Source organism: Nothobranchius furzeri, chromosome 11 (genome assembly GCF_043380555.1).
Source record: "Nothobranchius furzeri strain GRZ-AD chromosome 11, NfurGRZ-RIMD1, whole genome shotgun sequence".
Taxonomy (NCBI): domain Eukaryota; kingdom Metazoa; phylum Chordata; class Actinopteri; order Cyprinodontiformes; family Nothobranchiidae; genus Nothobranchius; species Nothobranchius furzeri.
The window spans coordinates 57,466,945-57,528,947 of NC_091751.1; the positions used below are offsets into that span (position 1 = coordinate 57,466,945).

The 62,003-nt window shown below is 42.8% G+C and overlaps 2 protein-coding genes across 4 annotated transcripts; one reads left to right on the forward strand and one right to left on the reverse strand.

Moving 5' to 3' along the window:
• Positions 1–4,065: 4,065 nt before the first annotated feature.
• Positions 4,066–47,019, reverse strand: ccl20l (C-C motif chemokine 20-like). Of its 2 annotated transcripts, XM_054739129.2 has the most exons (5): positions 46,447–47,019; positions 5,511–5,609; positions 5,318–5,435; positions 4,640–4,717; positions 4,066–4,540 (listed from the first exon to the last, which is right to left on the reverse strand). In XM_054739129.2, exons 2-5 carry the CDS (start codon positions 5,587–5,589, stop codon positions 4,402–4,404), a joined length of 414 nt encoding a protein of 137 aa, XP_054595104.2. In that variant the 5' UTR covers positions 5,590–5,609; positions 46,447–47,019; the 3' UTR covers positions 4,066–4,401. The 2 variants fall into 2 exon arrangements, with proteins under 2 accessions (XP_054595104.2, XP_015812679.3); XM_015957193.3 differs by lacking the exon at positions 46,447–47,019 and having other exon boundaries at positions 5,511–12,644.
• Positions 12,787–43,821, forward strand: LOC107384118 (ephrin type-A receptor 4-A). Of its 2 annotated transcripts, XM_015957192.3 has the most exons (19): positions 12,787–13,357; positions 13,932–13,999; positions 20,752–20,949; positions 21,236–21,346; positions 21,769–22,123; positions 32,860–33,015; positions 33,612–34,115; positions 35,329–35,453; positions 35,597–35,756; positions 37,941–38,052; positions 38,594–38,652; positions 38,823–38,936; positions 39,013–39,198; positions 39,274–39,335; positions 39,410–39,619; positions 39,965–40,141; positions 42,105–42,292; positions 42,395–42,580; positions 42,908–43,821. In XM_015957192.3, exons 1-19 carry the CDS (start codon positions 13,204–13,206, stop codon positions 43,023–43,025), a joined length of 3,243 nt encoding a protein of 1,080 aa, XP_015812678.3. In that variant the 5' UTR covers positions 12,787–13,203; the 3' UTR covers positions 43,026–43,821. The 2 variants fall into 2 exon arrangements, with proteins under 2 accessions (XP_015812678.3, XP_070397827.1); XM_070541726.1 differs by having other exon boundaries at positions 39,013–39,335.
• Positions 47,020–62,003: the final 14,984 nt, after the last annotated feature.

The window sequence follows — 62,003 nt, forward strand, 5'->3', positions numbered from 1 at the left end:
GGAGCTCCTGCCTGTGTGGCAATTTTGGTGAGGCCTTTTGGAGACTGATTTTAAAATAAAAATACTCTTCATCTCACACCGTGTGTCCAGACCTCCTCCTTATGTTGAAGTCCCACGAGCAGGGTCGGCTTTGCCAACAGGCAACACAGGCGGCTGCCTGGGGCGCCATCTGATGGATAGGGCGCAAAATTAAAAAAAAAAAAAAAAAAGTTTATTAAATTTATGTATGTAATATGAAATGCACTCTCTACATACTCAAAATTCCCCTTTGAAATGACATGAAATTAAAACATCAATTCTAATGATCTGGCTGCATTTCGAGCTCCCGCTTGGGCCACCGCTCCGATGCATTTGACCGTTAAGGGTGCCGTAGATCATGTGTGTGGGTAGCACTGTAGAAGGACATCCTGTTGTCGTCGCGTTTAAACTTTTGATATTTCACGATGAAAAGAACACCTAAGCCATTGGGATCAGCATTCCGAAAGCGAAGGAAGGAGGAAGAAAAAAAACGGGCCCAAAGCAGAGGTACGTAGACTTTATAATTTTGGCAAAGGAACTTTTTGCGTTACAATTTTAGCTAACTGCCGCTCCTGCCACACACGGTCCACGGACGGACCCTCGCTAGCTGTTTACATACACAATACAGTATCTCATAACTTTAACCAATTAATTTTACTTTTGAATCGTCGTGTCCAGATGCAGTGAGACAATGTTGAGTCTCACTGTGATGATGAAGAATGTAATATTTTTTTTTACTGGTTTTTGGAGTATGCTTGCAGCCTTTTTATGAACTTAGTTTCAAGTTTTAAGTACGCATGCAATATGAATTTAATATTTGTATATCAGAAGAACGTTAGGTGTGGGTGTAGCAAATTTTCTACTTTGTCCGACACATCGGGCGGGCGGCAGCACCGCCCCGCTGCCGCCGGGCCCGGCGGGGAGTGAGAACTGCCTAAACACAGCATGACATCTTATGCTGTCTCTTTCTTGTTTACGCTGCAGCGTCTTCTATCCAGGCATCACGCAGCAGAACATTTACTGAGCTACAATCTCAGCATCTAGAACCAGGTGAGTAAGTTACTTGTTAGGCTATTTGTAATCAGCAGTAGAAACGGACTTTTTCAAATTTAATGGCTTATCACATGTATCGATATGCTAAATTTATTTATTTAAATCCACACCAGACACTTGTTTTTGGCACAATCAGTGCAGCATTGATTTAGCATTGAGAATATTAAATAATGAGAACATACACATCTGAAATTGTCTCCTTAAGATGTTATTGTCAATTAGGCTGTAAATTTGTAAAAAAAATAACAACAAAAAGATGGACGTTAGTTTTTGTGACATTAGTGAGTCATCTTCAGGGCATAAAGGTTTATGCCCTGAAGAAGGTGGTACCGAAACGCGTCGGCGTTTCCTTGTTTAATAAATGAAATCCTCTGAGTGCCTCAGATCACCGGTTCTTCTTCCTCATATTCTACAATTTATTTGATGCTGAAGAGCACCTGAGGGTGAGACATACATTTTTTCAAATATTCCCTATGGATGCACTCACTTCCACCTGTTTTTGATCATTTTATTCATGTTTTCCCAGAACAGATTAAAAAAAATCAATAAAATAAAAAGGCCAGTAACATTAAAAATAATGAAAAGCATCACTGCACATGACTGAGGAATATTGAATTTGAAAGTGGCACTGTTCTTAATTCACGCATCAGAGGGTTAAGTTGCTTTGTGTGTGTGTGTGTGTGTGTGTGTGTGTGCGTGCGTGCGTGCGTGTGTGCGTGCGTGCGTGTGTGTGTGTGTGTGTGTGCGTGTGTTTATTTTCTCACAGAAGAAGAACCCAACACCACACCAGCAGACTCGGTGCTCCAATCCAACAGCCTGAAGAGACATCATCATCAGCTTTGACAGATGTCTGTGAACATGTGTGAGCTGCTGGCTCCATGGATCCTGCTGACTGGCCACAGCAGTTGAACAAAATGGAAAGTAGAACTTTCTTTATGATGACACTGATATTTGAGTTTTGCTTTTGATTGCACAGTTTAATGTTGCTTCTGATTTTGCAGGAGGCTGTACCTGGCGTTTTAACTACCCTGTTTTACAGCCTGTTCTGTGGCTGACTTCTTAGCAGCTTTGGTGTGTGGCTTGAGATGAGCACCACATTGTTCTTCTCCAGTGATATTTGGGCTCTGGAGGCTGTAGCTGCTGGTCAGTACAAGCTTTTTGGGTAACCAAAAGTTTTGACTTTGTGTTGTCATGTAGGCATCTCCGTTGTTCGTTCACTTTGTTTTGTTTGTGGTTATGATTTTTTTCTCTCACTGTCTTCTGAACATTGGTGTCCCTACATGGCCTAGCCATGTCAATGAAATGTGGCTCACTTTTGACGTAATTGTGTAGTTGTTTTTTGTTTGTTTGCTTTGTTTTTTTTTATGAAAAAGAATGAAGGAGTGTGCAATGCACTACTGAAGGCTAAATGCTTCCGGAGTTAGTGCAAGGACCAATTTGATGTGCCACTCTCAGATTTTCACTGGCCCTATTGGACCCACCATAAAAAATGTTCTTGGGGCGCCCCTGCTTCCAAACGTTCAAATGATACTAAGACACTAACATGTCCTTTTAGAAATTTAATTCATATCTTTTAGATAACAAACTGTATTTTTAAAGGTCTAAACAGCCTAACTGCTCTAGGTTTTCAAATAAAACCGATGAAAGATGATCTAGATGGAAACTTCATTAATCCATGGTAACACAACAGCTGTCAGTCCAAGTCAGGGGCCTCATCATGCCTCATTTATCGGATAGGGACCAATCGTGTAAAAGCCAGCGATTTCTTGATATTTGCAGTCAAAATGTCAAAGTAAAACTTATGTTAGACCAGAACTAACATAAGACTGTTAGACTCTTCATGAGCAGAGCTGCCAGTGAGAACACACACCTGTTGCTGCAGGCTTAGCAGAAAAACTGGTCTGATTGCTTATTTCGTGCTTGATGGGTGCATTCTGCATGTATGGATTGGGTGATTTAACCATTAGATGTTTAATTTCTCCAGTGGCAAGAAATATCTGCATTCAAGGAGTGAAAACATTCTCTAGTGATTATGTTTTCTCTCTGGTACTTATGAATTAAACGCCATCACATACATGAAACTGAGCTTCAGCTATCTTACTTTGAGAACATTTCAAGCCTTTGCATGAACGGTAGCTGCACGACTCTTGTTCCATCGTGTTTTTGATTTGAGATGCAGTGTTCTTGTTGTCTGCTTTCCAGGCAGGGTTCCACCTCGGTCTCATCAAACAAACAATGAAAGAGTTACTTAACGTGTTTGTCTGTCTTCTTTTAATCTCATCAAAAGTGTTGCCTCTGCAGCAATAAAAACAAGCCTGATGATGGATGATTCAGAAGCATGTTTTTGTAAAGATCCAGTCTGCCCTCTAGTGGACGATGACTCCAGTGCAGCCTCAGCGTGTCACCTTGTCAGATGGGGACACCAAAGCCCTCTGGGTGTTGAGCTGAAATAGAAACTGCCTCCCTCTCAGTCACGTTGTGCATTTGCAAAATCTCAGAGGTCAGAACCGTTCCCGGAAAGTTTACAGACACCTTCAGCAGACAAGCTGGCCTCTCTTTTTTATTCTTATTTAAAGCCAACGCTTATAAGGTCGTTGGAATTTGAAATTGTCTGGAGCAACAGTTCAGGGATTTCAAATGAAGCAGCAGTTTTCTGTTTTATGTTAGCAGACAGATGATTTAAAAGAGGACAAAAAATACTTCATCTATGAAAACAGAAAATATCATTGAACCAATGTTCATTTGATGAATGTGTTTTCTGCCCTCGCTGCTCAGGACTGCTTCTCATATGGATGCAATGCAAGAATGTTGATATTATAATGTGGAACGCGTCTGAAAGGAGCTTTAATAACCATCTTGAAATGTGTCTTAACCCGTGTCTATTTGGGTCCGCAGATTTATTTCTTTTAAAAATCATATGAAATAATTCAGAAAACGTTTTTCCACACCAAACTCTGTTATATTCTTATAACTTTATGAAATAAAAAGCATGGCAGCAGTTTCATAAAGATTTATTTCTTTATGCATTGAGTTTATTATGCTTAAGCACTTTAACTTGACAAAGCAGCAGATTTTATTAATGAAAATTTAATTTAAAAAAGTTTTCAAAACAAAAATCTGGACTTATTGTGCAAATATGTAGACAAATGATCTGCATTTCCATTAAAGAAATCACTGTTGAGTTTGTTTAATAAATCAACATGAAGGAGTCTGCAGATGCTGCAAAAATGCAAAGAATTTAGCTTTGTAAGAGGTTGTTTACTCAACATGGAGCGATTTTATAGGATTAACATTTTCTTAAACTTCTTGCCATACAGGAAAAAACATTTGTTAATCAAAATTCCCATTGCTGTGTTGGAAACCGGTGATGGTGTTGAAGAACATGTCGTTTTCATTGGAAATGCCTTCAGCGTTGGTTATGCTTTCTCTTTCATCTGGATTGGCTTTGGACATCTTCTTCAGTTTTGTGCTAAAATATTTAAAAATGCAGATTTTAAAATAACATCTTCACCAGCTGGAGGTCCAAGTGAACCTGGATATTTTGGTAAACGAAACCGGCGACTCATACCTGAGAAACAGCAAAGCTTTCTTTACCCACTCGTCTTGCTTAGTGGCACAAACCTCATAGTGATTGATGGTGTAGAAACTGTAATAATAAAAATGAGATCAGGCATATTAGGAGCATCATGCGATTAAGGAATAAAAACACGTCAGATGACTTTTTTCAATCCTTTTCACTAATTTTGCTAAACTTTTTATTTTTTATTTATCTTCTGAAGTACATCTGTGGCTATTCTAAGACAATATTTCAAATATAAAACATTTTGTTCATATCGATTATTTAGATAAATTACAACAGTAACAATGATTGGACTGATATAAAGAATATTTTAAATTGCTTTTTAAATTTTTTGATTAAGTTGTTAATGAATGTTTTAACAATAACTTCTACTTGATAATTAGTTTTTAACTAAAAGGAATATTTTGAAAGAAAACCGTGTGTTTTTCAATTATTTTCATTTTTATAAACACGTTCTATATTGTTATTTCATCACATTTTTCACAGCAGAACTGTTCAAACTTGATCAAATCACTTGTATTTTTTGGTCAAAAGTAAATTTGACATCTACTTGTAGTTCTACAACTTCAATTTTGTATTAGCATATTTTGGAAAATTATAAATATAATCATCTTGACTGATTCATCTTTACCCACCAGGGTTGAGATGGAAAACATGGATGCTTACATGATTGCCTCGATGCGACAGTTTTCCTGGGCGGTTTGTTCTCTGTAGCCCTTTATACGCGTGAAGGGAACTGGCTTCCTGTTGTATCTTGTACAACAAGCTTTTCCCAGGCGAGAACCTGTGATGAACAAATGCAGTCACACAAATAAATAAACTGTGGGGGTCATCACATTCTGTGATGGAACAAACTTACAGGCAGCCGGAGTCGGGCCGAGCATCCCAACAGCAAAGAAGAGGAGAACGGTTGCCATAGTGATGCCTCTGGGAGTCATCTTGTCGATCCCACACAGAACTACAATAAGTACATATGACTCCTGCTTGTTTATATACTTGGTACAAAAAGGGGTGTGTTTTGTAACCTGTGGCTTCCAAATCGAGGGCAGGAAGTCTGTTAGAAGCTGAAGATAAAGATTTTACATTAGGTTATAATTAACCTTGACCATAAAGCAGATGTCTTGATATGTGTGTGAGTGTGTATATGTTCTTAACTGGTGCAGAGCATTCCTGCTTTCCTTTGTAACCCCCGGAGCTGGCTCGCTGCATATATATGAATTTTGTCAGTGTTGAACACCATTATATTATATTAAGTATTTCCCCAACAGCTTCACAAATCCTTCTCTCCATCTGAATCCACTATAACACCTGATCCTCAATCACACATCAACTTAGATCTAAATGTTCTTCACCCTGCAAGACGACACTCATTTCTGGTTTTTAAAAGCGTAACAAACTTTGACGGGCACAGAGAACATTCGACACCGTCGCTTCAAGCAGTCATTGACCCAGTGGTTTACAGAATCAGCAGTCTTCAGGTTGTTTTGTGGTGAGATGCGATGAAGCACAAGATGCCATGTCGAAACTCCCCTCTCGTTAGCCTGACCTATTTAGTCTGCAGAGTGATGACAGCCTCGTATCGCACTCAGCTGACCTAGAAAGGCCTGGCAGCTTCAATCTGAATTGCTTGTTAGCTTTACACACATATGATGATGATGATGATGATGATGATGATGATGATGGTGACTTTACAAACTCCAGCTTCAGGCAGAAATTTGCTGTGATTATGCTTAAAGCATTTGCAGCATTCATAAAACACACATAAGGTTTTAAAATTGTCAATCAACACCAACTCTAATTCTCTTTGCAGATTATTGTCAGTTTGTGTCTGTTGTTCTGAGATGTTTGGGTTAGGGAAACATGTGGAGACAGGACTGTCTAGCTAATAAGTCTGACGCTTTAAAGTCCTAACAGGTTGTTTTTGTTTAATGAAAAAGAAAGAATTTGCCCTTTTTCTTCTCTTTTGCTTCTCATTAGATTCATTACACACAACTGAAGTAGTTCAAGCCTTTTGTTCGTTCTAATATTGATGATTTTGGCATACAGCTCATGAAAACCCAAAATTCCTATCTCCAAAAATTTGCATATTTCATCCGACCAATAATAGAAAAGTGTTTTAAATACAAAAAAGTCTACCTTCAAATAATTATGTTCAGTTATGCACTCAATACTTGGTCGGGAATCCTTTTGCAGAAATGACTGCTTCAATGCGGCGTGGCATGGAGGCAATCAGCCTGTGGCACTGCTGAGGTGTTATGGAGGGCCAGGATGCTTCGATAGCGGCCTTAAGCTTCCCCAGAGTGTTGGGTCTTGCTTCTCTCAACTTTCTCTTCACAATATCCCACAGATTCTCTACGGGGTTCAGGTCAGGAGAGTTGGCAGGCCAATTGAGCACAGTAATACCATGGTCAGTAAACCATTTACCAGTGGTTTTGGCACTGTGAGCAGGTGCCAGGTCATGCTGAAAAATGAAATCTTCATCTCCATAAAGCTTTTCAGCAGATGGAAGCATGAAGTGCTCCAAAATCTCCTGATAGCTAGCTGCATTGACCCTGCCCTTGATAAAACACAGTGGACCTACACCAGCAGCTGACATGGCACCCAGACCATCACTGACTGTGGGTACTTGACACTGGATTTCAGGCATTTTGGCATTTCCCTCTGCCCAGTCTCCCTCCAGACTCTGGCACCTTGATTTACGAGTGACATGCAAAATTTGCTTTTATCCTAAAAAAGTACTTTGGACCACTGAGCAACAGTCCAATGCTGCTTCTCTGTAGCCCAGGTCAGGCGCTTCTGCTGCTGTTTCTGGTTCAAAAGTGGCTTGACCTGGGGAATGCGGCACCTGTAGCCCATTTCCTGCAAATGCATGTACACGGTGGCTCTGGATGTTTCTACTCCAGACTGAGTCCACTGCTTCTGCAGGTCCCCCAAGGTCTGGAATGGATCCTTCTCCACAATCTTCCTCAGGGTCCGGTCACCTCTTCTCCTTGTGCAACGTTTTCTGCCACGCTTTTTCCTTCCCACTGAGGTGCCTTGATACAGCACTCTGGGAACAGCCTATTTGTTCAGAAATTTCTTTCTGTGTCTTACCCTCTTGCTTGAGGGTGTCAATGATGGCCTTCTGGACAGCAGTCGGGTCGGCAGTCTTACCCATGATTGCGGTTTTGAGTAATGAACCAGGCTGGGAGTTTTTAAAAGCCTCTGGAATCTTTTGCAGGTGTTTAGAGTTAATTAGTTGATTCAGATGATTAAGTTAATAGCTCGTTTAGAGAACCTTTTCATGATATGCTCATTTTTTGAGATAGGAATTATGGGTTTTAGTGAGCTGCATGCCAAAATCATCAATATTAGAAACAATAAAAGGTTTTAACTAATTTAGTTGTGTGTAATAAATCTAAGATATATGAATGTCTAATATTTATCAGTACATTACAGAAAATAATGAACTTTATCACAATATGCTAATTTTTGAGACGGACCTGTATGTACTGGTCTTGGAAATCTTCCAGTAGACAACCACAAATTTTAATGATAGAATCCATGTAGAATAGCTGATGAGTCTAGTATCAGCTCCTTGCTGTTTTCTCCCATAGGAGGGCAGTGCTGTCATTGGCCCAGCAAGATTTATTAGGTGGTTATGACGAATCTGGTCCTTTTCCAGTGTTTTTGGATTGTTTGTTGCACCAACAATATGAAGCTGAGAAGTAAACATGCACGATCATTGAGAAAATAATCCTGATAAATGCATTTTCTTTACAATATTTTCTACTTTTCTCGCCTGTTTTGTTTGTTTATTGTTGCTTTTTTTTATTATTATTTTTTGAAAATTTGAAGATTCTGGAAGTATTTTGCTTTTTGAGTCTGGACCATTTGAGTTTTTGCTTGAGAACAGTGCTGGTTTCAGCTTCTCAGATGTGATGACTCAGACTTTCAGGATCAGCAGTAGAAACGTGACACACGCGTTTGATGGTTTTCTTATTTACTGATCAACTGATGAAATACCCAAATTATTTACTACTCATCAAACGACTATTTATATTGACTAAAGTGTTTTAAATATATAAATATATGTTTGTGAAAATATCTAAAGTGTCTAAAGTTATCAAGTATTTATCTTTTTACCAGCTTCTTACATCTTTACTCGCTAAATTCTCCAACAAATGTTAAGACTAAGCAGCAACTGTGCTGCTGTGGAGGTTCAGCTTTGTGAAACATTCACACACACACACACACACACACACACACACACACACACACACACACACACACACACACACACACATACAAGTCTGCTCTCTTTTACTGGAAACAAAGTTGCTGAGAGCGTAGAGAGTGAGCTAAAATAGTAGTGCTACAGGCGGTAAAAGCACCATGATGCCAAAAAGACACTCAAACGTTTGGCACCGTTGAGGGGAACTGCTTCTTTGTGGGTTTATCGCCATGAGTAACAGTTTTCATTACACATTTTTTAATTATTTCTTGACGTCAAATAACCGAAGGAGCACACCTTTCGCATCTGCGGACGTAATTTGGCTAAAAAACTGTTTGTGGCGCTCAATTTCTCATCTTCATAAAATAAGATTTTTTTTTAATTATTTGAATTTAAACCCTTTTTTCATTTGTTTTTTCTCACACAACAGGGCGAGGTGGACTTTTCCTTCTCTCGGGCCCCTTTTTTCTTCCTTTTAAGCTCACTGCTGGATGCAGAACCAGAAGGAAGATGAGGGGAGGGGGACGGAGGGATGCTGAGAGTAAAAAAAGAAAGATGGGGAGTGTGGAAGGGGAGGAGGGGTCACCATTGAGTTGTCCACCCACATGAGGCCCCCTTCTGGTCACCTGCGTGGGTGTGGGCTAAAAGAAAGGGCGAGGATGCTCGCAGACGAGCTGCACAAAGGCAAAAAAATGAGAGAAAGAGAGAGGGATGCCTGCTTTCTAACCCCAAATGTCAAATGTAGCAGAGCAGCGTGGAATAAAAGCCTTTTTAATTAGCAGGAAACGTCCTCAAGCCTGCATAAAGGGGTGTTGTGAGTTTCCCTTTAAAAGCACTTCACAACAGAGGAGAGTTCAGACAGCAACGTGATAAAAACACATTCTCTTAAAGCAGTTGGCTGAGGTGTGATCTTATAGGGAGGGGGGGGGGGGGGCTTTTGTTTATCATAATAGGCATTGTTCCACGCTGCCAAGCCAGTGTGGCACTAAAGGTAATGGGCTCGTCTGCGCTTTATTGAGGAATTACGGCACACTACTTGGTACATTTCATTATGTGAGCCCAGCAGATTCCGCCTTCACCGTTTCCTCCTACGTGCCATCTGCCCCGGGTGTCCAGACTGTGGGTGACTGTTGTGGGGGTGAATGAGGAATCACTGGAAAAGTTGTGATGTAAGTCTTTCTAACACTTTGCTGTTCAAACCAACACTATAACATCCGCACTCGACAAAGTGAGTCAAAGATGACTAAGTTAGGAGAAGAGACCAAGTTAAACGACCTGCGTGACATCAGAACGAACCCGGAGGGGTTTTAGTCTGGCAGCGCCAACTCATGGCCTGGGGGGGGGGGGGGGGGGTTCTTCTTTTAGGTTAAAGAGGTGAAGAGAAGAGAGGGGAAGGAGAAAGAATGGGTGCTATGAAGTAGTGTATTTTTAGGGTGCTCTGTTATCGGCAGAGAGGAGGCCGTGTGGTATCACAGCTGGGTCACATCGCTGGGGGTGAACAGAACCGACTCTCCACTGAGACGAGAGATAAGAAGGAACAGAACAATGATTTTCCTCACATGTCCACAAACACACACACCATAACTGCAGCTCACATGTCCTCACACACACTCACACACACACACACGAAAAAAGAGACTGTGTTGAAAGATCACATCAGATGCGAGTCCTCTCCACGGCCGACCTGAGTGTGTTTTCCCACCGATGACTGACGTCATCACAGAGCGTTTCACTACCCATTTTATCTCCCTGTCTCTCTCTCCTCCATTGTTGTGCTCCTCAGATGTAAATGCCAGCAGAACAGATGGATGGAGGGAACATCTCATCACTCTGACACCATGTTTATGCAATCGCATGCAAACACACCACACAAACTCCCCCCAAACACACACACACACACACACACACACACACACACACACACACACTTCTACTGTATCCTCCCAAACAAGTTGCTGATGGAGATTTCTTCACACTCACACACCAAAACACTCAGATTTAACCCTTTGTTTGCCACTTCATTTTGATTTTTTCAGATTAGCAGCTGTCAGGGAGAAAAGCGGGTACCAGCGGAACACCTCCGACATGCTAATGATGCTCCGTCGGCCCAAACGGTTCAGTCGCCCTACATTGTGCAGATTTAGAAACTCCCGACTGTTATCTGTCACATTTCCCAGAGAATATTGGTCTAGTTGTGTGAATATTAAATGGTTTTTAGCTCGCAGAGCAATCTTAGCACACTGTGTAGGACTGCGAGCCAAATGAAAGCCAGGCTCGCTCCAGGAATATCTTAGGGAGCCTTTGAGGGAAGATCCTCTTTCAACACCCCACACCACGCCGCCGCCGCCCACCCACCCAATCAGGTTCTCACTGGCAACGTGCTACTCCTCATCTCCTTTCCTTGCTTCTATTGTTCATCTCTCTCAGCCGCCCACACACCTACCGTCCCTCGGGCTTTTCTCCTCACACACACACACACACACACACACACACAGAAATTTACATTTGGCCACTTTGTCTGTACTTCAGTTAAATTCTTCCTCCTCACCTTCCTCCCTTTACCACTATTAGCTACGAAGAGATTGTGTATGGATATAGGTGTGAACCCTGAATCACATGTGCGAGTATAGCAACAAACACAGAAGGCTGCTATACTTAGTGCTGTTCAATGCAGATGTGTGGGCAGCAACCATCTGGGGCCCCGAAAGGAACAAAAAGTCTGTTTAGGATGTGCGGCGCAGGGACGAAGGCCAAACTTTCAGGGTCCGAGGATGGAGGGATCATTGTGGAAACCCCCCCACCCTCTCTGAAGTGAGCTGGGAATCTCAGGGGAGTGTGGGAAAAACATCTCGACCATCATTAATCAAAACTTTGCTGACACAAATGACCAGCAACAACAAAGTGCTCTCCATCCAAATCACAGTGTCACCTCCACCCCAGCGGGCATGTCCCACCCACCTGTGCCGCCGCCTCATAGGCCCTCACCCCACGCCGAACGATGCGATTGGTTTGCCGCTCTCTCCTCCGAGCGAAATCGAGTTTCCCCTCATGGCTAATTGGGTCTTTGTGATTGCGCAGTCGATCGTGGCGCTGTGGGAGAATGAAACGTGAAAACGGCATTATGGCGGGATGACGGAAGAGTGGCAGGTCGAAGCGGGGGGAACGCGCTTTTTTTTCGGCCATCTCAAAGCGCCAGATGCTCTTCCTGGGTTTATTATGATGCCTTACAGGGAGCTAACATGGTTTCAGGGTAGCAACTGAAACGACACAAAAGCAAGATGGAGACTTTGGAAGATGGAGAAACACAAACACGCAAATGCTGCAAACAACGCCACATGAAACCTCGCAAATTTAGAGCTGCACGTTTCAACAGACTTCATAAAAACTTACATGGGGAAACCATGTTGGAGCTAAAGGTGTCCAACAGAAAAACCACTGAGCAAGAGTAGGAGGCCGGGTCATGAGCACCAGGCCTTTCACACAAGGCCATTTCTCTGCAACTGTTTGTTTGTAGATGCTTCTTTATTAATAAATGACTCAGCTCTCCTTTTTTTAATTACGCCCAAATGGGATTTAAAACATTAGCAACCACAGCTGACAGATGGCTGGAGACAGACTGGAGCTCCTTATCCTCATGTCATTAGCACTGGAACATCTAACAACCTATGATGGTGCTTTGGAGCGTGTGTGTGTGTGTGTGTGTGTGTGTGTGTGTGTGTGTGTGTGCGTGTGTGTGTGTGTGTGTGTGTGTGTGTGTGTGTGTGTGTGTGTGTGTCGGGGTTCTCTTCCATCAACAGGTGGCGCTGCAGGCACGCTCTCTGGTGATGCGCTCCTCTCCTGAAGGACAAAGAGCATCAGATCCATGCAGTCCAGCCCCTTTGTGGGGAAACTTGGTGGATTTTCACGTTGAAATTATGCGCGTGACTTTTCTTTTTGTGGAGGTTGTTATGACCCCGCGTGCTGCGGGGTTATCGCAGCTGAATGTCACTCCTGACGTGAGACAATTGTTCACATATCTCCACAGATCGGGGATTAAAGAGGCTAAGAGAGGATGTACCAGAAACCTCTCTGACTTTAGCTTGAGGTTTTAATACATTTTAAAGTTATTTTTAATAACTTTTCTAATTCCTCGTTAAATCAGCAGATCTTCTTTAACTTTGCTCGGATTTCTGAACCTGACGCTAATAGGAGCCACAGAGACAGTGTGTCATTAGGCTCATGTCATTTCCCATTAAGAGAGGCTTGTGAGTGGAGACCGCCCCAGACTCCGCCGCTGCTGCTGCCGCATCCCAACTCAAATCCTGGTTTTCATTCACACACACTTTTCCCACCGGGCGGGATGGAGGCGCTTCAGCCAGCGCGCAGAGCCAACAGAGGACGCGTCCGCACCACGGCACACATGGCCGCGAACTGGTGGCGAACAGTTTCCACTTCCATCTGGATAATATCTCTAGTTTCAAGCGCGAGGACGAGGAATTATTCTCCCAATGAAGGTAAGTTACTGGAGAGAAAGAGAGAGGAAACGGCTTCGGGGTTTCAGCGCAGCGCGCGCTCCGGGCGCATGAAGACAGCTGATTTAAAGTGGAATTTTAAAAATATCCGTTAGTGTCTGGTATTTATATTGTTTCTGACAGAGGTCTGCCTTAAGTTTAATTTTAAAAATTATCCTCTGGTATGTTATATCATATATGAATGAATTCCTTTGCGTTTTTTACATATATCTCCATTAGATTCTGCACATTTTAACGCGTTTTTCATCCAAGCTTCGTTTTTAAACCATTAAACGTTCAGTTTATTCATGCAATAATCATAATACTAATAAAAATAGTATTTGGTGCAGAAATTATCTAAAGAAACAAATTTGTGTAAAATTGTGCAGAAATAAAACAAATGTTTCAGTAGCTATAGGAAGAAAAAGCTGCTTCCACGTTTGTTCTGAGCTTCTTAGTCTTCTAATTGAACTTGATAGTTTTCTCTAGTTTTTACTGTTTGGCTCTTTTGTTCTTGGAGCACTCCACTTTATTTGTCCTAAACCCCACTCGTATTTGTGAATATGTGCAATTTTAGTGACCCTGCTGGATACCAGGACAGTGCCAGGAGAGCTGAAATGGGCAGCCAGTCCTTCAGAGGGAGGGGTGAGTGGGAGCAGTTTCTCTTCTTTACTGTTTACAACCTTCTCTCTCTCTCTCTCTCTGTCTCTCTCTCTCTCTCTCTCTCTCTCTCTCTGTCTCTCTCTCTCTCTCTCTCTCTCTCTGTCTCTCTCTCTCTCTCTCGCTCTCTCTCTCTCTCTCTCTCTCTCTCAAACACACACACACACACACATACACACACACACACTTGTGCACACTTGATCTGGAAGCTGTAAATAATCATCCCACAGATTTTGCAATGTGCTGTTGTTCTCCAAGCTTAAGTGCTAATATGAGATTGCTGGCGTTGCGTTTGGCACAAGCGGAGGCACAAACCAGCTTGATGGTGGGTGTCATTTTTTAGGGATTTGTACTACCAAGTACTTGCCAGGATAAATCCTGGAAATGTTTGATTAATATTAAATTTATTTTCCAGCTTTATGTACTTTTTTTGTCTTTGGGATGCATCATCGCCACATCCTCATCCTTCTTGTTCACTCAGCGTGTCTCTGGACACTTTTCTGGATGAAGAGTTTCTGGTGAACTTGACTTTCACTAAAGACTCATCTGATCACATGCCACTTGACTGACAAGGTCCTGGTCTTCACGTACTGAGCTTTAGCCCCCTACACACACACACACACACACACACACACACACACACACACACACACACACACACACACACACACACACACACACACACACACACACACACACACACACACACACACACACACACAACACACACACACACACGCACACACACACACACACACACACGCACACACACACACACTCTTCATGGTTGGGGCAAATGGAACGCTTTCTTCCCCCTGACAGCTGTGATTTTTGTCTGCTGACAAAAACTCCAAAAGAGAGTAAACAAAGAGGCGTCATACTCCCATGTTTGCTTTCATACCACTGTCCTCCTCATGGAAACACACACACACACACACACACACACACACACACACACACACACACACACACACACACACACACATATATGTGTATGTATATATATATATATATATACATACACATATATATATGTGTGTGTGTATATATATATATATATATATATATATATATATATATATATATATATATATATATATATATATGCACACAATCCACAAGTGCATGAAGCAGTGCACAACATACCAACTGGGCTTAAATTTGGCTGGTGTTTCAGGATGACCAAATTAGGGGTAGGCCAATATATATCGGGCCGATATTTGGTGTTAGCAAAAGCGATTTAAATGCAGGCACATCCTCGGGCAGCTCAGTGCTGTTGCAGAACTTGGCCCAATCCCTATTCTCACACTACATCCTGCGGTCTTTAGCAAAGTGCACTTGGAGAAAGTGTGCAGTAGCTTCAAGTGAGTGGGACACAAGTGTGCAAATAATGGCTGAATTGAGACAGAGGGCATTGCGTCATCGACTGCAACGCATGCCGGGATGCTGGTCGCTGTGATACTTTGTTTTAAAAACCTTTAAAAACAACTTTTAAACAAACTAATCAAAGATTTTTAGAAAAAAAAATGTACATTTATTGCTGCTTTGTTTTCAATGTTTCAGAGCATCAAGTAATAGTCCCAAAGTGAACGACTTTCATTAGAAAATACATATTTTCAGAAAAGGCACTTGAGCCTTTTCTCCCGCAGCAGTGGATTGTGGGTAGTACCCTTCACCCAAGTGTGCATCGATGCAGACTTGGGTGAAGCGCGGATCAAGGGTGCAAAAGGGGTGTGATCAACTTCTGCACTTGAAAATTAGGACACACACCTGCACCCCTGGTTGGAGGGCACAAGCGTAGAAGTGCGAGTGTTGGGATTGGGCCTTTGTCATGATCAGCTCCCTGCTCCACAGCTCCTGGGGATTGTTGCAAAACAATTTCCTGCCAACAGAGGGCACTTTTCTGGGATATCCTGCCCATTACAGTCACATATCGGTCCACGGCAGTGTATTTATTGTTGTATTTACATTGTTTTATTTCAGAGACTTCCTAACACGGACACATTTGTCCCTCATTCCCCTTCACCTCTTAATGTGATCGGCACCTCCAAACTCACGTTTCGTGTCTTTTCCGTCCACGAATAAAAAGCTTGCTGCATTTCTTTGGTCAACAACAAAGTGAATCAACGTTCCAATTTTAGACTTTCTCCACAATGCGTTGTTCTGTTTCGTGTCTGTTGCTAAAGATCTCTTGACTTTTGAAGCAGTTAAGATGAATAACGAATTAACGGCTGTTGACAAATTAACAGGAAGCAGCATCCTGACCAATCACAAGCTTGCGTTCTCCATCTCTTCTGAAGGATAGTAAAAAATTAGGGCATGTCTTCAAAGAAGTAAATATTAGGCTTTAGTGTTAATTGATCCCACCTGCCTCTCGTTTCCTGATTACCTGTACCCTGTTGTATTTAGTCAGTCAAATCATCTGCATATCTTTGTCCCTGGGCCTGGTTTGTTGTTATTCCTGGTTCCTGACATTACCACCAACTTTCTACAGCTGCTCCTGTATATAATAACATCTGCACAATAAATACACTAAATTAACTTTATTTAGGTATCGGACTTAGTGCATTTAACAGTTAGTTCAATTCAGAGTTCAATAACTGATTCATATAATGTTATTTTGGATAGTTTAGCATAAATATAATGTGGAAAATGTCTAAATATCGGCCCTTAAATTTTGGCAGTACATACCAGCCATTGGCTGACCATGTCTCCTACATACAGTGGCGTGAAAAACTATTTGCCCCCTTCCTGATTTCTTATTCTTTTGCATGTTTGTCACACAAAATGTTTCTGATCATCAAACACATTTAACCATTAGTCAAAGGTAACACAAGTAAACACAAAATGCAGTTTTGAAATGATGGTTTTTATTATTTAGGGAGGAAACAAAATCCAAACCTACATTGCCCTGTGTGGAAAAAGTACTTGCCCCCTTGTTAAAAAATAACCCAACTGTGGTGTTTCACACCTGAGTTCAATTTCTGTAGCCACCGTCAAGCCTGATTACTGCCACACCTGTTTCAATCAAGAAATCGCTTAAATATGAGCTGCCTGACACAGAGAAGTAGACCAAAAGCACCTCAAAAGATAGACATCATGCCAAGATCCAAAGAAATTCAAGAACAAATGAGAACAAAAGTAATTGAGATCACCAATCTGGTAAAGGTTATAAAGCCATTTCTAAAGCTTTGGGACTCCAGCGAACCACAGTGAGAGCCATTATCCACAAATGGCAACAACATGGAACAGTGGTGAACCTTCCCAGGAGTGGGCAGCCGACCAAAATTACCCCAAGAGCGCAGAGACAACTCATCCGAGAGGTCACAAAAGACCCCAGGACAACTTCTAAAGAACTGCAGGCCTCACTTGCCTCAAATAAGATCAGTGTTCACGACTCCACCATAAGAAAGAGACTGGTCAAAAATGGCCTGCATGGCAGATTTCTTAGACGCAAACCACTGTTAAGCAAAAAGAACATTAGGGCTCGTCCCAATTTTGCTAAGAAACATCTCAATGATTGCCAAGACTTTTGGGAAAATACCTTGTGGACTGATGAGACAAAAGTTGAACTTTTTGGAAGGCAAATGTCCCGTTACATCTGGTGTAGAAGTAACACAGCATTTCAGACAAAGAACATCATACCAACAGTAAAATATGGTGGTGGTAGTGTGATGGTCTGGGGTTGTTCTGCTGCTTCAGGAACTGGAAGGCTTGCTGTGATAAATGGAACCATGAATTCTACTGTCTACCAAAACATCCTGAAGGAGAATGTCCGGCCATCTGTTCGTCAACTAAAGCTGAAGCCATCTTGGGTGCTGCAGCAGGACAATGACCCAAAATACACCAGCAAATCCACCTCTGAATGGCTGAAGAACAACTAAATGAAGACTTTGGAGTGGCCTAGTCAAAGTCCTGACCTGAATCCTATTGAGATGCTATGGCATGACCTTAAAAAGGCGGTTCTTGCTAGAAAACCCTCAAATAAAGCTGAATTACAACAATTCTGCAAAGATGAGTGGGTGAAAATTCCTCCAAAGTGCTGTAAAAGACTCGTAGCAAGTTATCGCAAATGCTTGATTGCAGTTATTGCTGCTAAGGGAGGCCCAACCAGTTATTAGGTTCAGGGGGCAATTACTTTTTCACACAGGGCAATGTAGGTTTGGATTTTGTTCTCTCTCTAAATAATAAAAACCATCATTTCAAAACTGCATTTTGTGTTTACTTGTGTTATATTTGACTAATGGTTAAATGTGTTTGATGATCAGAAACATTTTGTGTGACAAACATGCAAAAGAAAAAGAAATCAGGAAGGGGGCAAAGAGTTTTTCACACCACTGTATCTGCGTTGGTATCAGCAACAGGTAAACCAATATCGGTTGACCTCTAGACAAAATTAACTTGCAGCTAGCTAAAACTGTGTCTTTATACGTTTACTCTCAGATTCGACACCGCTTTAGTTTAAATTCTTAACCTTTAACTCCCCAAGAGCAAATGACCAAATGCATAATCTACTCTTCCTAATTCATAAAAAGGTCAAAATCTCTTAAATTTTTTCTGCACTGCAGTTCTTTATTTTTATTTTTTTTTTGCAGGTCTAATAAACAAAAACAAAAAAATCCCATCACTGCTAATTTATCAGCAGTGAGCCTGCATGGGCCACTGACTAAATATCGACCATGCAGGCTGGAGATGCACACCAGCACCTTCTCAGCCCCAAACGCACACTCACTCTCTGCCACTCTCCGGCTCTCCCACTCTTTTTCTCCTTCCGGACACGGTGGATTTAGTGTGTATACAGCTCTCACTAGTAAGGAAAGAGCAGATTATTATTCAGTGGCAATAAAAAGCCTATTTGGATCAGGGAGGCTCAGCGGTCATTTGAAGGGTCACAGTACAAGGCAAATAATCGGCCCTATTGAGATGGATGGTGCAGTAAAGGCTGGGCCTGCTTCACTTGTATGGAAATGCGCCTGCAGAAGCCTTGGAGTCGCAACAAATCGGAGCCGCTGCCCACTGCGGAATATTGATGCACGGACGCTGGCCTGTGAAGCTTTAAAATGACAGCAGTGATTTAGAGGATGCACACCTGCATCTGAAGTGTCTCCACGACTGGTTTACAGTCTTTATGAGGACAACGAGTTTCTCGAGTGTTCACTTAAGCACATTGTGAAAAACAAGAAAACGTGGTTTGATGCAGTCAAATCAGGGTCTGTAGATGTTTAACTGCTGCAGAAACGAGAGGTGGTCCGTGATGTTTTTGCCTGTCACAGATTTTAGTGTTCAGATACTGCTAGCTGGACAACATTAGCAAACATTACAACATGTTAACTCATTTAGCAGAGATTAAGTTAAAATATTATGTGGTAATTTCTGAGTCATCCAGTCCACACACTAACAAATCACACAAAGTTTCATGATAATGCACGAGATCATCAAGCATGCTATTTTTAAAGATTTGACCCAAATGGTTTTAACGTCTGACTATAGTTGCAATGGGGTGATTTGCATTCTTCAAAATTCAAGAAAAGTTATAGATTTAATTATTTATAAGAACATCACTAAAAATATCAACCTGTGGATGTTTGATGGACTGGCAGCCTGCCCAGGACGTCCCCCGCCTCTCGCCTGGTGACAGATAGACAGCTAGGCTCCCTTCACACTACTCAGCAATAAGATGGTTCAGAAGACGAATGACTTAATGGATGAATAAATCTATTCAGCTGTTGGCGTTTAACTGAATCTTCAATACATCATTATGTTACTTAATATCCAAGGATTAAAATGTAGTTTCTTGAAAAGCAAAGTTGCTTTAAAGGTGAGGTTCTGTGATATTCATACTATAGTACTTGTTATTTTAGAAACAATCAGTCACTCATAGTTTCACTTGCAAGCTTAATGTGAAAATAAGTCTTCTACGCCTATTTCCTGCATTAGCCACAAAAGCTAACAAACTGGGAAATGGCCAGGTCAGAAAAAGTCACACAGCTCTATGTCACACTGTAAATTAGTGTTCATGGACTCACCCATCTTGGCTTGCAACAAGGAAGGCTGTTGCTGATTTAGCATCCAGGAGAGAGTAGAGAATGTCTCGAGTAGTAGAAGCTAACAATAGCATTAGCAACTTCTCAATACAACAGAACTCCTTCAGGCTGGTGTTGTTTGTGGAGATAAAACATCAACATTGCAGAGTGAACGGAGGCAGTGGAGTATCACTGCTGTTAGCCAATCAGAGGCAAGATGTTTGAATATAATGAATAGTAATGGGTAAGACTCCAATTCCTGCCGTTTTCTCCTCTCCCGTCCTCTCACTGACTTCTACTTTTTGAAACAGGAGTACCAAAACATTTTTGCACAGAAAACGACTCAAAAGGTATTTATTTATACTCGAGACCACTGCTAGTTGATTGAAATAATGAGTGTATACATGTTTTTAAAATCCACCCATATTAATTGAATGTTTACTAATTAATGATCAAGTTGATTAACCATCATCTTGTGTAAAGTTTGACCCGTCGGGGTTACTGTCACGTTGTTTGCATGAAGTAAAATTTGTGGGAATTCCTTTAAAAAGTTCCAGCTATTTTTCCAACGTATTAACTTGTGTGTGTGTGTGTGTGTGTGTGTGTGTGTGTGTGTGTGTGCGTGTGTGTGTGTGCGTGTGTGTGTGTGTGTGCGTGCGTGCGTGCGTGCGCGTGTGTGTGTGTGTGTGTGCGCGTGTGTGTGTGTGTTTGAAGTGGGAGGAGGTGAGCATCATGGATGAGAAGAACATTCCTATCAGGACATACCAGGTGTGTAACGTCCTAGAACCCAATCAGAACAACTGGCTGCGGACGGATTGGATACCTCGGTCCGGTGCTCAGCGGGTTTACGTTGAAGTCAAGTTCACTTTGAGAGACTGCAACAGCCTCCCGGGAGTCACCGGCACCTGTAAGGTACATAAAAACAATCCCCCTCCCGCTTGAACTTAAGGCTCGTTTCCAGAATGCAGAAGAAAGTTTGAACCAAACTACAGAAAAACGATTTGTCACAAACTTCCTTCATCCCTTGGCTTTCATCGTGATTAGTTAAAGTGCTAATAGACCTTTTATATGTATGACTCCTACTTATTCCTCAGGCCCAAACGCGACTTTGGCTCCGTGTCTTATTAAAGGGAACAGATGATGAATGGATGCCTCCGTCACTCCTTTTTTTTCCCCTAACACCAATTTTGTCTTGCAGGAGACATTCAATCTGTACTACCACGAGTCAAACGAAGACAGAGAGAGCTACATCAAAGAGAGCAGCTTCATTAAGGTGGACACCGTGGCAGCAGACGAGAGCTTCACCCAGGTAACACCAAACAACTGAGTCAGACTTTCATTTCTTTATCCTCCCACGTTCTCTCACTTTAATTTGCTGCTGTGTGGAAAATAAAACCTTCAGGCATTTAGCTGTAATTTTCTGACTTAGTTTACAAGCACTTTTATCTTGGATGTCTGTTTTGCTGTCCTAGGACTATTGCCAGTGTGCTTTTGCTTAGCCATTCCTAAAGCGTCTGCTGATTTAAGTGATGCGAGGGGTTGAGGCTTATTTTACCTTTGAAATCAATAGAAGTTAATCTGAATGAAAGCAAAGTGCTGAAAATGGGAACATCAGTCATGGTTCAACTGAAACTCCCAGTTCAGGTTTAACACGTGAGTTGGATTAATAAGGACTGACATATTTTTACTGCAGCTTTCTAATTAAAGTAACCCAGTTCTCTTCTCACTCAGGTGGACGTCGGAGACCGCATCATGAAGCTGAACACGGAGGTGCGAGATGTAAAAGTCACAACGCGGAAGGGCTTCTACCTGGCCTTTCAGGACGTGGGCGCCTGCATCGCTTTGGTTTCGGTCCGAGTTTTCTATAAAACCTGCCCGCTCACTGTCAGAAATCTGGCCACGTTTCCCGACACGGTCACAGGTGCTGACACGTCCTCCTTGGTGGAGGTCAGAGGGTCATGTGTGAACCAATCAGAAGAAAGGGAGGAGCCTAAAATGTACTGTGGTGCTGATGGGGAGTGGTTGGTTCCTATTGGGGGATGTCTGTGCAAACCAGGATATGAAGAGAAGAGTGGAACGTGTAAAGGTGAGTTCCAGTAACCTGTTGTGTGACTTATTGATTGTGTTACTTTGTGTTGCTGGTTTGTCAAATCACCATAAAAACAGCAAAACAGCTGCTGGCACTTTGCTACCAACAAGAAGTTACAAATTATGGGACTCGGTTTGTGCACTGTTCTAAAACTACTTCTTTCATCCTAATTATTAGCCATCCTAAATATATAATCTAACCACGACCCACTGAAATAATCCAGTCGTGGAGCGGAATCTATGGTAGTCTTTCAAAATCGACCATTCAGAGCATGGATGTCTGTCGACGAGTTAGTCCGCCTATACCGCCAAACTAGCAGCAAATAAGATTAAATAAAGGACCTCAGTACCTCTGTTTGCGCACATTTTAAAGAAAAATCCAAGTTTAAATCGTCAAAGCATTTTCAAATTAGCGCAGATCCTGAGCTGCCACCATATTGTAGTTTGAGGTGCAACGCCCGCCCTACAAATATAGATTGCTGTGATTGGCAAGATGCAAAACGGATCAGGCCTGCTGAGCCTGCAATGGAGCGTGGCTAGACCGACCTGCAGAGCAAAATCTTTTGCTATTGTTGATCTAGATTTCTAGGCTACAACTTTGATGCATTTGACATAATCTTTGTTTAAGGTGATTCGCTGGCAATGGACAAGTGGATCTATGTCAAAACAAGTTGTAATTCTTTAAGATTTTATCGACATAACTGTAATAAAAAAACTAGCAAACCAAATCGAACCAAATGCAATGTTAAAACTTAACATTAGGCAAATATCCCACGGCAATAAATAGCGACGTTCCTAAAATGTCAAAAAAATGACACATACAAAAATCTTACTTTTACTCGCTTGTTGCAAAAGTTTTGAACAAGTTCAGAAAGTTTGTAGGATTTGTTTTTTATTAAAATACCCTGTCTGGAACCCTTCTGGATTTAGTTAGGGGGGTATTTGTGACGTGTGAAGCTAAGCTTTTACATTTTTAAATGAAATTGGGATAAATCAGGATGAATATAACATGAATTAAAGAGATTATTAAGACAGTTAACTTGCACATTTGCAGTTTTCACCATAGTTATGTGAAATAAACCGACTTCTTTGAAAACATGTGATGTTGATATGTGCGCCACTTCCCCAAACACAAACTAACAATGTTTCTGAATAACTAATCACAGCTAGCACGTAACACCAATGATGATGTGCACCTGTAAAAAAAATATCTCAGGTCATTTTCCATTTTTGAATCAGGAAAAAGTCCTTTTTTACACTGAGGGGGCAGGACATAAAACTTTCAATAACAATGTTTAAATGGTTTTAGGTTAATTGTATAAATGATAAAATATTGTAAAAAAAAACCATGCCAATTATTTTTTTGACTAATAGGAAACCTTCAGCTAACCATTTCTGTTACTTTTCCTAGTTGAGTATTTAAACTGGTACCATCTTCACACAGACTATAAAACAAGGTGCAACGTTCAAAACCAGTTGAAGACTGTTTAGCTGTAGAAAACTGATTATTAATATCTGAGTTTCCGTTGGTTACTTGGCAACTTTGTGTGGTGGAGACAACATTTGTCAGGAAAAACTCATGAAAAGAGTGTCGCTCACACTTCATGTGCAGAACAAATGTGTGGATCTATTTGGAGCTTGTTAGTGAGTGAGTTTTGGAGCTGGAGATTGTTTCTGTTTGGAACCAGATTTGTTTTTTATCATCTGGATCTGCTGAGCCACGTCCAGGCTCAGGCTGTGATGAGTTATCATGCCCTTCGGTTTAAAAATGTTCTCAGGTGTTTACGCTGACAGTCATCCGCTCGGCTTGCACTTCTCACTAACGAGGAAGTTGGACACAATGCTTGTGGCGTTTAATTTTTTTTTATTGTGTGTTATTTAATGTGGGGTGCAACAGACTTTTATAACGTGACTTTATACTCCTGCTATTCAGTCATGCACACACAATCTGTTCTCTCTCTTTCTCTCTCTCACACACACACACACACAAATGGACAGGGACCAATTGAGAGACGAGGGTGAACGAGTCGCTGATCTACACCCTCGGTTTTATTTATGAAGCCTATCCCAGCAGGCTAATTGTATAACAAACAGACCCATAACTCAGCGAGAACAGAGGAGACGCAAAGAGAGGGAAAGACGAGGAGATGGATATAAAAAGAGGGATGCAGATTGGTGCCAGTTGGCAGGAAAGAGAAGAGGGACATCTTTGCTTTTTTCTCAGTGAGATGAAATAACAAAGCTGAACTTTTCCGTGTGATAAATGTCCTCTGGAATCTCGTCCCGGCCTGCCCTTTTCGTTTCACTGAAAGAGGGAGGAGGTCGTCCCTGAGCTCTGAAAGATGTTGCTAGATTTAAGAGATCCTCTTGACTCGGTTGAACGTCCAACAGATGTGAAATGCCGTCTATTTATCTGCTGCTGTTCTCTCATTCTGCTGCTCTCACTGCTCTGTCAGGCTGTTGGCTCGGGGCAGCTGCGTTGCTGCAAATCCATCAGTGTCTGCATGAATACACGGAGCTGATCAGGGAAACTTCTGATGCTGCAGAATGACACAGACATCTCAGTCTTCTCTTGTTTTTGGCTGGAAAGGGTTTGCTGAAAGAGGAAGGAAAAAGAAGGGGCAGAGCATGGTGGAGAGAAAATAATCAACTGAATAAAGTTTTTTTTTCTCTTGTCAGTGAGGTCAAAAGGTTTCCTAATCTCACCTCACATGCGTTCTTTCAGACAGCAGAACTAATTCTGGTAGCAAGGGAAGCTCGTTCACTTTCCGCACCAATAACAGACAAGAATATTTTAGGTATTTAAGGATTGTTGAAAATGGACTCCATTATAAATAACTACATATTCCTGTAACTTATTTATTTATTTTATTAATTCAGGCTTTCTGCAACTTTTTTAAATATCTGTTTTCAGTCCGGTTTTCAGAGGACTTTGGTGCACGTGATGACATATTTTACTGAGAATCATGTTAAAGGTGTGGAACTCATTTAATCAATACGCTTGCAGTGGTTTCTAGTCCTTGTAAGTCGTACTCGGTGTAAAAAAAGGTGCAGAAGCTTCTGCTTCAGCACAGAGAAGTCAGCTGGAGGACAAAGTAGCTTCCCCTATTTCCTGATATTCGGACAACTCTCCTCTGATTGGGTAACAGCAACACAACTCTATTACTGACTCCATCTGCTTTGCAACATTGATGTTTTATCTCTACAAATAGCAAAAGCCTGGAGGAGTTCTGCTGTGTGGTAGAGTTGCTAACGCTAACAGTTAGCTTCTACTAGCTCAGGCGTTCTCTGCTGTTTCCTGGACGCTAAACCAACAACAGCCTGTCCCGTCACGAGTCATGATGGGTGAATGCATTAATGTTAAGTGACAGTGTGATGTAGATCTGTCAAGATTTTCAATTCTTAGAGTTTCACCGTCTATTTTGTATCAGAAGCTAATGCAGGAGATAGGTCTAGGAGACTATTTTTATGTTCAGCCTGCATGAAAATCACAGCTTTACCAAGTATTATCACAAATAATGAATAAAAAGGGTTTTTCTGTTCTCCACACCTTTAAACAGGCTCGTCAGAGACCGGCAGGTCAAAGAATTATCAAATGATAAATAAATGACCTGCACTTGTAGGAAACTTTTCAAACAGTAGATGATGGATGATTCATCAGTGACCACGTCCCTTAAGATCCAATTTGAATTAGCTGTTTTGTCTGTTAAGTGCCGACACCACACTCATCAGTCTTTTGGGCTTAAGTGCATTTTAATGGTTTAGTGCTTCATTTAGTGGGTGTTAAGTGAAACAAACAACCAAATCTGAAACTGGTGCAACTAGATAAAAAAAAACTGAAAACAATTAGAAAGTCTGGAAAATTGGGGAAAAAAAATTGGGGGAAAATTGCAATCAAATTTAGAGAATACAAGGAAATCTGTCTCTTTGGAAGCAAAACATGTAAAAATGTATAGGACTTATGAAATGCACTGTAAAGTGTTTAAAACATTTACGAATTATATCTAAAAAAATAATGACTAGTTTCTGCATCTTCTTTTTAAATAAATGAAGGTTAAAGGGGAGGTAATCATGTGAAAATACAAGTTTTTACCATTGAATTCAACATTGTTTGGTGACAAAGGCACATAAAAGTGCCGCTCAAATGGTTAATGTAGCAGAAAAGTGTTATTACCAATGCTGACATAAAATGAAGGAATGCAGTTCTTATCAGAGAGCAAAGTCTCACCTCTCCTGTTGTGTGTGTGTTGTAATCTGACCTTCTCAGGTCTACGTTCTGATCCAGCTGTGTGCATCTGTCAGCCCATGTGAGCTCCTTTGGAAAGACTGGAGAAGCCCTTACAGGTTTTCCTAAAATCTGCAAATATTCGTTTGACTTTTCTGCAGCAGAATCAACTGAAATGCACTCAGCACTCAATGATTATGAGGCCACACATACAGTGAAGTCAGACTTTAGTGGGAAAGTTATGAAACAGTAAAGACACAGAGACCTCATCTCTAGATTGAAACCTGAGATTTTTTCATGCCAGCCTTCATGAAACTGTAAATTAGAAAGTAAATAAACAATGAGAAGGTGGCACTGCTGCTGTTCTAAATGTGCCATGAGCTCTGCTGCAGGTCTGCAGGATTTATTACCACAAATAGTCTGAACAACAAATGAGATCCATCTGAGTCACGTAATAAGCAGCCTCTTAAGTGGACGTACCATGCTTGTGTTTTTATAACAAGCACATTCAAACCCCTGCTGGAGGCATCCGAGGGTGGAGAGGTTTAACAAGCTGCTGGGCTGATAATAGCAGGAGAAGAGGAGGGTGTTTCCTCTTATATTAAGCTAGCATTGTATGCGTTTACGTGATTTCAGAACAAGGCCAAACCGCTTCAGAAGTGAAGTTAAACTATTCTCATTTGTGGAGCTAGTCAAGTTGTTAATTATTTAGAAAGTTTGCAACACGTTGTTAATGGATTTTGGGATCTTTCAAACCTCCAGCTGAAATGAGCTGAAACGCCAGCAGACGCGGTCGGAGCGCTGATGTGAAAAGTTCATTTGTCGTGTTGACCCAGGATAATGAGAATGGAGAGGATGGAGAGGAGAAGCTCTGGAGAGGAAGAAGGGATTAGATGTTGAATGGGGCAAGAGGGGGTTGAAAGAAGGCCACTGACAGCAGAAGGCATCAATACAGGGGCGCTCCTCCCCCGTTGGGGGGGTCGTCACCGGGTGCAAAGGGGACGAGCAGAGAAAACACAAGAGAGAGGGAACTCCCTCTATTTATGAAAAGCCCTGGTTAAGACCGAGGTCATGACTGAGCCTGATGAAGTCGTCAAAAACTCTGACTGACAGCCACTCTCTCACACACACACACACACATGCACCCACACACACACTCGCAGGGTGCAGGGTCATGACCGAGGTAGATGAAGACGTCAAAAGTTTGACAGCTGCGATCCGTCTGGAATGATCGGAAATGAGGGAGGAGAGACAACAGAGAGAATTTGAAATGGAGAGGCGGACTGAAAGAGGAGCCTTCTGCTTTTTGTTTCACCATCTCTCCATCGACCTCTTTGCTTCTCCTTTTCTATTTTTTTTTTCTTTTGCATGATCGTCCTATTCTCCTCAGCTCACAGCCTGGGAGGATTGGAATGTGTCTGCTCCTGTGCTCCCTCCATCCAGAGAGATTTCATGCTCGCGCTTCTTTCCAGTGCACCTGCAGTGTCTCGTCAACATAAGGAGTTAAAGCAGAGAGGCAGTTGGGGTGGTGGTGGCTGGTGGTGGGGGGGAGCAGCAGTAACGCTAGGAAAAAAGAGTAAGCAAATGATGGAATGAGAGCGTGATCGCTGCAGTTGGTCCCACTAATTATTGCATCGCATTTCTGGACTGGGGACATGTTGGACTGCTGATGTAGACAAAGAGAGATAGTGTGCATGTGTGTGTGTGTGTGTGCGTGTGTGTGCGTGTGTGTGTGTGTGTGTGTGTGTGTGTGTGTGTGTGTGTGTGTGTGTGTGTGTGTGCGTGTGTGTGTGTGTGTGTAAGCAAAGATGCTGGAAAGGCACAAGTGATTGTCTGAAGTGAGTCAAACTCAGGTGGGGGGAATGGTTTGAATTCCACCACTGCAATCAAAGCATGAATGTGTGTGTGTGTGTGTGTGTGTGTGTGTGTGTGTGTGTGTGTGTGTGTGTGTGTGTGTGTGTGTGTGTGTGTGTGTGTGTGTGTGTTATTGTATCTCCCAGGTTGGTTTTAATACAGAGGGACTTTGCCAGATTCACCAGGCTGTCTGAAGCTCCCTGGCATCAGGACTAGCTCTCATTATCCCTCCCTTCTCTTCTTCTCTGAGATCCTCAGTACGTTGTGTGTGTGTGTGTGTGTGTGTGTGTGTGTGTGTGTGTGTGTGTGTGTGTGTGTGTGTGTGTGTGTGTGTGTGTGTGTGTGTGTGTGTGTGTGTGTGTGTGTGTGTGTGTGTGTGTGTGTGTGTGTGTGTGTCAGCCACTGGTGGCGGGGTTGATTTGTTCCTGATAGGGAGGAGGGGTTATTGTTAGAGCCTCTTTCAAATGCTAATATTGGCTCTGCTGGGTTCGGGTAGGCACGCACTCTCACCAGTCTTTACTCATTTTAGCGTCTGAAATTTAAACCAGTTTCTACGAGTACTTCAGTTTTGCATAAACATAAAGCGGTTGCATCCTCTTGGCGCATTCCTGATGTTTTAAATCGAGTTTTCCTTAAAAATCAGGACCAAAATTGTGACATGAGAAGATGCAGCTCCCTTTTTTGATGTTCATAAACTTTCCTTGTATCTCCAGACTTTTGGTTTTAATTAAGAAAGGGGCACGACCCTCGGGGATAAATAGTGTTACTCTTTCTTGTGTTGCAGTCTATCAATCCCTCCATCCATCAATCCATCCGTGTCCCCATCCATCACACAGACAGGTGTCAGACCCAAGCAGTCAGGGGTACTTCCTCCGTTTCCACCCCTCTGCTGGGAAGGAACAAGGGATGATGACAGATAACATGGGGTCAAGGAGAATCCGCACACATATCCGTGGCTACAGTGTGCCGATGAGGCTCTTAGTCGGATTTCCAATGAGCTGCATTAGCATTTTAGGTAGCAGAAGAATGCATATGCAAATGCAGACAATGCTGATAATAATCAAAGGGCACCTTCTCCTCCGTGTCTCTCCCTCCTCCCTCATCTCCCAATTCTCATCTGTCTTATTTTTCTCTCCCCCTTGGCGTGGTCTCATCCAGTTCCTTCATCAGTCTGCGAACAGCTGATTTCAGTGTTATTAACATCCTTTTTCTGACAGGTGGAATATTCTAGTCAGATCCTCGCCTCGTCTCTGTCCCCATCAGTCCAGCTTCAGTTGTCGAACTTGCACGGCCCTCGGTAGCATAGGGTTAATGTCAGGCTAATGACACCCTCATGCGCTCTTATTCCAGGTCAGCAACATTAAACCCCCCCCCCCCCCCTGTCAAAACCGGTGCTAAAGAAGACACAAAAGGCTACAGAAAACAAAAAGAGAGGAGACGTGAGAGGGCTCTGACAGAAGTTTACGGTTTCAAACACCGTTTCTGTCTTTTAATCCTTCAGAGTCAGAGGGAGAGGGGACAGAGACAAAGGCAGCATGTTAGCCCCTGGCGTTCTTCTCCGGTCTTGTAATCAACCTCAAAGTCCTCGACAGCTTAAACACATCCCCGAGTGTTTCCCTCTCTCCTCCAACTGTGGCTTCTTCCCTGCAAACAAAGGAATGTGCTTAACAGCTGGACAATAAAAATACTGTTTTATCTCGCACCTGTTTCCACCACCTGACACAATATGACGAATCATTCACTAGATGAAAGCCGCTCTTATCAGCTGTAAACGTGTTTATGAATTTACAGGTTTCGGTCCGGCTGTGGGAGGCTCGTTTAGGAGCTGGTATCGAGAGGGAGCCACGGACGAAGCTTCAAAGCTTTCCCCTCCGACGATGCGGGAGGAGAGGGTTATGTGGAGACACGGGCAGAGCGTGAGAGTTATCAGAGACACAGAGAGCGATAAGTGGAGGTCGAAGAGGAAGTGCAAAAGCAGCGAGTGTGAGAAGGGAGGGCGATCAAGTGTGTGAAAGAGCAAATCTGCAGAGGCTCACGCAGATGGGGCACGATGGTTGGTCTGAGGAGATTACAGAGGAGACTTCCTCCCTGTCATTTACTGAGAGCATCATAAAGCACCCTGACACTTTCGAGCAGCATTCCAACATTCCTGTTTGCTCCCACTGGGAAGTGCATTGGAAACGTGAAAGGGGTTGAGGAGGAAAATAAACCAGAAGAGAGATGGAACTGGGACTATGTGCTGGGATTGAGAGTGAATAGGACGTGATGATGAAAAAGAAGGTGCTGGAAAGACGTGCGGTAGAAACAAACGAGGGATTTTCTGCACAAATTAAACACAAATAAAAACTGCTTGCACCCACCGCGCGTCGCCATCTCTTTCTGCTCCACCAGTGGATGTCAAGCAGTATAATTATGCACTCATTTATTGTATTGTTGCTCTGTCAATGTGTGAACTCCTCGGGATACAGAGAGAAGATTTCCCTCCCTCCTTCTCTCCTCTACTCCCCTCTCTCCATCCATCTCTTTCTCTGTTTCTCTCCTTTCATACATTTAAATGTCAGTAATGTTTGTGTGTGGGCTGTCGGTGCTGTGTGGAGTTTTTGATGTATTCGGTTCCAGTGTTTCTGTTCTGCGTGTGTGAGTGGGAGCTGATCAGTAGATGTTCTTTTAGGTGTTTCTTTCTTTGCTCATCAAAATTCAAGATAAAAGAAGTCAGTGTGGCCCTCCCCCCCCTCACTTTAGCTTTGTGTCTAGCTTTCTTTTTTTTTTTTTTTTTTACAGTTGTTTGTCCTTGAGCTTTCAAGCTAGATGCTGAGTAACTTACTGTCCAGACTCCGCAGGCGATCAATGCATGAGATCACGATGACTGTGTCAAGAGTCGGTGGCCTTATTTCAGTGCTGACTGCTCAGAATCTGCATCAGGATGCTGAACTTGGTCTGAGAAGATCAATAAAATACAGTTCCTTAAACCGTTTTGGTTAAAACTACATTGTTCTCTGTAAGCTCTGTTGGCAACCATTCACAGAAAAATATTTCGAGGACCACTGGATGATTTTTTTATAAAGTAATTACGTGTTCGAGTGGCTGCCACAGCTAACTGGATTTAGCAAATTCAGACAATTCTATAACTTGGTCTGTTTTGCAGATGTCGAGGTAGAACTTGGTGCTGTGTTGGCTGAGAGCCATCCTCATCATATACTCTGAGCACTCCTTCAATCACTGTTGAAATCCACCTTGTTTGTCCATAAAAAATATGTTCTGCTGCTGCTTTTTTAACAACTAGGCATGTAAAAATATCAATACACTGACAGTTTGCGATATTTCATGTTATGATACCGAAGTGATTATTAAAACCAGTGTATCGTTGTTGTTTTTTATTGAGAATTTGCATGCAAGCGTTTACTGTATTTTTTGTGTGGTGCAGTTCAATCTCCAACAGCTAGGTGGCAGCAGCTTTAAACCGCCTTCGTTTGTGATGGAACAAAGAGATCTCGCGGAATCACTGGATATGTCTTGGAAGTGTCTGGCCTGGGATTCCCTGTTAAAGCCATACTATGCAATATTTGTAAATCATTTTCTTGAGCTAAAATGACAAATCAAAAGTCACTCAGACCTCCACCGCCTTCTGTGGCCAAAATAATGCACTTGCAACTTTGGAGTTGCCAGTCTGGTCCCTGTTGGACCTATTCAAGTGGAGTTGGCATGCCTGGCGCTGCAGTCAGCTTCCAGCATGTTTCCTGCATGTTTTAGATCATGAACACAGTTGATTTGTGTGATTTAGTGATGAACCGCTCCTGATGGAGGCTGAGGAGACATTTCAGCTGATTTTACTAACGAGCACTAGGGCTAATAGCAAGCCAAAACCACTTATTATAATTTTTAATTCAGTCTTAAAAACTGCAAACGTCATCTATTTGTTGTATCGCCACATTCATGGACACCCCTGAGGTCAACCCAATTCAAACATCATCTCCAACTCACCGCCGCTTCTGGGACATGACAATTTCTGCAGTTAACATAGAGCTAGACAGGAAAACACATATGGTTTCAAAGTAATTTTCTAAATAAAAGACTATTGCAGCGATGCGATTTCATAGATTACATCAACACAAGTGACAAGTGCAGCGTGTGGTTTCCATGACTTTCATCCTGGCAGCGGAGAGAAACATCATATATGATATCAAACATGATTCCTTGTTTTTGGTTTACTGGCGGTCAGCATAAACAAACTGTGGCCTTTGAAGTCTCGAGGGATTTTGTGATCTTGCGAGCATGGCTGAGGTTCTCCCAGTGTGTGTGTGTGTGCGCACAGCAAAGGTCGCGAGTGAATCGTTCTGTTGTCGCTGATGCCTCCAGTGTCAAGCAGGGGTTACAAGGCATTCATTCCTACTAGAGACCACTGGAAATGTATTGATTTAATGCATGCAGACACAAACTTTATCAATGTTCGTATAATGAATGAATGAATGAATCCATTGTTTTCAACTTTGTCCCTGCGCACATACAAGTAGGGCTCCAAATGCAAGTTAAAATAGTTTTTGTGTATTGAAATAAGTCTTTAACTCAATGTTTGAGGTAACATGCTGTCTCCTCATCCCAGATATCTCATTTTTGATATTTCTTGCTTGTGTCTTTGTGTTTCCATCCCTCTGCAGCCTGTTCTGCTGGTTTCTATAAGGCCAAGGCTTCAGATGCCGAGTGCTCCAAGTGTCCTCTGCACAGCCATTCGCTCAGAGACGGGGCCAATGTGTGCGACTGCCACACGGGATTCTTCCGTGGTGACGCTGACCCTCCGTCCATGGCCTGTACCCGTAAGAGCACAGACTCACGCATGCACAGACACAAAAACCCAACAATGATTGTGTGCATTTTTCACAAATAAAAGGCAAGAGCACAGTCATTGTTCCCCAAACTCTCTATCTCCTCCCAACAGAAGGTGACACAAACGTGTCTGAATGCCACCCCTGTTTCACGATCCCATTACTTATGACTAAGCCTCCATCTACATCCTGTCTGTCGGCGATAACTGAAGACATTGAGGAGCAAATAAATGTCCTCACTCTTTTTGGGAGTCTGTGCGAGGGATTCGGAGACCATGCTGTGTGTGTCTTAAACTTAATTATCCTCATACGCAGCACATGGTTTCCTCTGGCCTGGGAGACAGGGAAACACACACACACGCACACACACACACACATGCACACAATCTCTCACAAAATAAATAAATACGACAGAAGAAACTAACCAAACCATCAAAACCGTCTCAGCACCATATGGTTTCTGATTTCATGCCAGACGTCTGCATGCCAAAGCAAAATTAAAACAAACCCTCCACTTTCTTTTTTCTTCCACTTTCCCTTACGGTTTATGGAGAGTTGATGTTTATTTGGACCACCTTTTTCTTCAGAGCCACCATCCGCACCCCAGCAGCTCATCTCTGTGGTGAACGAGACTTCGGTGGTGTTGGAGTGGGCCCCCCCTCGTCGGCTCGGCGGGAGAAGCGACACCAGTTACAGTCTGGAGTGTCTCATCTGTCAAAGCGGAAGCCGCGCTCCAGCCGACGGTCGGGCCGCTCCGAGGAACCGCACCGTTTCCCAGCCTCAGCTTCAACATGGCGGAGTAGGGATGCAGTCAGACCAAGGGATTGTGGGACCTGAAGTGCAGCTGGGCAGAGGGGTTCTCCAGAGCTGGCCCGGTTCTGACATCAGCTCTCAGCTTTGTCTGCCCTGCGGCTCGGACGTGCTCTTCTCTCCGGACCAGACGGGCCTGCAGACCACCAGGGTGGTGGTGAGCAAGCTCAGGGCCCACACACACTACACCTTCATTGTCCACTCGCGCAATGGGGTTTCCCAGGTCAGTGGAGCAGGGGCATCGCAGAGCGCATCCGTCAGCGTCACCACCAACCAAGCAGGTGAGGAGGAGGAGAAGTGCTGCGTGTGATAAATGTGTCCGATTGTTGACTCAGTTAACACAAAATCTGCTTGTAGAAGAGTTCTGAAAGTGGGTCAGCTGAACACTCACTGCTGCTCCGAGCACGAGGCCCCGCGGGGAGGCTCGGTCCCACGAGTAACGGTCAAGACTGCTGTAGCGTGAAATGCACAAGATCTGGACATGTGTGCATGGTGAATGCGCTTATCCAACAAGACGGCGTTACCGTATTTTCCATACAAATTCAGCAAATTAGCTTTCATGAAATGAAAAAGAATAAAAATAAAATCCTCCCGCTAAAGAGAGCAGCTGATTATAAATAGCCCTTTGCTTTAGTTCAGTCTCTTTGCTTTGGTATCAACTGTGCATTTGCTTTTGTTTTGCTCTTTTTCTTCCCATCAGAAACTGTTGGCTCCTACTATCGCCGTCGTAGTTGCCATAGTTATTACTCTGTCCTCCTACACCTAACAGCAAGTGAATTAATTACAGGGCTTTTCTCAAAAGCACATCAATGTATTCAAAAAACTGTAAATCGCTGACTTTTATACAAATCGTTAGCTAGTAGGGAGAAATAGAAAGAATAAAAGGAAAAAATCAGTAGAAAAATAGCAGAACAGTACATTGTTAAGACTTGACAAGTTTTTCTCATCCGCACAAGTATTTGAAAACTCGCCCACGTTTTATGAAGTGTTTCATTTTACTTGTGAAATAGTCAGCTGCTGCGCGGCGCTCGTTGAGCATTCCCTCCATTAGCTTTTAGTGTGTGCTTTCTGTTTTATTTCCTCTTTTCCTGCATGCTGTTACATCTCAACAGTCGTTGGTTTAAGTTTTAAGGGTGGTGTTTAGATACCAACACACCTGCTTGGCTCCAGGTGCTCCGGGGAAATAAGTTGCCGTGTGCAGGCCGTGGGAGCGCGCCTGGGAAGTGTCAAGTCCAGCCTGCACCACCATATGTTCAGAAATCAAATGCAGACAAAAATAAGAGGAAATGGTGGGTTGTTGGAGGAGGAGGAGGGTTGTCCCTGCGGATTAGGAGGGAATTAGATGTAGGTCATTTCTCAGGTGGACTGGGTTTAAGAGATTGTTGACAAAGAGGCACAACGCTCAGCTGTCATGTTGTCATCGTCCAAGCAGCATTGTAGCACGTCAAGTTCATCACTTCATACAGGTCACACCGTCTAATCTCTGCTCCTCAGCTCCATCACCAGTGTCAACAATCCAAGTCACAGATGTCACCAGGCACAGTTTGTCATTGTCATGGCAACAGCCGGAGAGACCAAATGGGGTCATCCTGGAATACGAGGTCAAGTTCTATGAAAAGGTGAGGAGCCCGCAGGTCAGTGCGGCTCAGGCAGCTCTGTGAATGCCAACATGTGAGCGAGTTGCTCGTGTTTTTCTCATAGTGAAGGTGGAATTTCTATCAGGCGTTCAAACGAGACTCCTCACTTTGACCCGTCTACCTAGGATCAGAGAGAGAGGTCATACCGCATAATGAGGACTTTCCTGCGGAGTGTCGACGTCACAAGTCTCAACCCCCTCACGGTTTACGTGTTCCACGTGCGCGCTCGCACAGCCGCCGGATATGGAGATTATAGCACTCCATTTGAATTCTCCACTAATTCAGGTAAAAGGTGAATCTGTGTAAGGTGCATTTCATTTGTTGTTGGATGTTCTGATTTCCTAGATTTACTAAAATTTCTCTCAAAACCTTTGAGGTGGCATAACAGTTCAGTTTGTAAAATCCAATATGGCTGCTTTGGACGTAAAAATGCTGTTAGCTTCAGTTATTAACTACCTTACCCCTCAGTGAAATCACACATTAATACTTTACAATGTTTGTTAAGCAAAATGTTGGTACTGAGTCTGAATGCTTAAAATACCTTGTGTATGCTGCTGCCCTTAATTAGCCTGATTACGCAGCAAAACTTAAAGAGCAAGTCACCCCCACAGCAACTTTTTTTGCTGAATAACTATTAATGAGTGTTTAATAGTGCTGTAGACATGTGTGGTTATTATTTAGGCATTTTAGTGCTTCTTATTTTGAAATATTAATAGATTGCCATCTTCAGCTTAAAAGTCTTCTCCATATTTAATTGAAGTCAGCCACATCTGCCATGGCTTTTGGCTAAACGGGTATTTTTTACGTTTATTTTGTCGCATTTTCTTTTTATTTTCGCATTTTTCAAACAGGACATGGAGTGAGACTGTTGTAGGGGGGTTACTTACTCTTTAAATACCAAATTCACCTTGAAACTGTTTTTACTGAGTTCTACATGCAGGCTAAACATGAACATTGTTTTCAACCGCTATTTCCTGCCAGGGGCGGCGTTAGGCCCGGCTACTTGGGCTGAAGCCCCGGATCTTTCATGATAAGCCCCGGATCTAAATCGCGGAAGTAACATGCAGTACCAAAGTCACACAGAGAGGGCGCAGCTGGCAGTAGTTTGTAAAGTCCCATTTAGTCGTCACACACACAGGTGTGTGGTGAAATTTATTCTCCGATTTTGACCCATCCCCTGAGTTGCAGACACGCCGCGCTCGGGAACTATTTGGTGGTTTAACCCCCCAATCCAACCCCAATCCAATGCTGAGTGTCAAGCAGGGAGGCATTGGGTCCTATTTTTCTCAAAATCTTTGGTATGACCCGACCAGGAGTCGAACCCCTGATCTCCCGATCTCAGGGCAGACACTCTACCACTAGGCTACTTAGTCAGTATACAGTTTACCTGAGACTGAAGAGAAGCCCTTCAGCAGCTGGCTTCTGCAGTCTCTGAAACGCATGAGTGAAGATGGATATAAGGACGTTTTTTTAGACCAAAAGTACAACGACAGAACCCCAGCTTTGATGAGACTGGTGTTGACTCAGGTTTGTGAGTCTTATTTGAAAATATTTGTTGTGCTGCTGGTTTGCCTAAAGTTAGCTTACTATCAGGTAAAGTTGTTGGAGAAAGAAAGGGAATATTCACTATCATCTCACACTAAACACTAACAGGAACAATACTCTGCCCTGAATATGCTGAATATGTAGCTTCAGATTAAACATTATGTGGTACAAGATATATATATATATATGATGTTGACTAGTGCGTGTCACGTGTGTGCGCGCATGCGTGTGTGTGCGCGTGCGCGCGCGTGTGTGTGCGCGCGCGTGTGTGTTAAGCCCCGGATCTTCTTCAGTCCTAAATCCGCCCCTGTTTCCTGCATTGGCTGCCAACAAAAACAGAAAATGCTTGGATTCAAAAAACTAGGGACGTTAGCACATCAAGCACATTCATGAACTCAGCCATCCTGACTCGCAAGGGGGAATGCTGTTGATGATTTAGCATCCAGGAGAGAGCAGAGCACATCTATGCTAGTAGAAGCTAACCGTTAGCATTAGCAACTGCACCACACGGCAGAACTCCTTCAAGCTTGTGTTACTTGTGGAGATAAAACATCTACGTTGCAAAGCAGACAAGTCAGTGATAAAGTTGTGTTGCTGTCAGCCAATCAGAGGCAAGATGTCCAATTATCAGGAAATAAGAGTCCAAATCCTGCCGTCTGGAGCTCACCTCTGCTGTGACTCACTTCTAGTTCCTGAAACAGGAGCGCGAGAGCTTTTTTTTTCAACAGAGGTCGACTCACAAAGCAGTCATTTTTACTGGAAACCACTGCCGATTCGTTGAAAAAAAACAAGTGAACTTCGTCTTTATGCAAATCCTTTAGCAGTTTTTGTAATCATTAAATAAGGCATTACTAAATCAAAGTTCTGATGTCAAAAGGTATCATTACTAAAATAACTGTAACCTCATTTCCCCTTTCATTCTAGATCCCTTCCCTCTGATTGGTGAAGGTGTTAACTCCGCCTTCCTGCTGTTGTCCATCAGCGCCGTTGGAATTTTACTCCTCATTTCTGCTGCAGTTTTCATCATTAGCCGCAGGTAAACACACACACACACACACACACACACACACACACACACCCACACACACACACACACACCAGACAAGATGGGTTTGTGACATAATGTGTGTGTTACCTGAAGCTTTTTTAAGGGAGACTAGAGGGGAGACAGTGATAATCCTTTTCCCCTGATTTGTCATTTATGTCTTCAGCAGCTTTTGTGTCAGTTTCAGTTGGCGTGCACACTCACAAGCATGCGCAAATGCCCACAGCCATACACGCAAACACACACACACTAACACCTGCTCAGACACAAAGGTGCTTTTGGCAGTTTCTTTGTTTAATAGAAAACATCTTTTATCTCTCGCTACCTGAGGCATCGCCCCTCCTTCCTTTCATCTGGTCGTTCTGAGCTTCCTGCAGTCTCTGTTCTTGCTGCCGTTGCCTTCTGTTGCAGCAAATCCACAAAAACAACCCAACTAAGGAAAAGCCCAAAGATAAAAACCAGATGAATGAATGAAGCTGTGACAGTTTTTTTTATGCATCTGTTTAAACGTTCATTATTTGTGTCTCATCAGGAGGAGCAAGTACAGTAAAACAAAGCAGGACTCGGAGGAGGAGAAGCATCTAAACCCCGGTAATGAACACGTTCTTGTACCATCTCCTCCATCAGATCCTTCTTCACACCTCCTTTCAAAGACACTTACATAACATATGCAGTTAAACAATTTCTGTTTCTCACCCTCCTCTTCATTCCTCCTTTCCAATCTTCACTTCCTGTCCGCTCCCACCTCTCTTTCATGGCAGGAGTCAAAATCTACGTGGATCCGTTTACATATGAAGACCCGGATCAGGCCATCCACGAGTTCGCCAAAGAGATTGATGTCAGCAGTATTCATATCGAGAAGGTTATTGGCATAGGTAAGGCCAGCTTTGGCACTCACACAACCCACACACACACATGCTTGCCTGGCGCTAACGGTTGCTGTGTGCGTAGGAGAATTTGGAGAGGTGTGCAGTGGCCGGTTGCGCATGCAGGGGAAGAGGGAGATCTACGTGGCCATCAAGAGTCTGAAGGCGGGGTACTCTGACAAACAGAGGAGGGACTTCCTGTCCGAGGCGTCCATCATGGGACAGTTTGACCACCCCAACATCATCAGGCTGGAGGGCGTCGTCACGCGATGTGAGCAGAGGGACTTGGTTTTGGGTTTAAATCATGAGTGGTCTATCAGATTTTTACACTTTGTTCCTTATTCAGGCAAACCGTTGATGATCATTACTGAATACATGGAAAATGGGTCTCTTGATGCATTCCTTCGAGTGAGTAACAAAACTACTTGACGATTTATTTAATTTTTTGCTTTTAACCAGCTTTTTTTTTTGTATTGATTCAGAAACACGACGGCCAGTTCACGGTGATCCAGCTGGTGGGCATGCTGCGCGGCATCGCCTCAGGTATGAAGTACCTGTCAGACATGAGCTACGTTCACAGAGACCTGGCTGCTCGAAACATCCTGGTCAACAGCAACTTGGTGTGTAAGGTGTCGGACTTCGGCCTGAGTCGAGTTCTGGAGGACGACCCCGAGGCGGCGTACACAACGAGGGTAAGACTGAGAAATTTTATGAAGTGTGCACAAAATATCTTTGTTTTTATGACACACATCTCTGCAAATTCATTATTCTGCTGCACACAAATATTTACAAGCTGCGCTGTCCCGTTTTCACACACAAGTTCACACGTACTTAAATGCTGCCAAAAATGTGTGACTAATTGAAACCACGTTTCATGGTGTGGTTTGTCAAATGCACAGACATCTTAGCAAAAACAGAGCCTAAGAGGCGACGTTTCAGACTTTCCTCTGCAAACTGGATAAATGTAAAAGTGAGTCGATACAGTATGTGTTTAAAAATAAATTCAGCTATTTAATGAGCCTTTTCTGCTGTCTCAGGAAGCCACAGGCTCCTATCTGTCCCCTGGAGGGAAGATCCCCATCAGATGGACGGCTCCAGAGGCTATAGCCTACAGGAAGTTCACCACAGCCAGCGATGTGTGGAGTTATGGGATCGTCATGTGGGAGGTGGTTTCATACGGAGAGAGGCCCTACTGGGACATGAACAACCAAGATGTGAGTCATTTTCAGGTCCTCTTGCATTTGCAGCTTTGCATAAACCAAAGTCACTTCTGACTTGGTTTGTAAAGGTTCAAGAAAACAACTCCTCGTGAACAAACCAATGTTTCATGAGCCAACGGTGTTTCTGTAGACCTCATAGATCTGTTTATTGCTCAGTTTCACTCAGCAGCCAAGGGCGATCTCTTAATAAATATAGAGGTGTTAATGTTTTTTACTGTTGCAAACACCTGAGAAAAAGTAATTTTAAATAGTGAATTTGCTGCACAAGAAATCTGTTTGGTAACGGCCACAAAGCCTTTTTTACATGACTGATTCCGTCTGCAGCTAATTAATTCCCCTAGTGAGCTATATATAGTCATTATTTCTTTGTTTTTCTGGGAGCAGAACTATTGTTTTACGTTGTGTTTTTGTTTGCGTATCTTCCCACTGACGGTGGAAGAGGTTCATGTCAACATGTCACGCCTGAGCAGCCTCCCATTTCAGAATGTCAGAATGCTAATCTGGGATCGCACACCGGGAAGCCGTTGAGTGGCTTTTGTTTGGTTCATTGTTAACAAGGAGAGGTAACATAATGATGGGTCCTCTTTGGGACATTGTAGCATGATGCCTGAGTGAAAGTGGCATTTCCTCAGTGAAACTGGCACAAACACGTATCTAACCACCCCCACAGGTCAAGAACATGTTTTTGAGAGTACTTCCAGCCTAGAGTAGAACAAGTCATCAGCAGTTGTTTGAACTTGGAAAATCCTAAAACGCATAAGTTACAAACTCATAGTTTCTTAGTAATCCTCCAGTAGTTGAATTAACTGCAATTGCAATTCTGTAATAAATAAAATTGTGTGGTGGTGCAAAAAGGATCAATCTACCTAATGCACTGTTATGAATGTGCAGTTGATCAAATTTGTATTTTATCACCAATTTTAGGTACAAAGAATACTTAAAAACTGTGTAATTGATAGAAAACATGGTTGATATTAAAAATGTTTTTTCTCTTTCTGCTCTGCAAGCATGTTTTCGTTTGATCTTGCCTTCCAAATAAAGCACACATCCACCCCTTCGGAAGGCTAAACTAACATTAGAAAAAGACAGTGCAAGTACAGATGGCAGAAGGAGGGGAAAACACACTGGCGGTGTATGAACCATGTCAGTTGTTATATTTAAAGTGATCCCACAGCAGCTGCTAGCTTTTTCTCTATGATGTTTTACTTCATGTCACGGACGCTCCCCCTATGAATACCATTTTTATCCCTAGCTACTCCAGAACCCCGTAGCATCTTATCATAATAAAACCTAACTTTAGGCAATTTGTGGTTACCTGTGTTGATTCTAGTGTGATTAAAATAATTTGTTTAATAATTTATACTCTTACAAATTTAATCACCACTGGAGAATGTAAATGGCCGGCATGCAGATCCCCACATTCTCCTTAAAATGTGAACTCAGTACATTTTAGGCTTTGCATGATCATAAATATTTCCCTTATAAAAAGTTCAAAATCTTCTAATCAATTGATAATACCAGAGTATCATTTTGTGTTGATCTTTAAAAATGAACAACCGTAACTGTTTTAATTGTTTCTTTATTATTATTATTATTTTATTTTATATATGTATATATATATACATATATATACATATTTTTTTTAAATAGGGTGTGACAATGAGAATAAACCCAGGTGGGTTTCTGTCATACACCATCACATGATGTTATTATTATGTTTTTGTTTGTTTTTTTCTCTGTACCATAACTTATCTATATTGTTATGTGTGTTGTTTATATGTGAATAAATAAATCAAATCAGCTGACAGTTATGGAGAACTTTGGCTCTTATTTTGACAAGCCACAGCACAGTGATGCTAACTGTTAAGCCACACTACATGTAGTGCTGATGAAAGGAAATCAAACCTTTATATCTGAACAGTTTAAAAAGTGACTTCTTTATATTTCCCTTGTTTAGGTGATTAAAGCGATAGAAGAAGGCTACCGGCTGCCTGCTCCCATGGACTGTCCTTTGGTGCTGCACCAGCTCATGCTGGATTGTTGGGAGAGAGAGCGAACAGAGAGACCCACCTTTAGCCAGATACTCAACATGTTGGATAAACTCATCCGCAACCCTGGAACGCTGCGCCGCACAGGAGGGGACAGGTACATAAGCCACAACTCAAACCAAACACACACACATTCCCACATCTACTAGTTTAATCTGAGTCACGCGTGTATTTATGGTGTCATTGTCTGCATTAACAGACCTTCAGGTGCAATGTTAGAGTCGAGGGTGGGCTCGGAGGTGTGTGTGTCCGTTGTACCAGAGGTGTGTGTGCCACAGTGGTCAGAGTGTGAGTGGCTGCAGTCCATTGGGCTGGAGATGTACAGAGACGTCCTCGCTACTGCAGGATACACCAGCCTGGACAGTTTCCTGGCTCTCACGCACCAGTAAGTCCAGCTTATTGTGGAAGGAACTTATTTTACTGACGCAGCACTGACATGTGGTGCTGATGTCCAGGCTCTCTCTGAAATAAAATGAATTTAACAAAAGGGATCTGATGCTATTTAAGTGTAAAAGATCCTTTATAAACTTTTCTAAACAATACAGCAACTTTATATTTGGATTTTAAAAACAATATATTTAAGGTTTTTTTGCACACAAGTAAAGGCATGTTGCATAAAAGATAGCAGGTTTTCCTTCAAAATGTGAAGTGAAATGTGAAATGTGACACACTGTCACCGTATCTGACCTGATGTGTGTTTGTGCACCCACAGGGAGTTGGACAGACTTGGGATAATCACGCCATCACATCAGGACTTAATCATTGCTAGTGTGCAGCAGGAAATGTTGTCTCAGATGCAACACATGCAACACTCGATGGTTCCGGTCTGAGCCGGAGAACGGCTACAAACCCGTTTTTCAGAAGGATTTCATTTACCTCATCTGTGCACTTTAGAGGAACTGCTCACCAGTGGAAATCTGAGAACTGAAGGAAAATAAAAACACAGCGGAGGAAGAAAGGAGGGAATGAAAAGCAGCACTTTTGTGAACTTCCGCCCGGCGGAGTTTTCTAAAACCATGGGCGAAGTGGGCGTGGCCACAGATAGGACTAACGCCTAATCCTGGTTCCAGCTCTGTTTTTTCATATCTGTTTGGTGAAGGCTGACACGTGCATAAGCAGAATGGCTTCCAAGGTGTTTTCTTCACGCTTCACTTGAATTAAACGTTTTCCATTTTGTTAATTCCAATTTATGCGTGTGTGTGCGCGTGTCTGTGTGTGTGTAGCATGAATGCATTCAACACGAACGTTCTCTGTGAAGATGTCGGCTATCTTTAGGTAATCTTATGCAAATTAAAAGACGTAGTGGGAGACCCTGGACAGAATGTATCGTCTGAAGCTCTTACTGCTTTCGTAAGGATTGTTTTAACAAACGGTATGATTTGATTGTATTTTTATTCTTCTTTTATTTTCATAAATTTCTATTGTATGAACTATTGTTTCTGTAGATGTTTAGATTAGAGCTGTTGTGTCTGTACATACGTCTCCTGTTTGATGCTGAGAATTAGCTACTTGAACCTTTTTGTTTATTTATGGTCCTTTTTTATCGACTTTGTACATTGTAAAATAGAAACACCGAAGGGGTATTGTAATGAGTGCCATATTGCATTGCAATAAATGCCAAACTCAGCTGTTTCTGTCTTTATTTTTGCTTTTTAAGTAGAGGTTTTAGGCCATGAGGTATATTTAATACACTGCAGATGTAATAATCTGTTTGAGGTGCTTTGTGTTTTTAATTCTGGGAGATAAAGACTGAGTCAGAGGTGCCTATAAGGAGGAAACCAACTGTAGACAAACACCCTGCTGGAGCGCTGCTGGTGGAGTGACACACAGCGCTGGGGTCCGACAGGAAACAAGAAACAAAGTAGAAATGAAGAAGAAAATTGGGAGGAAAAACATGAGAAAAGGGAAAAGCTGGAATTAAGATGAGGAAAAATTAGGAGTGGGCTGTCATCACGAGCATCCATGTGGCTTCACATTTTTTGTCAGCTAAATTGGGCTGAGTTTGCAGCACAAACCTGTCGAATCAGCAAACATCTGTCTCCCACTATCAACCACACACTGGATATATTAATATAAATATCACACACACACACACACACACACACACACACACGCTCCAGGGAGTTGATTGGAGGAAGTCTTTGATATATAAAGTGGGAAAAGATACGATCTGGTTTTCTGGCAACAATGTCAATGTTTTTGCAGCCTAATGAGTGTTGCTTGCTTGCACACCAGCGTGTGCACATGCACACACACACACATTTATGGACCCCTGCCTTCCTTTTAGTGCATCCAAATAACACACAGCAAACAAAATGCTGATGGTGGTTAATGAGGCAGATGCCTGAGTTGGGAGACTCACTGAGGAGAAGAGGTGGAAGGATAGAGTCTTCCTGCCTGAAGGCAAAGAAACACAAAGCTTCTGTCACTTAATGAGACACTGACAGCACAGTCTGCAGGTAGCCGCATGTGGTGATACAACACACTGAACCCTGCTTAAAACCACCAGAACGGCACATTTACTGCCAGAAAGTAACGGCAAGTGCACAGCTGATAAACTCTTTAACTGTTTCTAAATTGGCTATAACATTACAGTTAATGGTTATTGACTGAGCTATGGATGCTGCTGGTTGCATTACCGCCTCCTTCGAGATGGAGATCTGTGCTCACACTCCTGCCTCAGGTTAAATACTAATGACTTTGGTGCTTTTTAAACTTTTACCCTATACGCTTCTTTAGATCAGCTCCAACATCTCAAATAAAAGCATGGTCCACACTAGAGTAGATAATGATTCAACCAGACAAGAGCTTGGGTTTAACGTTTGGAGTTTTTTTTTACAAATTTATCTAGATGAGATGATGCTGCAGGTTGAGATTTTGTCATTAACGACCAATGTTGTAGGCAAATCCACCAAAGAACCTGTCTGACTGAGCCTAGACCATTAGTCAGTTGATTCAAAAGGATGGTTTTGCCACGCTCTACTGGAACCTCCATAGCCCTGGGGTCTCATTTATCAAACATTGCATAGAATCCTTACTAAAACCGCACTTAAGCTCAGCAAAAAAAAGTACTTACGCCAAGTAGGTTTGTGATCCATCAAACATGGAGTACGCACAGCTGCACGCAATGTCCGCTTCATAAATCGGAGACTAACGAGAATGTTTCTCAGCTGCATTTTAGTCACATCCCGCCCTCACCACGCCCACTTACTGCCATAAATAGTCAATGCAAAGCGCCTTGTGGATCTCATGCATGTACATAAGCCGGCTCTTGCAGCGCTCCGCCAATGATATGGCGACCGTAGATCAAGGCAGATCAAGGAAGCTCAATTTCACAGAAGCAGAAATTGAGGTACTTGTGGGTGAGGTGGAGAAATGAAAGGAAGTACTTTTGCAAAACAAATAAGAGAAAATCCACGGAGTGGCACAGCGTTGCTGAAGCCGTCAATGTTGTGAATTCTTCAGAGAGATCTGTGGTGGATATAAAAAATAAATGGTCCAATTGGGATTTGATCCCCAGACTCCTGGGTGAAAGTAATGCGTGCTAACCAGTTAGCTAAACAGAGATCTCCCCTGTTCAACTAGCCAGGGCGCATGATCAATTGGGTCACAGTGACAGGACACACACTCACTACGTTTACATGCAGCCAATATCCGGGTTATGATCGGGTTAAGGTCGGTATTCGGGTTTCTGAGTTGATCAGAATAACCTGTTTACAAGCATAAATAGAAAGAGTTACCCCTAACTTGTGTAGCCCTCATTTACTCAATACCATTAAATAAATGGGCTTTGGGTTCTTTTTCTAGTGTACTCTCGTACGATATTCTTAAATTAACTTCTCTTTTGTGTCTGAGATCAATGAAGCTTATTCCTTAACAGTGGCACTACACGTGAACATGTACACTAGTGTCTACAGTGCAGTAAATCATATCATACACCATGTAAAGTAGAGCAATGTAACCCACCTTTAATTTACCAAACAATGAAAACAATAAAATAATAAAATGGCAGGTTTCAGTATTCAGGCAAAGCAAAACACCCACAGCAATTTACCCATGTGTACACAGAATCCCCACATACACAGTGTAAACCACCAGTGATAAAACAATTATAGTCCCAAACTAAACTTAAAGCCGGCAGAGATAAACCCTACGTTGCAGGCCTGTATTGCTCCAGTATAAATCCAAAACGATCTCCAAACTGGAAGTTCTTCACTCAACGAGCAAAAAATAAATAAATAAACTCAGTACCTTGTGAAACGTGCAGTTCCCACCAGATTAATCCAGGCAACAGGTTGTCTTAAGCTCCTTCAAAAGCACTCCGCTCTGAACGCAGTATAGCCACAGATGAGGAAGGTCCGTGATCTCCACGTGCTCCACAAGCTACTTGCTTTTAGCTTCCCACATTGCCAGAGGTACTCAGAGTGACGCGGGCACTCAGAGTGACTATCTGGGGTCTGTCTGTTGCTATCCAGTTCGGTAACGATCCTCTGCAGCTTGTTTAAGTTTCACAACTTTAGCAAAACGGCAGTCTACAGTAGTCCTTATTAGCGAATGGCTGTGTTAGCCTCACTTTAACTCAATGCGTGCACGGCCGCAGTAAACAAACACACAGTCCAGCAGACTCACGCTGAAACTTTACATGTTATGTCACTAGCTTACCGACACTGTGACTTATCTTTTCAAAAAGTCAAAACACACCTATCGCTAGTACATAAAAGCAAGCTAACCTCTCGGATACTCCGTGAAACTCACGCACAACCACCCTCTCTCCTCGCGCTCTCCTTCTTCCCCCTTTTTTTTCCTTCTCCCCCTGTGTTACCTTCACAGCCATCTCCCCGTAGGAAATTACAGTTTCCACAAGCAATTCACAATAAAAGAAAGATAACTTATTTTAAACAATGCAAACATGTTTTTACCCATTTGACATGAACTTTGATATTTTTAATATACAAGAAAATTGAACAAATGAATTTTACTCTTTGATATTTATATTCTTAGACTTTACTTATCTTTTACTATTTATGCATATTTTAACCCGGGTTACACTTGCATAACCCGATATAAATGCGGACGTTGGGGTAGTGTCAGGAGGTATGGACTACGTCCAGACACAATATGCGTCATTTCCGGTTCTTCTTGTTCCGGTATCCGTGAAAACAACAACATGTTTCCCAGTTCGGAAGAGATAGCGACTGCGTTTGTTTGCGCTTTAGTTTCCTCGTCACTCCAAAAGTGTGGTGCTGTGCCGCGACTTGCCATGTTGCTCCCAAATTGTTGTTTACTTACGGTGTTCTGGCGCATACAAGACGTCTCGCTACTCAAAAGACCAAGATTCCTTGCGAACAGAGCATGCGCAGAACACACGCTTTGATGGGGATATCCCGATGTGCGTTTACACGACCAAACATTCGGGTTAGAAAAGGGTTACCCCAGGCGTAGTAACCAGGTTTTTAAAAACCCGGTCGTGAGCATATCCAGGTTTTTGGCGGTGTTTACATGGCCGTGCGGAACCGGGTTATTGTGAATATTCGGGTTTTAAAAGGGTTACTGGCTGCATGTAAACGCACTCACTGTCACAGATGCATGACATTCTGTCTCAATCTGTCCCCCTGCTGATTTCTGCATTCCGCATTCTGCGCTTCAGGCTGTGTGTGTGTGTGTGTGTGTGTGTGTGTGTGTGTGTGTGTGTGTGTGTGTGTGTGTGTGTGTGTGTGTGTGTGTGTGTGTGTGTGTGTGTGTGTGTGTGTGTGTGTGTGTGTGTGTGTGTGTGTGTGAGTGTGCAGGTATGTGTGTGTATGTGCGCGCGCGTGTGGGGTCTTGTTCTGTGTGAAAACAAAGCAGTACAAGTGATAATGCTGCAGGATTTCATAATTGTATCCTTCTCAGCAGCAGCACTGCAGGTGCTCTCCATGTCCAAAATGTGCGTAAGCCAGGTCCTTAGTCAACTTAAAGTTGCGCACATTTTTCCGCTAAGTTTTCTTTCATAAATCCCAAAGTTTGCGTGGAAAGTTGCTTGCGCAGTTTTCCGACCCCTTTTTGTGCGTAAGCAAGCTTGATAAATGAGGCCCCTGGTCAGTCTGCCTGCTGGCCAATCACAGCACTCTATCAGTTTGGTTTGCATCTTCTTTAATGATGTAATGTCGGACTGCCCCTTTCACTTACATCTATATAGCCGTCCAATCACAGTGCTTCTTCAGTCAGGTGGGTGGGACTTTAGTGCAACTGAGCAAGATGGGAATGGCTCCGTAACGGTCCAATCACAGCTCTCTATAGGACGATCTTTTGAGACGCCAGTGTTTATGTTTCTCGCAATGCATCACGGTGGTGTATGGCAAGAAACAACGCATTTTGCCTTTCATTCAGTTGTTTTGCGCATTTGGAAGAGGATTCAGCAAAGCAGATGGATCAGTCTTGCTGTGTGGTTGATAGTTCAGCCCGTGGGAGGCTTGATCAATTTTTTTATTGGAATTTCCTCCGTAAAAATACGAAAGAGATGATAGGAAGTGACATGAGCTCTCCTGTAGGCCTCCAGACGTTAGAAAGTCTTTAATTTTTCGTGAGTGTAGGATCCAGGGCTTTTTGTTGAATAGGAGTAATTGTCTTCCCAGCAGATTTGTGAATAAACAACGGCAAATTGGACCGACATTTTCCGTCATCCACACAGGCTTTTAATAACTTTAAATTTCTCTTCAATACAGATTTGAAGCTTCTCTCTAAACCTCTTATTGTTTTTAGACGTTGAAGTGTTTATATGTCGGGGATGTTGTCATTAAACTCTTTTAAAAGTGTATGTTGCATAATGATACCAGCTTGTTTTTGCCACCCAGTCACTTGCGCTTGCACACAAAGATGAGAAAGGATGTCAACAAAGATCCCCCTATTGGTTTGGTGGACCAATCGCCCGTAGATCCCACCCCAAAGCTGAGAGCTTTCAGTGGGACATGGCCAGGCTATACATTTCCATATATGGGATGGCTAGCCAGGCTATGTCAGACAGATTACCAAGCAAATAACTCCCAAACCATATCATTGGATATTTGAGGGGTTTTTTAGGACCATTTGTAATGTATAATTATATTATCCCTGTTTGAAGTCAGTGGAAACATGTCAAACCCACAAATTTTGACTTGAACAAACATTTGTTCCTTTTTGCTGTGAGGTGACTGCCTGCTAACCACAATATCACTGTTATTCTGTCCGTTTTCCCCTACTTATCTGAGTTCGAGTCGCAGGGTCATCAGCTCTAGCTGCGGTGCCCAAATCTCCCTTTACCTCCTCCTCCAGGTTCACTGGCAGGATCCCCAAGGTCGACTCAAGGGCCTCCTGCTGGCCAGGCATGGCTGAAGCACCTCATGTCACACCCTGTCCTGTCTCCCCGTTTTGGTTCAGCCTTGTGTCTCGTTAATTGCTCCCACCTGCCTCTTGTTTCCCAATCACCTTAGCTCCCTGCCCTCGTGTATTTAAGCCCCTTCTGTTATGTGTCTTGTGTCGGTCCATTGTTTCATTGTCCAGCGTGTGTTTTAATAAACCGATGTTGAGAGTTCTTACCTGTCTGCCTGTCTTCCTCCCCGCGTATGGATCCTCGCCTCACCTCCGCTCACCTCGCCCACACGCCGTGACACCTCACCTGGGAGGCGTCCAGGGGGCATTCTCACCAAATGCCCAAACCCCCTCAGCTGGCTCATGTCGACATGCAGGAGCAGCGGCTCTACTGTGAGTCTCTCCCAAATGTCTGAGCTCCTAACCCTGTCTCAAACTGAGCCCGACTGAGAAAACTCACATAAACTCAACTCAAAGAAACCCTTACAACAAGAACCTAAAACAATGGAAACACATGGTCTGGTCTGGTCTGGTCTGGTCTGGTCTGGTCTGATTAATGTGATGGTGAGCGCTTATCTGCGAGTACCTGAAGTCGGTATGGTTAACTGAGAAAAGTCAGTTCCCCTGAAAAACCCAATTCGATCAATCATTCCTTTTTATTAAAATCAATTTGTGTTGAATGTTATGTTGTTAGAAAGGCTGATTAGTCATCTTTACAGCAAAGTACAACAATGGTGCTTCTGTGGGATGAGCAACACAGCTAAACACGTGGGTAGTGCACCCCTGGAAGTGTGCTAAATTCCCATGCACTCCTCTTCTATTGGCTTTTGCTCGTTTTGAGGATGCTGCCTTCATCTCTAGCTACGACTCATTTGCAGGATCTTTATGAGTTATATCTTGTTATAAAGGTGACAACCAGGCTTTCCATCAATGCAAAATGCAACACAGACTGGTGATGTGGTAATGTATAATGTAAACTAGTGGGACATTGTTCTGAATGATGGATTAAAATTCAACTGAACCTGCGTCCACATATATGAACATTGGCTTCTTGCGCTAGAATATTTTATTGTCTTCAATGTACACCTTTTTTTTATTATTTAGAAATGTTTGGTATTTAATTTAAGTTGTTTTTTCTGGGAAACCTGTCAATATTTTAATTTATTTTATTTTGCATGACACCAAACACAAATTCGGGTCTCAGGAGGTTAAAGGTAAGTAAGTAAGTAAGTAAGTAAGTAAGTAAGTAAGTAAGTAAAAGTTTATTTATATAGCGCCTTTCACAGATATAAATCACAAAGTGCTGTACAACATGATAAAGATCAGGGCAAATACCTCTAACCAATAAAAAACAAAAAAACAAAAAACAATAGCAGTGATAAAGTAGAAAATTAAATCATGAGTATAAACAAAGTGAAGGTATGAACCCGAACAAAGCCATCTTTTTGAAACATTTAGGGAGGGAACGCCTGGATGAAAATGTGTTTTTAGATGATTTTTAAAGACCTCTACAGTGTCAGAGAGACGGAGATTTGAAGGTAGACTGTTCCAAAGTCTGGGTGCAATAGTCTGAAAGGCCCTGTCCCTTTTGGTTTTCAGTCTGTTTCGAGGAACAGCCAGGAGGTTTTCAGATGTGGATCTAAGGTTCCGAGAGGTGGTGTGTGGGGATAAAAGCTCAGATAGGTAGCTTGGAGCCTGGTTGTTAAGAGCTCTATAGGTCAGGACTAAAACTTTAAACTGTATTCTATATTCTACCGGGAGCCAGTGGAGGGACTGTAAAACTGGAGTGATGTGAGCTCGTCTGCAGGATTTGGTTAGGAGTCTGGCTGCTGCATTTTGGATGGCTTGAAGGCGTGAGAGGGAGGTTTTGCTTAGACCAGTAAATAGAGTGTTACAGTAGTCTAAGTGTGATGACACAAAGGCATGGATTATTTTTTCCAGATCTGCAGTAGAAACCAGTTTACGGACTTTTGAAATGTTTCTCAGTTGAAAGAAACAGGAGCGGGAGAAGGTTTTGACGTGTGAGTCTAAACTTAAGGCTGGATCAAAAATAATTCCTAGGTTTCTAATGTTGGCCTTGGCTGATGGGCAAAAAGAGACAATTTCTTGCTCGATTTTTGGCTGAAGTTCCGGGGGTGCAGCGATCAGGGTCTCTGTCTTGTTAGCGTTTAAGACAAGAAAGTTGCTGGACAGCCAGTTACTGATCTGGGTCAGGCAGAGTACAAGTGTAGCCAGCCTGTCCAACTGGTGTGGCATAAAGGACATATAGAGCTGAATATCATCAGCGTAGATGTGGTAGGAGATGTCTGGGAAAGACTGAATGATGCCAGCTAGGGGAAGAATATAGAATGCGAATAGTAGAGGCCCTAGAACTGAACCTTGTGGGACCCCGCATGTTAGAGAGGCAGTATCTGAAGAGAAGGTTTCGGACTTCACTGTGAATGTTCTGTTAGTGAGATAGGAAGAGAGCCAGTCTAGAGCAGAACCTGAAATCCCAGCCAGGGCCTTTAACCTGTTTAGTAGAACGTTGTGGTCTACAGTGTCAAAAGCTGCACTGAGGTCGAGCAGGACCATGACAAAGCATTTCCCTGCATCAGCAGCCATCAGGAAGTCATTATGCACCCTGACTAGAGCAGTCTCAGTTGAGTGCTGCTTCAGAAAGCCGGACTGGAAGGGGTCAGAGATCTTAGACTTAGAAAACCAGGATCTGAGTTGGGTTTCCACAACCTTCTCAAGTACTTTGCTGATGAAAGGTAGCTTAGAAATGGGCCTAAAGTTACTGGTGGAGCTGGCGTCAAGGTTGGGTTTCTTTAAGAGAGGAGTCACTACTGCATTTTTAAAGAAAGATGGAACACAGCCTTGGCTCAGTGAGCTGTTGATTATAGTCAACAGAGATGGACTGATAGAGGCAAGGGACCCGACTAAAACAGAGGGAGTTAAGATATCTGAAGAGCATGATGAGAGCTTCATCTGACTGATTATTGAGGTTAAGTCATTTAGTGTAATTGGGGAGAAGGAGGTGAAAGACTCGGAGCACTGGGGGGCCTCCCCTCCTGGGGGGGAGGAGCTGGTGGAATGCTGGATCTCAGATTCAGCACCTTGTTTTCAAAAAAGTGGAGAAAGGTGTTACAGTCATCAGCTGAAGATAGCTGAGCCTGCTGCGGAGGAGAAGACACGATGCTGGAGATGGTATCAAACAAAACCTTAGGATTATTCTTATTTTGACATGTGAGGTTGCTGAAGAAAGAAGACCTGGCATTTTCTACAGCTTCGTTGAATGACTCGAGAAGTTGTTTAAAATATTCACGATGAACAACCAGACCTGTCCTCTTCCACCATCGTTCCGCTTTTCTATAGGAGCATCGAAGTTCAAGAATCTGGTTGTTCAGCCAGGGTAAACTGGAGGCACTGGAACTGCGGCTGGTTTTGTAAGGGGCGACCTGATCTAGAATTTTGAGGCAGTGATCATTAAATGAGGTGGTAAGGAGCTCTACGTCATCAGAGGAAGGAGGTACAAAGTCAAAGAGGGAGGAGAAATTTAAAATGGTAGAACTGTTGATAATACGTCGTTGCTTAGCAGAGACTGGTAAATGAGATTCAGAATTTAAGTTGATATGAAAAGAAACTGACTTATGGTCACTGAACACAACATCATTTATCTGCAGCTTATCAACAAGAAGTCCGTAGGAAAAGACCAGATCCAGGGTGTGGCCTGCTCTGTGAGTGGGACCAGACACGTGTTGAGAGAAGTTAAAAGAGTTCATCATGTTTAGGAACTCCCAAGTGGAGCTGTTAGATAGATCCTCAGCGTGGATGTTGAAATCTCCAACAATGATTATCCTGTCTAGTTTAATAGTTGAAGATAGGAGATCCTGAAAGTCAGACAGGAAGGATGAAGTAGATCCAGGTGGGCGATAGACCAGAATCCCGTAAACTGGTAGAACTCGACCAATTTTAATCATGATCATCTCGAATGAGCTGTAGGAGTTTGAGGATATAATTTGGCACGAAAACTGTTTCTTAAAGATAACAGCTGTTCCTCCACTGCGGCCTGTGGTTCGTGGAGCAGAGAAGAAAGAGCAGTCTTGAAGACAGAGCTCAGGAGATGAGTGACGTCATTTTCGCTCTGCCACGACTCGGAAATCCACAAAAAGTTTAATTTTTTGGTCCGGAACAGATCGTTGAGGATGTGAGACTTGTTGGCGATGGAGCGCGCATTAATCAACATCATTTTCGCGGAGGAATCTTGCGGTGTGTGTGCCGCGGGCTCGATAATGGCGGGCAGCTGGCGGGCTAAGCTATGTAGCGACTCCACGCTACGCCCGCGGTGGTTCTTTGTCTCCCACGCCTTCAGGTAGCGTCCCGCATCAGGGGCTCCATTTAGCAGCGAGATCAGCCCAACTCCATTAAGTTTCTGTTGGATCCGCCACAACACAGCCGCGGAGCAGCGATCGGGAAGAGCTTCGCCTCTCAGGATCTTTCAAAGCGGAACGAAGAAGCCGGCTCTCTTCCCCCGTTTCCTCTTCCATGGCCTCCTGGGCAGCGGCAGGCCGACAGGTAACAGAGGGCCTAGATCTGGGTTAACGCCAGGTTCCAGAGGCGGTGGGAAAGCAGGTCCGGTATCGGAGTTCTGGAGGTTGATCATCGCGGACCTGATCGACAACAGTAAGTCTCGATCATATGTTAGTAGGGACTCTGCACCAGATAGACAAAAAGCAATAAAAAACAACAAATAACCAAAACAGATCAGGAGCCTAGCAGATGCACAGCCACTCATGGGCGCCATCTTGTCTGGATGTGCAGGAAACACATTAAATCGATCCATTTGCAGTGGTCTCTGGTAGGAATGAATGCCTTGCAAGTCGTTCTCGTGGAAAAACAGCCCAGAAATGCTTGGATCAGCACGGACAAAGTGAGCTGCAGCAAAGACTGGCTGCAGACACCACGATTTGGAGTTTTATTCCCTGATATTTGCACATCTTTCCTCGAATTGGATAACAGCAACGCGACTATCTGACTTGCAAAGTGATGTTGAATCTCCACAAATAACACAAGCCTGGAGGAGTTCTACTGTGTGGTGGAGCTGCTAATGCTAATGGTTACTTTTTCCTAGTTGAGATGTCGTCTGCTGATCTCTGGATGCTAAAGCAACAATAACCTTACCTGTCAAGAGTCACGATGGGTGAGTCCATGAATGTCAAGTGACAGTGTGATGTAGATCTGTCGGGCTTTTCAAATCCTTTTATTTTCTATCAGAATCTAGTGCAGGAGATAGGTGTTCACAGTGGCCGATTGTAATCAGAAACAATAATTAACAAATGGTTTTCAGAGTTCCACACCTTTAAATAACATTCTGAAAACCCTGGATCATCCTTGCTTTCGTTCTTTTTTAAACACAGAAACAGTTTTGTTTACCTGTTTGTAGCTACAGTTTCGCCGACGGCTGCCGGCTTCTTCAGGCTGACGCTGATGGTGGCGCGTCACTTCCTTCTCCGTTTATCTGCGGGCAGCAGAGGACGTTGTCGCCCTCTACTGCCCGCTCTCCCCTCTCCGACGATGCAGTCCCATGCGTGGTCCAGCGTGTAAACTCCGTCGTCCCTGTTCATGGTCCCACATCCACGTCTCCTTATCTCGATTGCTTCCTTGATCCATCTTTTGTATTTTTGTTGTTAGGTGGTTATGATCCGTGTGCTGTCCCAGTCCATTATATGGTTTTCTCTTAAGCAATGATCTGTTACGGCTGACTTTTTTATTGTACTTTCTGCTTCTTCTTTTGCTGCTCTTGTGTGTTTACGATTTGCCTCTTTCTCGCACTCCTTTCTGTGTTCTATTGTCCGTGTATTGAGTTGGCGTCCGGTTTCTCCTATGTATGTTTTATTGCATATTTTGCATGGGATTTCGTAGATGACTCCACATTTTTGTCCAGCTGATATTTTGTCTTTTGGGTGTACTAGTCTGTTTCTAACTGTTGTGTATGGCTTTGTTGGTGTGTTTATGTTGTGTGGAAGTGACGCGCCACCATCAGCGTCAGCCTGAAGAAGCCGGCAGCCGTCGGCGAAACTGTAGCTACAAACAGGTAAACAAAACTGTTTCTGTGTTTAAAAATGAACGAAAGCATGGATCTAGAAAGACACAGCAAGAACACACCTAAGATGTTCCTGGATCATCCTGTTGAAGACCAAATTCACTCATTTGTTTTTTTACATTTGCAACGTTCTCCAGTGTAAACTAATTCCACGTGAATTGATCTATGTGGGGGGGAAATGTGGACAACAATGCATCCTCCTTTGCTCCAGCGTAGTTGAAGGACCACAATGATGTGCCCAAGGTTTGAATCTGACCTTTAAACTCTCAGCATCTAACATCTGTGGGACAGGCTGGACCGACAGCCCTGATCCAAAAAGCCTTCATGATTAATCAGACTCAAAGGATCTTCTGCCTGGAGGTTCTGGTGGAGTCTACTTAATATATGAGAGGCTATTACTGTTAAGGTGGATCAGAGTAATGATAATCTGAGTTATTCCATGCACCTAAAGAAAGCTTGTGCTGTAGGTGATCCAAACTGTTGTAAAAGGTATTGATGGTAAGGAGAGACGACACAGTTTAGAGCTACTGACTGATAGAGTGAGCAGTATGTCATTTTAACCCTAAAAGACACTCTTGTTATACTGAGAAGGGCAGATCAAATTGAATCTCTCAGTCTTCATGTCTCAGTGGGGGGCAATTGTGGGGTTTTGTTCCCAGATTAGGGCGGTATACAGAGCTGGTTAATCCTGCCAGAGCTTCCATGTGGGAGTGGCAGTGGGGTGTCTTTGCTGTGCGGCCAGCCGTAATCTAATGGCTGCGAGATTGGGCTTTGTACAGGAGCACGCTCGCTCGCACACACAGACGGAGGCGACGCACAGCACAAAGTCTATATTTGTTTCAGGATTAAAAGCATCACCTCAATAACTGACATAATGCCACAGGCATTCCCACGGTAAGCCTGATCTGGGCGGTGTGTGCGTGTGTGTGTGTGTGCATGCGTGCGTGCGTGTGTGTGTGTGGTGTGTGTGTGTGTGTGTGTGTGTGTGTGTGTGTGTGTGTGTGTGTGTGTGTGTAGGTGTTTCTTGATGCTGAAGATGAGAAATAAATTGAGATAAGACCTGGAAAGAGTGGAAGGAGATGAGAAGTGACAAATCTTTTCACAAACTTTCACACACACACACACACACCTGCACGAAATTGTGTGTCAAACTCTATAGAACTCACAACTTCCCTCATTCATAAATCCAATGCAGACAATCTAAGTGCTTTTGTGTTCTTATTAGGACACATGTCAAAATGTGATCATTTATTCCAATTTATGCCACAACATACGTGGTCACACACACACACACACACACACCCAGTCAGTCCCGGTGGAGGAGCAGCTGCCCAAGCTGGCAGGCCGTGCACCTCTCATTATGCTGACCAGTCACTCGTGTCTTGGCTCTCTCCTGCTGCTGCTGCTGCTGCACAGGTAGCATCTGACACACATTAGCCCGCTATTAATGACTTCCATTCAGGCCATTATCAGATACTTAGGTACAAACATCCCAGAGGGAGCAATTTTGCTGTGACATGCATTACACAAGCACTGTTTCATTTATTTTATTTTTTATATTTCACAGAAAACACAAGTTTGCTTCTCTTTCTTTATGTTTAAACTAAGATCGGTTTCTGTAAAAGCTCCTCTGTGCTGCAGCTCTAAGATTCAGGGGTATGTGGCTGAATTGGGTATTACCTTAAGCTTAACCCGGAGTGTCTGTGACTTGCTGTCGGGACTGATTCAGGCACTTCTGCCCCCCCCCCCCCCCCCCCCCCCCCCCCCGAACAAGTATGACTTACAAGGCATTTACTCCTTTTAGAGACCTCTGCAGATGTATTGCTTGAATGAGTGTTTTTATTTCTTTTATTTGTTGTTTATTTAACCAAGAAGGTCCCATTGAGATTATAAAGCTCATTTTCAAGGGAGTCCTGGCCAAGAGGCAGCAAAAGTTACAGTTACTGATTTTTTTCTGTTACACAGACATGTTATGTAGAAAATTACAGAAGGTGGTTTATAACACATGGAATCCGTCTCAAGGCTCTTAATCTGGTTCTAAATGTAATCAAGGAGATAAACTCGGTTAATTTCCAGTTTTCCTGCAGCCTGTTGCATGCAAACGGAGCAGAGTGAGCGAAAGCCCTTTTGCCCAGTTTGGTGCAAGAAAACAGAACACAAAGTAACAAATTAACAATTGATCATTTGCACGCAGATGGTGAGAAGTTACACTTCTTTGTGAGACTAAAGAGCAAGTCACACCAAAATCAACTTTTTTAGCTGATAACTAGAATAAATGAGTGTCTAATCGTGTTGTAGCTGTAGTCATTATTTTTGCATTTTGATGCATTTTCTTAGAAAACTAAATTCTGTCTAAAAACGTCAGTATAGCGCCCTCTTCAGCTCAATAGTATAGAGCATGTTTATTATGAGTTGGTTTTAGCCAATGGCTAACAAGAACAATTCTGCATATCCAAGAACAGTACTATGTAGCAGCTCTGTGGCTGTAGGTTATAAAAGCACCACCGTCTCAACCATCCTTGTAGCAGTCGGGGCTCAGATTAGCTGCAAGTGAGTTATGCTGTAGTTAGCATTAGCACTGAGTCAGAGTCCCAGCAAAGCATCTAGTATTATAGTTATTTAGTTCTAGTAGTACAGATGTAGGTGGGTAATAATCCAAGCATGGCCTTATAGATGAAGGTGTACCAATGTCCAAACTCCCTGGTGAATGGTAAATGGCCTGTATTCTATATAGCACCTTCTAGAGTCCTGGAAACCCCCCAAGGTGCTTTACAACACAATCAGTCATTCACCCATTCACACACACATTCACACGCTGGTGGGGATGAGCTACGATGTAGCCACAGCTGCCCTGGGGTGCACTGACAGAGGCGAGGCTGCCGAGCACTGGCACCACCGGTCCCTCCGACCACCACCAGCAGGCAACGTGGGTTAAGTGTCTTGCCCAAGGACACAACGACAGCGACAGACTGAGCGGGGCTCGAACCTGCAACCTTCCGATTATGGGGCGAGCACTTAACTCCTGTGCCACCGTCGACAAAGAAGGCCGTCTCACTCGAGAACACAGTTCACAATGATGGATCAGTGGTCTACGGTTAGTAATAAACCTGATAAAGTGTTCAACGTCTACAAAAACACGACTGCTTTATTTATTTTTTAATCAGATTTTGCATTATATGTCTAAGGTCAAATATGTGTCAGATGATTTTTTTTTCTTCTTTTATTTCTTCTTCTTTTTTTCGGTGGTGGTGGTGGTGGTGGTGGTGGGGGGGGGGGTGTCAATTGGCCACACTTGGACTTCATTGCTGTCTTTAACTGGATTGCCAGTATCCTTTGTCTTGGCATTCTCAGACTACTTTATCCCCAATCTACAAATACAAGATGGCTGCAGTCTGATGAATGGATCCAATTTGCATATCCACACAAATTTGAAGGAATAGAAACCAAAAGTTTGCCATCACACACTCTTCACATCTCTGACTGTGAAGAGTGACTGATACCAATCAGACAGAAGTAGTTCTGTTTTGACACCAACTCAACCCCCTCACTGTCAATTGAATTGTATGATTCTCTGTGTTTAGTGCATTCACCAAACTCCAGAATCAGTGTAAAACCTTTGATTAACATCTCCAAAAGTACCAGGATGTTAGTGATACCCTCGTGAAAAGGGATGAGTCAAGACAAGAGATAGCGGTAGATTATCTAGGAAAGTTTTGTCCTTCATTAGCCCCCCATTCTTTTACACCTCTATCCCCCATCTAATTAACTCAGGATAGATGATCAATAGAGTAGAAGCAGTGGAAGGGGATTAGGATTAGAAATCAATGTCTTTGTTTTCTTCGATCAGCCAAAGATAAACACTGCCTTAAGACATTGACAACACAACAGAGAGTCTTTTACAGCTTTCGTGTGTGTGTGAGAGGGCATGACATCCCCACTGTGTGGTCAGACAGACATCTGGTTGTAGCTTCTCACGCTAAGATAAAAAAAGATGCTTCTACCCCTTGGAAAGTCTCTGGAAATGTGGGATGGGTGTTAATCCAATTTGGTAGACGTTTTATCCTGAAAGATACAGCCAAGACTCCAACCAAGAAGTCAGCTGTTGACCTTCAGCATACTCTTTTTGTTCAGTGCACCAGAAAACAGTCAAAACAGCAGAAACTCAGTAGCTGAAGCCGTGAGTGGGAGACGCAGGTTATGTGGCACAGATCAGAGACCGACTGCTGCCTCACATCAAATCACCTTTTCGAGACTCTGAGAATAGCTGGAGATGAGTGTTGAAGAGGTAGCTTAACACGCCAACTCAAAAGAAAAGTGATGCTCCTAAAAACCTGAGTGGGCTGCAAGGAGGAAGGCAAGGCATTCTGGGTAGGTGAGGCTTCAACTCCCACACAGGGTTTCAAAAAGATACCCCCTGCTTTGATCTGTCTCTGCACTCTCTCTCTCTTGCTCTACTTCCCTTTTTTTTCCCGTTCCACGTGCAGGCACACGAACTGCATGCTCGCCCTGTTTGTTGAGGCTTTCGCCCCTCTCTTCTTTGAGAGAACAAAGGCATTTGTTTATGTTCCCCGCAGATGAAAGCACGGCTTTGAGATGACCCGTTCACCTTTGGTACAGGTGCTGCCACTTCACAATTTGTCTGTAAATCAGATTTCAAACTAAAAACATGTTTAAAAATCAACATCGGTGGTCTTTTTGTGCTTGTTACATTTTTATGAGGCTGTTTTGTTATGAAAATCAGGATGAAATGAGTCTTATTCAAAATCACAGGTGTGTAGTGGCTGGATGGAGGCGAACAGGTGAGGGGAAGGGCAGAGTGAAAACTAATTTAGCCTAAAATAGATACTTTAAGAACATGCGTGAAGGCTCTATTCGGGTCTGATGGTACTTTACACTCGTACTTTTCAATTCTAGCATGTTTGTTCTGAATAGCTTTGACAGGAAATATACTCAGATGTACAAGATGTTATTTTCTGGTGCTCTAGTGAGTCCAGTTCAACATATTTTCTTGTTTCTCGAAGGGAAATTTGTTTCTAACGTGAGTTGAGCACAACCAAAACTACAACAATAATAAAAAATGGCAATCCATCCACTTTAAATAAAGTAAGTCAATAAAACAAAATATTCAATTAAAAGACATTGGTGAAGAAAGTGTTGAACAACTTTTGTGTCGCCGGACAACACACTGCAGATGACACACCTGCACATCTATCTATCTATCATCTATCTATCTATCTATCTATCTATCTATCTATCTATCTATCTATCTATCTATCTATCTATCTATCTATCATCTATCTATCTATCTATCTATCTATCTATCTATCTATCTATCTATCTATCTATCTATCTATCTATCTATCTATCTATCTATCTATCTATCTATCTATCTATCTATCTATCTATCTATCTATCTATCTATCATCTATCTATCTATCTATCTATCTATCTATCTATCTATCTATTTATCTATCTATCTATCTATCTATCTATCTATCTATCTATCTATCATCTATCTATCTATCTATCTATCTATCTATCTATCTATCTATCTATCTATCTATCTATCTATCTATCTATCTATCTATCTATCTATCATCTATCTATCTATCTATCTATCTATCTATCTATCTATCTATCTATCTATCTATCTATCTATCTATCTATCTATCTATCATCTATCTATCTATCTATCTATCTATCTATCTATCTATCTATCTATCTATCTATCTACCTATCTATCATCTATCTATCTATCTATCTATCTATCTATCTATCTATCTATCTATCTATCTATCTATCTATCTATCTATCTATCTATCTATCTATCTATCTATCTATCTATCTATCAAAAATTGGGGATAAAATCCACAACAGGCTGCACAGTGGCACAGTGGTTAGCACTGTTACCTTTCATCAAGAAGGTCCTGTGTTTAAATCCTGGCCTGGGGTCTTTCTACACACCTGTGCACGTGTGGGTTCTCTGGCTTCCTCCCACGGTCCAAAAACATGACTGTCAGGTTATGGTTGATCGGTCTCTCTAAAATTTTCTTAGGTGTGTGTGTGTGTGTGTGTGTGTGTGTGTGTGTGTGTGTGTGTGTGTGTGTGTGTGTGTGTGTGCGTGGTTATTTGTCCTGTGTGTCTCTGTGTTGCCCTGCGATGGGCTGGCAACCTGTCGGGTGTGCCCTGCCTGTTTGCCCGGAGATTGTTGGAGATGGGCACCAGATTGAAAAAATCACCTTTTGAGCATCACCCACACTTTCTCTTCCTGCTGGAGCTGCACTTCTGCTAAAGGAATGCCCTCTTGATGGAAAATTAGGAAGTGGTGATTGAACAGGCTGAGGAAGGAGAAAAGGGTTGTGTGTGTGTGTGTGTGTGTGTGTGTGTGTGTGTGTGTGTG

Coding starts and splice junctions, on each gene's coding strand:
- ccl20l (XM_054739129.2), bottom strand. CDS start 5,589: ATGACTCCCAGAGGCATCACTATGGCAACCGTTCTCCTCTTCTTTGCT. Junction 5,436..5,510: donor CGGCCCGACTCCGGCTGCCT/GTAAGTTTGTTC, acceptor TGTTCATCACAG/GTTCTCGCCTGGGAAAAGCT. Junction 4,541..4,639: donor AAAGCTTTGCTGTTTCTCAG/GTATGAGTCGCC, acceptor TAAATATTTTAG/CACAAAACTGAAGAAGATGT.
- LOC107384118 (XM_070541726.1), top strand. CDS start 13,204: ATGGAGGCGCTTCAGCCAGCGCGCAGAGCCAACAGAGGACGCGTCCGC. Junction 22,124..32,859: donor GAAGAGTGGAACGTGTAAAG/GTGAGTTCCAGT, acceptor ATCCCTCTGCAG/CCTGTTCTGCTGGTTTCTAT. Junction 42,581..42,907: donor TTCCTGGCTCTCACGCACCA/GTAAGTCCAGCT, acceptor GTGCACCCACAG/GGAGTTGGACAGACTTGGGA.